Raw genomic sequence first — 71,118 nt, 5'->3', positions numbered from 1 at the left:
AATTGTCCTCCAACTTCTAGGGTTGGCAGGACAGAAAACCGGGACCTCGAAACGGTTTAAACTCTCTTTAGAACTCCTATATTAATCCAGTACGAAACACTGATAATATTACGACTATAGTTTTGACAACCAGTTAATATTGTATACTGATTTGTGTAAGTTGTGCTTAGTTTATGATACTGGCATTTAGTGTCCCAGAAGGATATACAGTATTGAATTCCCGGGATACCTTCCTCAAACCCATCACGATCCAGTGGAAAATAGGACAGCCGGTCACATTATCTCCATCTAACTATCCGTTAAACCTCTTTTTTTTCTGTTTTAGTGTAATACCCAATTGCCAGTTTCGGTCAAAAACAGCAAGACTGAAAACATTTACTGCCAATCAGATTGATGAAGTTAAGGATCCGTCTGGACTGTTTTACATTCTTCCGTTTCAAAAAGTGGGTTCTCAGCTCGTTGCAGGTTTTTTTTTTTTTTTTAAGATTGTTTAATATTTTTTTAAAATTTACAATCCCATATTATGCTGTGAAGTATTGTTTAAGGTAAATTGCTATTATAAAGGAATACTGTTCTTCATTCACTAGATTTCATGTACAGTAGCTATTTTGTTTACAGTTTCTCAAGTGTAGTATATTTATCCAGAAAGTCAAAGAAAGTAATTTTATTTGACGTTATAAAAGTTGTTTAACAATTCAGTTGGATTATTTATATTGCCGCACTTTTGTGTCTCGTATCAATCAAGTATTCACGTGTTTTTTCCTTTTTTTTCTTTGGGTACTGCAGGGCTATTTAGTAAACTGGGATGTCCAGAGAAAAGTGTGGGATCAACTATTTGGAAGGGAAATGTACAAGGTATAAAAAAAATGCCATTCTCACAAACCATACTGGAAACAGTCATCATTAAAGAAGTTGATATTTGTTTCTAACCGCATGAAATATTTGCTAATTTCTACTAGTGCAGTGCATTAGAACTGCCCTTGTTTCAGCAACAATGGGATCTGCCATCAGTAAATTTACATTTCTGTTTTTAGTTAATGATGACACCAACACATGGTACTGACTGTTTGGACTATAGTGCATATGGTTAGTGCAAAATTGCATTGCAGAATACATGAAAAAAAAAATTGTATATGATCATGTTTGAGCTATTCCAGATTGTAATATGGCCTAATAATACACAGTCAAAAGGTAACAAGTTTTGGTCTGTCTAATTAACCTTGCAGTGAAAGATTGGTGTTTCAAATAGTTACATTTGTTTTGTTTATATATATATATATATATATATATATATATATATATATATATATATATATAATTATGGCAGCAGCATAAAGTATCCATCATTTTCCAGAAACTATAATCTAATCATAATTTTGTGTCTAAAAGGTTGATTTTGCAGACACCAGTATAGTGATCACAGAGCCATACTTTAACTTCACTTCAATTCAAGAGTCCATGAATGAAATATTGTTTGAAGAATATCAGTTTCAAGCTGCTCTTAGAATTAATGGTAAGTAGATGATTTTTCTAGTATGTCCTATTGGCATTAATCTATATAATTACAGTGTAACAAACAACTTAAACACAGCAGAGACACATACTGTAATAACTTGCTTTCCTTTTTTTAGCTGGATCCTTAAGTGCTCACAAATACTTCCAAGACAACAGTTCAGAGCTGTGCTGCATTGTTGTGGATAGCGGATACTCCTTTACACACATAGTGCCATACTGCCGGGGTAAAAAAATGAAAGATGGCATATGCAGGTAAAACCCCTGTTGGTGAGATTCTTTCACTACAAAGATTAGAAATTCACCATCAAATTATTGCCTTCAGAAAGCATAAATTAAAAAAAAATCTTACATTGTTACAATAGGAAAAAAGGAAACCTAATTAATGTTAGAATATGTAGTGGGACACTATATATAAGATGTTTTGTGTGTTGAATATAGTAGTGCAGATGATCAGATTCTGAAAAATCATTACAATTTTAAATTACTAATAGAGTAGGCAGAATTGTATACACAATATACTTCATAGCTTTAGCTATAGTGTGCCTTCTATGTCCCTTTGCATGTTTGTGTGAATATTATTATTTTGTAATAAACCAGAATATATAGACAGGTACATGTCGCTTGTGAGATGAAACATCGTTTTGCTAGAAACAGGATTTTGAAAATTCTATTTCTTAGTTTGTTTTGATATTGTTACAGAACATCGCTTAGATCATTTCCAAACATTAAAAAATTCTGATGGGGATGACTGACATTTATTTACACTTATTTTTGTATTTTAGGATTAATGTTGGCGGAAAGCTCCTGACCAATCATTTAAAAGAAATCATTTCATACAGGTAATGACTGTTGTGTACTAGAGTTTATTCAATGTATTATACTGTAAATGTTTCACTTTCTCTGCTTTTAAAATAGGATGCTTGACAAAGTTTTATAAATGATTACAATAGTAACGGAAGTGTATTGGCTACTAAATTGTATTGTCAGAAACTGTCTAAGTCTGTTTAACAATTTAGAAGAACAAGTTGATTTATGTATGTTTAATATTATGTATGCTTAATTCATTTTTATTGGAGTTTTAAATACTGCATGCAGCCTAGTCATCCTTGAACTGCTTTAAATAGCATTACCAGCTCACATCTATTTGTTTTTGTTTTACCAAAACTATTTATTTGTCTTATTGTTAAAGGCAACTCCATGTTATGGACGAGACTCATGTTATTAATCAAGTTAAAGAAGATGTATGCTATGTGTCTCAAGACTTCTACAAGGACATGGAAATAGCTAAGTAAGTACCTCCATGATTTCTTTTTTCAACTAAGAGCCTATTTAATGAAAATATGACATGGCCTCTAATTTATATATTTCCTTCTAGGTTAAAAGGAGAAGACAACACTGTGATGAGAGATTATGTGCTCCCAGATTTCAGCACAATCAAAAAGGGCTTTTGCAAGGTAAAAACCCAACCACTGTTTATAAAATAAAAACTGTAACTTAAAGAGCAACTTGGTTGTTTTAACGAAGGTATTCTTATTGCTGTAATGTCATAACATTAATGTGTGTTTAAAAACAAAGCATTCCACTTTTTTCCAAGTATAATGTTATTTGGCTTCACTTATATTTTGCTTATTTGTAGCCTCGGGAAGAGATGAATTTTAGCGGAAAATATAAAACCGGGGAGCAGATTCTCCGTCTCAGCAATGAGAGGTTTGCTGTTCCTGAAACAGTCTTCCACCCCTCTGATATTGGAATTCAGGAGATGGGCATTCCAGAAGCTATTGTCAACTCTGTGCAAAACCTGCCTGATGGTAAGGGGGGAGGGGGAATGGCATTTTGTTTATACCTTGTACATTTCCCTTTCAAATAGTTGATCCCACTAAGGTTTTAAAATCTAATTCATTGTTTTGTGTAACCTTTCTCCTAACTGAAACATCTCTGAGTAGCCCTCTCTTCTGTTGAACATTGAGGTATTAGTACTGAATCATAGTGTCTCATTCAGATAAATTGTTTTCTGTGCCCTTTACCTGTCCCACAGTTTCAGTAAAGCAAGATGGCAAAATTTGATATGTTTTAGTTCAAAGCTGATTTTCTCACTCCAGCAAAGAGACTGTGGGAGAAGTGTAGTAGGTGCAGACAGGTCCAGTTTCATCATGTCCAATGACTTTTATCTGTATCACAAATGCAACTGCTGGCTTTCTAGCACAATTACATACACAGGGTTTTATGGTATTATTGCACCAGTTCAACCCAAATTGTGGTGTGAATTACTAGACTTAAACATGCCACCTGGTGGCCAATTATAAAATTTGCAGTTCCCTTAACGCAGTATATAAAAAAAGGAAAAAAAACACTACTTCAGGTGCAAATATCTCTTAACCTCTTGAGATGCCTATCCCATATTTTTCATTTTCTGAAAACTCTGGGCAAAATCAAAACGTTCTAACTAGGACTTCCCATATTGGGGCCGGTTACAAGACATGACCGCTCGTCTATTACCGCGACCCCACCGCTGCTGTGCGACCCAGTACAGCACAACCCCACCGCCGCGGCGCGACCCCGTACAGCGCGACCCCACCGCCACCCCACGACCCCGTACAGCACGACCCCCATACAGCCCAGGGTCATGCAGTAATAGACGTGCTGTATGGTCCTGATACAATTGGGGCCATGTGACTTTTTGGTTTCTGGATTATAAAGACCTAACTCTTCAGTACTGTAAATGTATTCTGTAGAATAAGATTTTTCAAGTTTTTCAAGCAGTCGCTACCACAGTGTCAATACTAGTACACAGATAACATTTGAGGTAGTGGATTTATATGTGCAGGGTTTTATAAAAACTGCATGCAAAATGTGTGCCGGTGAGGTCCAATAAAAATTATGTATTTCACATCATGTTTACATACTATTCGATTAACTGATCATATAAAATGCTCTTGGTTAACTTTATAGGTAATATGATTCTGAATTATATATTTCTAAAATGTCTATGACAGCAAAACAGATTTCTTTAGCTTATTTTATTAACATTTATTTTTTTTCCTTCAGAAATGCAGCCCCACTTCTTTAAAAACATTGTGCTCACAGGAGGCAATACCCTCTTTCCTGGGTTCAGAGACCGAGTTTTCAAAGACGTCAGATCCCTCACGCCAACGGATTACGAGGTGTCAGTAGTGCAGCCTAAAAAGTAAGTTATGAAAATAAATTGTGTTTTTAATCTGACAATTTAAGTATGACATAAATCGGGGTTCATATTGGCCCAGAGGGGCTATAAAACTGTATTAACAGTTCCATGAAAGATCATTCACAGTAATAAAAGTAAAATGGCTACACCACCCACAAAGGAGATTTTCTTCAAAAATCTGTCCTGTAGGTGATTATACAGTATAGCCCAAGGATATGTGTCTATCATTTCCAATTTAACAGGGTTGTCAAGTAGACAAGTAGGGGTGCAATTGAATTGCTGGTCTTTGATACTGCCTGTCATGTTGTATCCATATCCGTAACTTCACAGCAATATTAACTGCACAGCAATATTAACTAGGAGGCTGTGTGGTCCAGTGGTTAAAGAAACGGGCTTGTAACTAGAAGGTCCCTGGTTCAAATCCCACCTCAGCCACTGACTCATTGTGTGACCCTGAGCAAGTCACTTAACCTCCTTGTGCTCCGTCTTTCGGGTGAGACGTAATTGTAAGTGACTCTGCAGCTGATGCATAGTTCACACACCCTAATCTCTGTAAATTGACTTAATCTCTATAAATTGCTTATAAACAAATAATAATAATAACTGAATTATAAGAAAAACTACCAGTAAACTATGAAGGCTTTATCATGGGAGCCACTTCTTTGAAATGTTTCATGGCCCGTTATTTTATATTGTAGATACTGTAGATGCAGGTCATCATGGCTTGATTTAGTTCAAGACACTGAACCCAGGATATGAATAAAATGCCTTACCTTTATTTTGTTACAGTCCTGTCTCTTACTCCTGGGAAGGTGGGAAACTGCTATCTGATAATCCGGACTTTGATGAGATGGTTGTTACTAGAGAAGATTATGAAGAAAATGGACACTGTATATGTGAAGAGAAATTTGATATTTAATGTCCTCCTTCTCAGTGAATGCATAATAAACGCACCCAGAATAAATTTGGTCACACAGGAGCCACTGTTTCAGGCATTATAAAATACTGTATGCTGTTAGCAATTCCAGTTGGACTAAAAATACATTCAAAACTTGTTTGTGTTATGTATTAGACTTTTGATCAATACAGGTTTTCTTGCAGCTTTTGCAGACACATTTTATGTTTTGTACTATTGTTAAAACCTTAATGTGTATATATATTTTTATAAGAAAACAAAACAGTAATCTTGTTTATAATTTTGTTTGTTTGAACTAGATTTCCATACATTTCCCAAGATTGTGATCAGCAAATAAAAAATGTGTGGCAAAAATAATTTTGGACCATGCTAATTACTCTTTTACCATTATAATTAGGGCTTCAAATTTTTGGTTTCAACCAACAAAAAACAATAAAACACACAAAAAAAAATAAAATAATGAAATCGGTTTATAGACAATAAACACTAGAAAAGATTACAATTAGGAATGGAGTCTTGTTCGCAGGATTTAAAACTGTATTACAGTTAAGATACGGAGGATTTAAAACAGAATTGCTGATTGTAGCGAAATGTAAAAAAATGTTTGCACACAAAACCCCCAGAAGACTGTGCCCGTGACCATAAGGATTTTGTTGTGGAAGACAGCAAAGGAAAGAAGGTGCAACTTATGTGTGCAAGTACTGTCGAGTTACTACTGTACATATTTTGACAGAAAAAAATGCCCAAGCATTTTGGAAAGTTAACAAAAACAATAATTTTATATAGTATATAAAAAGCGAAGTTGTTGATTTAATGAAAGATGATGGTAAATAGCCTTGTTCTATCCCGAACCATAAGATCACACATTATTTAATAAATAATTTTATGTTTATGTAAATCTGAGGCCCCTAAAGCCCCTGTGTTAATCCGGCACTGGCCAGTGGTGTGTAAAAGGAGTGAATTCTTTGCTTGTTAATCCACTTCATCTGCCCAATGGTGCTCTGTTTCAGCAGTGCCTCATTACTCCCATTCAATGTTCCCACAGATCATAAGTGATTTTCTTGGTGACAGTTCCCACAAAATCCACCAAAGCCAGCTGAAAATTTGGAAGGCCTGAAGAATAAACACTGAGGCCTTAAGTATTCCAGTGAATGAAAGAGTAGGTCAGTGCCATGTTGTAGGGCACAGCCTGCATCGAAGATCCACAGTTCACCTCTGGTTTCTTGTAGGTGACATACCCCAGGAGGAGGATCACCACCCCAACGACGATAAGGCCTGCCTACCAAGTCAGCAGGAACATGATTATTACAGAAATGGTTGCCCCAGAAAGTGCTGTCCATTTGTTATATTATTCGAATGAGGGCCTTCAGCTTGGGGAGTTGGTGACAGAAGCATGAAAATAACTGAAATTGATGAGAGCAGAGGAAGAAATTGGAGATGATTGGGGCAATAATGTTTAACTCACAAATCAAAATAAATTCCATGGCAATGAGGTAAGTTAAGAGGTACCCTGTTGTTGGCTCGTTGTTTTGGCCGTAGCCTTTTCCAAAGAATCCAGGATACAGTTTATCTGTGCAGAAGCAATGGAAAATTTTGGGTGCTGAGACCTGTATATCAAAAGAAACGTATCACTTATATTTGATCATCAAAAGAAACGTATCACTTATATTTGCACATCAAAAGAAACTTATCACTTATATTTGGATAAATTCACTAGATGTGTTTTAGAGCAGGTGCAGTGACTTTTTGTTGTGCTGATTAACAATTGACATCACGAAGATGCTGCAAAATGATCCGTTGATCTTGGGCAGGTGTTGTGACTCTTGGTCTCCCAGTTTCTGGCCTGTCATTGACAGAGTGTGTCTGATTATATCATCTCGCCAGGTTTGAAATTGCTGGCTGTGAGCACCCAAGACGGCGAGCCACAGTACACTGCCCTAGTCAAGCCTCCAACATGCCAATTGCATGAAGGCACTGCTCTCTCGACAGACGTGGCATATTGGTTATTTCTATGATTTTCTTTATTGCTTTTATTTAAGCTTGCCATTCAACATCTGAAATCACTCCATATCCAGTGTCCAATCAACTGACTAACTAATTAGGTGATTAAGTGCACGCAGGCAATAAAAATGTGCATTATAACTATCATATGGGAGATACTGAAATTGAAGAAGGAATCTATGAAAAAGACCTAGGAGTTTATGTTGACTTAGAAATGTCTTCATCTAGACAATGTGGGGAAGCTATAAAAAAGGTAAACAAGATGCTCTGATATATTGTGAAAAGTGTTGAATTTAAATCAAGGGAAGTAATGTTAAAACTTTACAATGCATTAGTAAGACCTCATCTAGAATATTGTGTTCAGTTCTGGTCCCCTCGTTACAAAAAGGATATTGCTGCTTTAGAAAGAGTGCAAAGAAGAGCGACAAGAATTATCCTGGGTTTAAAAGGCATGTCGTATGTGTATGTATATATATATATATATATATATATATATATAAACTTCCATTCATATACAAACAGTAACTGTGACTGTGCGAAAATAGAACCCAGAATACTCAAGATTTTAAAACTACAGTAATTTAATCAAGCAGCTTTAGACTGTTCAGACGTTACTTCAAATAGTGAGATTAGCTGTGTTAATCTGTAGCATTTCTAAGCTTTTTATTGGGATAATTGATTAATTTGATCATACCGTAATCTTGTTTGTTGTTTTGAAGAGAGTTTCAGGGATGTAGATGTTTTTTTTACAGTTAAATGTAACACCTTTCTGTCGGCCTCATACTGTGCTCAATCTAGTTTCACAAATATCTGTTGGCAATAGTTTCAAAGGGCCTCTACTGTGCCTGAGTGGATTGGACATTTTTGTGATCTTAAGAGCGGTTTTAAGGTCAATCAGGATGAACCAGACATACCTGAAAGACTCAAAGCAGCACAGAGAACTTTACACTCACTTTTAACGTTGTGATCCAGTTTCTTTTTTTTATGTTCTACTGTTTAACACAGTCTTGCTCATTCAAACAATAAAGTAAATTAGGAAGCTGTATAGGTCTAATTTGATTGATTATTCCTGCAGGAAGTAATTCTGCCCAGAAGTAGTGTGCTTTTTAAAACTGGGACCCATGTATAAGATGGCCACGTTTGTCTGTCACACTATACCGGATGAACACAATAACTGCCAATCTTCACCAAACTTCTACCATACACTCTTATATTTGGGATTGCATAATCCTATAAACTTCCGATTTATTTGCCACTAGATTTCTCATACTCTACCACTTATCTTTAGCTATTATTCAACAAGGTCTTGTCAAGCATATTCGTTTCTGTCATTTAGATAATTATAATTGTAAATGAATATAACATAGAACTAGAGATATACTGTTTTTTTTTTTTAATGGAACTGTGAAAATTGAAATATCAAAGCACCTAGTAGTACAATTTATATATATATATATATATTGTAGCGTTTTCGCGCAGAAGCCAGAAGGCAAGGAAGGAGACAACACGCTTTCTTTCTCCGTTATAGGCTTTATTGAAGCTCTTCCAAAAGAGTGCCTTCAGCAACCAAAACCACAACAACTAGTTGGCGACGCAGCGCCTCCTTTTATAGCGTAGCTCCGCCCCTTTATGGTAATCGGGTACCAGAGCTCGCACACACATCCCATTGGTCCCCAGCCACACACCAGGACCAATGGGAACGGACAAACAACAACCAATCACAGACAGACACACCAACACGCACAGGCTGCATTTCCACACACAGACAAGAGTAACACAGAACATAATACAGCGGGAATTACTCACAATAAACAAATACTCAGATCGCTACATTGCCCCCTTCTTATTCTCTTTTGGTCCCCAAAAGGTTCGCTGAGCGTAATGCAGCATGTGGCTGTGATCGGCCACCCCCACCTCTGAAACACAAGCCCCCTCCCCTCATGTCCGGCTTTTCTCCTCCAGGCTTTGGTGGGTGGGCCAGCGGGCCGTGTTGTGCGGCAGGCCATCTGCTCTCCTGCAGCGGCGGGAGCGGTTCTCTCTCCAGCAGCAGCGGCGGCGGTGGCTCTCTCTCCCGCAGCGGCGGCGGCGGCGGCTCTCTCTCCAGCAGCGGCGGCGGCGGTGGCTCTCTCCAGCAGCGGCGGCGGCGGCTCTCTCTCCAGCAGCAGCGGCGGCGGTGGCTCTCTCCAGCAGCGGCGGGAGCGGTTCTCTCTCCAGCAGCAGCGGCGGCGGTGGCTCTCTCCAGCAGCGGCGGCGGCGGCTCTCTCTCCAGCAGCGGCGGCGGCGGCGGCTCTCTCTCCAGCAGCGGCGGCGGCGGCTCTCTCTCCAGCAGCGGCGGCGGCGGTGGCTCTCTCTCCAGCAGCGGCGGCGGCGGCTCTCTCTCCAGCAGCGGCGGCGGCGGTGGCTCTCTCCAGCAGCGGCGGCGGCGGCTCTCTCTCCAGCAGCGGCGGCGGCGGTGGCTCTCTCTCCAGCAGCGGCGGCGGCGGCTCTCTCTCCAGCAGCGGCGGCGGCGGTGGCTCTCTCCAGCAGCGGCGGCGGCGGCTCTCTCTCCAGCAGCGGCGGCGGCGGTGGCTCTCTCTCCAGCAGCGGCGGCGGCGGTGGCTCTCTCTCCAGCAGCAGTGGCTCTGGGCTCTCCTGCTGTTCGCTCACGCCTCTTGTAGGAGCCCTTAAAAGGACTGGCGCTTCCTGCAGCAGCTCTCTCTCAGGCAGCATCAGCGGCTCTAGGCTCTCCGTCAGCAGCGGCGGCTCTCCCTCCTGCAGCAGCAGCAGTGGCTCTGGGCTCTCCTGCTGTTTGCTAACGCCCTTTGCACGAGTCCTTAAAAGGACTGGCGCTTCCAGCAACAGCTCTCTCTCAGGCAACAGCAGCGGCGTCTCTCTCTCAGGCTGTGGGGCTCTCTCAGGCGGTGGCGGCGCTCTCTCAGGCTGCGGCAGCGCTCTCTCACTCGGCGGCGGCAGCGCTCTCTCTCTCTCGGCGGCGGCGGCGCTCTCACAGGCTGCGGGGCTCTCTCAGGCGGCGGCAGCGCTCTCTCTCTCGGCGGTGGCGGTGCTCTCACAGGCTGCGGGGCTCTCTCAGGCGGCGGCAGCACTCTCTCAGGCTGCGGGGCTCTCTCAGGCGGCGGCAGCACTCTCTCAGGCTGCGGGGCTCTCTCAGGCGGCGGCAGCGCTCTCTCTCTCGGCGGCGGCGGCGCTCTCACAGGCTGCGGGGCTCTCTCAGGCGGCAGCAGCACTCTCTCAGGCTGCGGGGCTCTCTCAGGCGGCGGCAGCGCTCTCTCTCTCGGCGGCGGCGCTCTCTCAGGCTGCGGGGCTCTCTCAGGCGGCAGCAGCACTCTCTCAGGCTGCGGGGCTCTCTCAGGCGGCGGCGGCGCTCTCACAGGCTGCGGGGCTCTCTCAGGCGGCGGCAGCACTCTCTCAGGCTGCGGGGCTCTCTCAGGCTGCGGGGCTCTCTCAGGCGGCGGCAGCACTCTCTCAGGCTGCGGGGCTCTCTCAGGCGGCGGCAGCGCTCTCTCTCTCGGCGGCGGCGGCGCTCTCACAGGCTGCGGGGCTCTCTCAGGCGGCGGCAGCACTCTCTCTCTCGGTGGCGCTCTCTCAGGCTGCGGGGCTCTCTCAGGCTGCGGGGCTCTCTCAGGCAGCGGCAGCACTCTCTCAGGCTGCGGGGCTCTCAGGCGGCGGCAGCGCTCTCTCTCGGCGGCGGCGGCGCTCTCACAGGCTGCGGGGCTCTTTCAGGCGGCGGCAGCGCTCTCTCAGGCTGCGGGGCTCTCTCAGGCGGCGGCAGCGCTCTCTCTCTCGGCGGCGGCGGCGCTCTCACAGGCTGCGGGGCTCTCACAGGCTGCGGGGCTCTCACAGGCGGCGGCAGCACTCTCTCTCGGTGGCGGCGCTCTCACAGGCTGCGGGGCTCTCTCAGGCTGCGGGGCTCTCTCAGGCGGCGGCAGCACTCTCTCAGGCTGCGGGGCTCTCTCAGGCTGCGGGGCTCTCTCAGGCGGCGGCAGCACTCTCTCAGGCTGCGGGGCTCTCTCAGGCGGCGGCAGCGCTCTCTCTCTCGGCGGCGGCGCTCTCACAGGCTGCGGGGCTCTTTCAGGCGGCGGCAGCGCTCTCTCAGGCTGCGGGGCTCTCTCAGGCGGCGGCAGCGCTCTCTCAGGCTGCGGGGCTCTCTCAGGTGGTGGCAGCGCTCTCTTCAGCTGCAGCAGCTCTCCCCCCAACAGCGGCAGGTCTCCCTCCAACCGCAGCGGCTCTTCCCTCAGCAGCTGCAGCTCTCTCTTCAGCACCAGCAGGTCTCCCTCCAACAGCGGCAGCTTTCCTTCCAACAGCGGCGGCGGGGCTCTCTCAGGCTGCGGGGCTCTCTCAGGCTGCGGGGCTCTCTCAGGCTGCGGGGCTCTCTCAGGCTGCGGGGCTCTCTCAGGCTGCGGGGCTCTCTCAGGCGGCGGCGCTCTCTCTCTCAGTGCTACGGTGGGCACGACCTCCATCTTCCGCACTGGAGATGTCCCAAGCTCCCTCGTTCGCCTCCGGGAACGGCCGCCCCTCCTCTGCTTCTGTTTTTGGGCAGGCAGTAGGTCCTCTTCCTCCTGGAAGGGGCAGCACGCCACTAGATGCCCATACTCCCCGCAGGCAAGACACAAACCCTCTTCCTCCAAGCCATCGAGGAAATCCTGCAGCCCGCCGTCCCAACGGTTCCGTGACGGCTCAAGGTTGTACCACAGCCACTGGTCCATCTGTCTTCTGCTTAACGCTTGGATTATTTTTCAATCCCGCTTCTGACACCAGTGTAGCATTTTCGCGCAGAAGCCAGAAGGCAAGGAAGGAGATAACACGCTTTCTTTCTCCGTTATAGGCTTTATTGAAGCTCTTCCAAGAGTGCCTTCAGCAACCAAAACCACAACTAGTTGGCGACGCAGCGCCTCCTTTTATAGCGTAGCTCCGCCCCTTTATGGTAATCGGGTACCAGAGCTCGCACACACATCCCATTGGTCCCCAGCCACACACCAGGACCAATGGGAACGGACAAACAACAACCAATCACAGACAGACACACCAACACGCACAGGCTGCATTTCCACACACAGACAAGAGTAACACAGAACATAATACAGCGGGAATTACTCACAATAAACAAATACTCAGATCGCTACAATATATATATATATATATATATATATATATATATATAGGTTTCTTTTTATAACTGTAAATATACACTTTTCCAGTGCATAATGGTTAATATAAAGCGTGTCCTAAAAATAAACCCATTACTGTACTTGAAGCTACCTTTATTGACTAACAACTGTTGAAACGGCAAGGAAGTTTAAACAGTGGCCTAAACCATTTTCAACATCAAAAGGGTGGGTAGCGTATTTCTGGTTTAATTAAGTATATCAATTACTAAAATGCGGCCCACGTATACTGTGTAAAATACAATTGGAAGTATAATAATTTAATTATAATGACTCGGTATCGTTCATTTATTTAAAGACATATTTTTGAATTCCAACAGCAGAGCGAATGGTTTAACCGTTCTCTTTTGTGTTTGGTGATGGTGCGTTCCAGTGCTAAGCTGATGGCATGATGGCGGTTGATTTGACTCCTAGATTTAGAAGGATAAATAGTCAAAGTCGGGCTTTACGTGAAATTGCTGGAACAGGTGAGGAAAAACAATAGTAATTTAATACTAATGCTATAACAGCAATGGGGTGAAGCTTGACACTGTAGTAATTCAAGAAAGTTATTAGTTTTCCAAACCGAGTCGGATAGTAACCATTCATCATGATCATGGATGCATTCTGTGTACGGATTTTGAATTACATTTTATTATGTGGAGTACGTTATATAATTACAATTTTTTAAAACTAGAAATTATACAATTAAACTGAAAAGGAAGCTTAGATCTGGATATTTTACTAATACTAAAACACGGATCAGGTTTCAGGGAAAGCGCCTTTGTTTTCTTGACCGAGTTTAGGCGAAAATATTTCTGATAGATAAGCCTAAGTGAAGCAACACATCTAGTACGGTTGATGTAAATAAAATAAAATAACAAACCATCAAAATCGAACCATTTGGCATTAAATAAGTATACTTACATTTTTATTTTTACAAATTAAACTTGCATAGTCCTAACGTCTTTACTGTTGTTGTTTTGTATATCATGGTGCTTTGTTCTTTCTCATGCAACCAAAACTGCAATGTGTGATAAGACAGTTATGAAGCAGTTTCTCATACAAGTTGAACTTAGTTTCTGTTTATTTCCCATGGATTTCAGTATGAAAAAGACATTGCATTTCTTATTAGATTTCACTTAAAGTTTTCAAGAGCTTCCAGGTTTGTTTTTATGAACCAGTTTTGTGTACATTGTGAACATGCATCTGCATGATTAATTTATTCTAACATTTTAGAAAGTGTGAAATATAATATTCAGGACAGTATTCTTCATAATACCACATACTTCAGAACATTTTCTTTTTTCTTTATTTTGTACCATGTAGGATTTTCAGGTCCTTTTCGAGCTACTCAGTTATGGAAGAATATTATTCATGCTCTCCAGACTCAGGTGGAGGTGAAAAGACGAAGGCAACACTTGAGAACATACAGCGATTGTTTCACTGGCTCGGATGCAGTTGATGAAGTACTCGGTCATCTCATGCAAAACATCTACTTCACCTGCAGCGAAATATCCCGGCTTAAAGCGGTTCGCCTTTGCCAGGCTCTGATGGAGGCCAAAGTGTTTGAGTCTGTTGGCATGAAGCTATTCCGGAAGGAAAAAGAGACGGTGTTTCAAGACACTAACTGTAGCTTATACCGGTTCCTGGACTGTGATTCTCTGCCAGCTTCAGCTAAACGCAACATTGAGAATGTATCGCCCGACAAGTTTAGTGGAAAAAAAAATAAAATGCCAAGGTTTGGTGTACTTTTGGAATTCTGGAAACATTCTCTGAAATGGTCTATTTCTATAAGATGCACAAAGATGTTATGAAATATTAGTTTGAATACTTAGACATAAAGGTTTGGCTGTTGTATCTTTTGGGGGAAGGCAGATTACTTTAAGATATTATGTTTACAAATCACCTTCTAGTGGACTGTTGTACATTACTGTCTGTTCTGTTCACAGGCTAGAAAATGTAACAACAATATCCAATCCTCTTGCCTTGGAATCTTCAGATGAAAGAATAGAAAAATTGTTACACACCATTAACCTGCATCCTTCTCTTCCACCCAAAGTCACATCAGACCAGCCATCTAACTTGCTTTCAAAGAAGGGTAAGTTGCTAAAATGTGCTGTCTATCTTACTATAAAATATGTTTTGCAGTTGTAACAGGTCGGAGGCTAGGAGCGAAGTGGTCCTAAACTATGCAAAAGAGCTCCTCTGCATTTGTGCTATAGAGCTTTTACCCTCATTTCATCTAACCGATGGGACAGAATCTGTAATGGCTGTGCATCACACAACACTCTGTTACACAATCACACCTATAAAATATATTACGCTGTCTGTCCGTTATAACGCTGTCTCTCCTACTAAACCGGAATTACAATTAGCTGTCATCGTAACATAAACCACAAATGCCAACTGACATTTTTTAATAGAGTAAAGTTTGAGGATCTTTTTATGTTTCAGAAAGCTTAGCTGAGGAAATTCAGATTGCCTGCTGAGAAAATAAAATACTTTGAACAGGTGTAATATAAATAAATGAAGCAGTTGACAAGATAACTGTTTAAATATGCAAAGGAATGCTCCTATGAAAAAGTGAGGCACAGACTTAATCAGTTACTTGCTAAATTACATTTGTATAACATTCAAATTTGATGCCATTCTTTACTATAAAGGTCCCATTGTTGGAGGACTGTATTCAGGTTTGAGTTCCATTAGAATGCCTGCTTTACCTTGCAGAAATGCATCAATCGTGCAGTACAAAGCTGTTTATTGCCTTTTGATTACTAACTGAATTGTGAATGTGTCTTGCTGCAGTGTAAACGTGTTAATTGTGCTGTCTAACTCATTTGTCATTGTTTTTCCTTTTCTTTTGCTTTGTTGTCTTGGCTTTTCTGCATGGAACTGTCCTTTTTTTTATTCAAGTTGTGGATGATGTTTGGAAACAGCAGACTCTGTTACAGCTGCTTCAGATAATTGATCTCCCCATCCTGGACAGTATCCTGGAGTCTCCTGTGAAGATGGAGCAGCAAACAGTTCCTTTTTTTAAACATGATGACCTGGTTATCTCCAATACTTGCATGGACAGAGAGGTCACCCATTGTCTAAAACTGCCACTGTCAGTAATTTCAATTCTTAGACAAATTAACCAGTTTGATTTTTAGGTTCATTTATTTATTTTTTCACATGGAATTGTTTTGATGTTAGTGAGATCCATAAAACAATGATATACAAGAAAACAGAGCTTGAGTCTTAAAGTGAATTTGTGATACATTTATACGGAATATATAAGAGCATATTACAAGGGTTGCCTGCATTGCTTTAGTCCCTTGTTTCCCTAATTGAAAATGCTATATAACATGACTGTACTTTTATGTACCCTTGAGGCTAATTGAGGATTGTCATGTTGCTTTTCAACTGCCATTTGCACTGCCGAAATATCTGATAACACGAAGCAACAGCATCAATTTTTCCCTTTTTTAAATGTCCCTTGCATTACATTTTTCATACATTTATTTGTGTGCAGTACTGTATATTTGATCTGTCCTAGACTTTTTTTTTTTCCTGTAAAGTTTTTACAGTAATTTCATTCTACTTTTGGCTTCAGGCTTGACACATGGCTTTCTGCAGCTATTGATTGCCTGGAGTATTTCCCAGACCAGCTGATAGTGATCGCAGGAGAACATTTATCTCAGCAGTGTGAAGGTGAAAAGGAGACTATGAATATACAAAAGAGACTGCTGTTTGACACCATAGCAAAGTATTATAATCAGGAAAAAGGCCCACTCCTAACAAGCCGCTATTTTGACATTCATACTGGCATCATTGAACTTCTAGGTAAGACCTTGAGTTGAAAGTGTCTTTTACATTTGTACCTGTGTGTTGTTGCTTTTAGATTAACTACTCTATCTCATTGGAATAAATGCCCTGTGCCCTCTGATGTTCAGCAGGATCAAATAATTAACAACTAAGGTATTTGTTGGAAAATGTTCTACAATGGAATGGAAGAGCCAGCGTTGCCCAGTGCCTACCCCTGCTATAGTTAAAAAACACTGTTCATATTGGAGTGTGGGACTAGTACCTAGTCAGGTATAGAACTAACTGAAGGTATATCAGTCGTGTTTTAATTTTATTACAGAGAAGAGGAAGAATGAGCAATCTCTGGACGCTTCCCAGCTGTGTCTGAGGTTGTTGGAGCCAAATATGAGAGATGAACTCCGAAGACTGCTTGCCTTTATGTCTGTTGCTGCAGAGCCTGAGGGCTACAAACTGCAAAAACAGGTAGAGTAACTTTTACTAAAGAAGTAGTTAATGATTGCATTCTTGCTGTGCCCTTAATACAATGTTGCTGATTTAGTTCTTTTTCAGAAATAACAATGACCGGAACTTGCAAAAATATGCAGTGTGTAAATATATATTAATAGTTTTAAATTCATATGTTTGCTGCCCAGAAAATAAATGCAAGTTTTAATTTTGCATTGTGCAGTACGACAACAGATCTGTGGTTTGCCGGACCTTTACAAAGGCTATTGTGCAGAACAAGTCCTTATCGAAGACACAGACTGATCAGCTTGCCATGTTTCTAATGGACAACCACACAGAACTCTTTAAGGTGTGTTTCTGTTGTTGTTTTTATTGGCACCAGTTGTGCTATAATATATATTATTACACACACAGTGCTCCCCTTTTATAAGGCAGCCTTTTTTTTTTTTACTGCGGAGTTTATAAGGCGTTACAGTCATGGCTCCCATTTGCCCCATAATGCCATTATACTAAATATAATATTCTAGTTATAAGGCAGAACACAAACAGCATGGTCTCTTAACTATGGCTCCCTACTACAGCGTTATAAAGGGGAAGCACTGTATATGTATATATAAGTTAATGCAGGTTATACAATTGAAAATCTTTCTTTTTGGTCCTTACTGAAAATGTACTTGCTCTTATTTAGCTGTTAAGATCCTTCAATACAGATTTGTAATCCCTGAGTCCCCTACTATAGAGAGCTTTCATATGTCATGTATTGGCCAATTCCTACTGCATGCAAGTTTTTTGTATTCTACATTTATGGTTTTATAATAATGTGTTTTTGGGTAAAAAAAAAAAAAAAAAAAGTATAACCTGGATAATTTGTAGTTATCTGTATACAGACCCCCATACATCTGATTGAGACAGTTAGAACGAAGCTTCACTCTCTACAGCATGGACGGGATCCTGATACTATAACAAGTAAGCAAACATTTCAGTTCATTCTCCAAGTTTAGTTTTTAGCTATGACAATTGCTTTATTGTGTTTTGAGTTGCATAAATCTCGTCTGCCTGCCCACCCCCTCCCAAGATAACTTCCTGTGAATTACTCTCAGCAGTGTTTTCACTTTTATTTTCCAGCATTCACTTACTGCCAACAGTTGACACTGGAGCAATATGAAGAGCAGCGGGAGCAAGCAACATTTAAACAGCTTCAGGAGTTAATCCAAGAAATCAGTCAAAATGCCTCCATTCCAGCCAAAGAAAGAAAGAGACTAATGAAAGAATTTCAGAAACAGCACCCAGTAGTGTTTCTGCAACATTTCTCTAATGGATTTTAGGATATTGAAGAGCTTGTAATAGTAATAGGAAACCAATCGAGTTGAAAGCTATTTAAATTTACTGTAGGTACTTACTGCAGACTTGAACTAACTACCTGACTGCCTATAATCCACAGTTCATCTGTGCCAAAGAGTAGTGTTTCTGTACTACTTTCCCATTAATGGATCTGCCTGTAATTTGAGTTTGATTTTTATCTGCCTGCCTTGATGTAATTATGTGTTTTTAATTTGACTTGAGTTCTGCACTAGAATTCTTATAGAAATAATAAGAACAGACTTTGCATTGATGAGGGCTGTCAATTTATTATAGAGTGGGTTAACAGAGTTAACCTGAGAGTAGTATAAACACCCTACGGAGCCTGACGCAATGAAAGCATTTCAGCTACTGTATATGAATTTTAAAGTCTATGGACTAATCATTTGAAGCAAGTGCACTTCCTAGATATGTTTTAATAGTATTCAAAATAATAGGTCCCCTTTCTGTCATTATGGCTTTCATTCACAAAAAAACATGGACCTTCACAACTGTTTTATACTAATGAATGAGTTTTCTTTTGATACAAATTTGATTTGTACTTTAGATTTTAGTACTGTATGGTACAGAGTTTTTGTCGAAATGCTATTATTTTTATTTTATTTTTTAACAAAAACTAAGGAAAGCTTTAAAGTCCAAAGAATTTTCAGTCACTTTTATAGTAGTCCTTTATCCTGCAGTGATCAGGAAAATGAACTGCATTTCATGTGACCAGCAAATGCCTTTTTCGTAGCACAGTAGATAGCGCTATAAGTAAAGTTACACTCACTGGGATATAATATATTTATATTAGCTGATAGGAGATACATCATACATGCTTTTAGAAATCTTGTACACTTTTGTCCACTACAGCTGTGCAATCTTAGACCTCAACTACTGTGTAGCATCTGGAAAGCCTGATGAAACACTGCCTTTTACATTTTTTACTTTATGATTGAATTTTTAATATTTATTTTCTTTCATTCACAATCTGTCTGTTCATGAAACATGTCTTTTTTTTCTTAAGTTATTTTGATTAATCATTACATTATTTCATAATGAACTTATTAGTTATAAATTAATTTCTTAGCATTTGTAAAACAAAATTTGGTAATTTGGCTACATGCATACAATATAATGTTTATAATCAGTACACATATTTAACAGTTAAGCATTGTGTTATCTCATTTTATTGGAAAGATGGATTTTCTATCTATGAAGTATTGTTTACAATTATTCTAAAACCTGAAGCAAACTTAAATGTCTGCCTGGAGAAAACAAAGGGAATATCGGGTACTGTTCTAACTAATACATATTAGGAATATCAATTGTGAAAAAATGCACTTTTTATTGTTGTTTTGAAAGAAAAATAGTGGAAGAATTTCATTCCAGAAAGAAAAATGTATTGTTTATTCAAAATCAGAATATGTAGTTTACATTTTTAAATAGAGTTTCTAATCATTCATGTATGTTTTGTGGTTTATTTATATGTGATGAAAGATAAGCATCAGTAAATTAAGTTATAGATGCAAATACATATTTGCAATGCAGTACACTGATGCCATCATGACCTTTCTCTTAAATAACACACTCATCTCCATATTGATGATTTAATCAACTCAAAGAACAATTGTTACAAATGCATTTTAGCGACACTTTATGGAGAAAAAAAAAATAGTTATGTGAATATTAGTAATTGTGTCTGATTCCCGCCCCCTCCCACCCGAAACTGGATGGTTTGTGTGGAAGCAGGATTGTGCCCAGCCTCTGCCATATACAGCATGTATATTCATTCACAAACAACCAGTTGGATGCCAAGCCCCTAAAAAAATTAAGTCTGAGCACGAAGCCACACAACCAGTTTGGTCTTTCCTCATAAACGTGACGTGAAGTATATGGATTTGAATCCACAGTATGTATAACTGCTATCCTATCAATAAGACAATCGTCAGACTCAGACAATACCGACGACAACAGCAAACAATTTGATAAGCAACACTAACTTAACTACGTGCACAAGCCCCTACTCCTTATTTCTCAATATACTCCTCTCTTGTACCACATGGTTCTGAGGGGGTGGGGAATACAGTGGTTTCGTTCAAGGAGATCATTCTGTGCAGAATCTGACCAATTTAGCCAATGATCTTCTAAGAATGATCACCGTGAACGCACCCATTGGCTAAATTAGTCAGATTCTGCACAGACTGATCTCTGTGAACGCACCCTCTATCTTTGTAGGAAGTGACGTTCCAGGCAGGTAGAATTCGACAATTTGGAAGACATGGAGGCTGGTGTTTACAGCCGACACTGACAGTTTACTCACAAGCCCATAAAAAGGAAACCACGCGAAACGTGGACATTTAATTCAGCGAGGAGGTAAGAAAGTGATAACTCAAACCCATTTTAAGAATGTGAAAGCAGTATGAATAATAACTTACAATGACGTGACGTGGGAGTGGACGACAGCAGCAGCAACAGCTGATCGGTGACTGAGGGGCCTAGGGCTGTGTATACAATTTAGAAAGTCATCAGCAGTTACGTTGTGTTATTAATTGTTCTGGTCTGTTAAAAATGGATTTGCAGTTGTTAATTAAATAGAGTGTGTTCAAACAAGAACGTGATTGACACCCAGGAAGTGTAAACACACCCTGTACAAAGTATTACAGTACTTGTAATCGAAACCAAATTGGGGGTTCTGTCATTTAATTTATTTGAAATTAAAACGTAATTTAACTGGTGAACAATACCGATTATATCCAAAACATAACAAACATAACTTACAACATACGACAGTGACTTTAATGCAGTAGGTAGCATTGTTCTCCACACCCCTGCCTCTGTCAAAAGAGATGTTGTTGTTTAATTTATTTTTTATATGATTTATGGTATAGGTGTTTTAAAATGTGTACGGTATATTCTGCCAACTACATTTGTTTTAAATTCAACAAATGATTTAAAACTTCTAATATTAGTACCATACATTTAATAGAAAATCAAGCTAGAAAGCACAGGTAAAAGTTGATTGCAATTTCTTTGCTAGGAAGTATCTTACTGTAACGTTTATATTAATAATAAGCAGGGCTTACTAAATATGTCTTGTGTATATTGTGAATAGAAGTGTACCTATTGTAGAGATTGCAGTCTGGAGTACATCATGGTCATGTTTGTTATCAAGAGCTGTGAACTGTGATGATGTTGATTCATGTTCTGTACTGTCTAATGTATTGTAGGGAAGATACGAACCGCCATTTGAATGTGTTTTGTTCTGTGTGCCAAATGTTCCGAGTTTTGGACCTATGGACAAAACAGTCTGTATTATCTGTCAACTAAATTGGGGTTTCTGATTAATGGAATGTTTGGTAAGAATACAAAAACCATGACTTACCTTTCAAAGTTATATACAAAAGCATGTTTAAACATAAACATTACTTTTAGAAACTGCAAAAGGAAAATGCTTACGTAACAAAGATTTAGTGAGTTTCATATGTAGTTGTATATTTGATAGAATTGTAGTTTGATTATGTCCTATTGTGTGAATAGATTGTTCTTATTTAATCTTTTTTTCTCATCTACATTTTTAGGTGAATCAGATTGACTGCGGGTGAAACCATGGAGTCCATGCTCAATAAGTTCAAAAGCACGGTGACAAAGGTAACTGCAGATGTTACCAGTGCTGTCATGGGGAACCCTGTTACCAGGGAGTTTGAAGTGGGACGTCACATTGCCAGTGGAGGGCCAATGCTCTCCTGGAAGATCTTCAAAGGCATAAAAAAATCCACCAAACAGGTCAGTTGTTACATTGTTGAATTTTCCTAATTTCATTCAAACTTAGGCTAAATACATACAGTCAAACTTTCTGAGATGTCAACAAACCACTCCATAAATCTCCATGTGTACAGCAACCTTCTTGTACTAAACATCCCAAGGTGCTTTACAGAGGAAAGAAAAGCTCAAATTCGGAGTACTATGTGTATTTATGCAGAAACCTACAGTGTACATTTGACATAAACTATGTCTCATTTATACTTTTCTATTAAAGGGTAAACCTGCTTTTAATATATATTTTTGCTTGAAGCACCAATATAGAAAAGCTAGTGAACCCACCACTAGCCAATATGAATAGTACAGACTGGAAGTATCTGCATGAGTGTCTTTACAGAGAATATAGATTCTGATAATCTACTCATCAGGTTCCAGCAATGTGAGCAATCTGGGTATAAAAAAAAAAACAGGGCAAGAGTTGTAGTTGAGCAATTAAACTGGTGGATCATCATGCCATAAATGTCATAATGGGTTCTTCCAGTGAAAACAATGTTTAGTTAGAACATAAACAGAATTCAACTTTTTATGCACAACATTTTTTCTAGTATTAATAAAACAGAGGTGATGTGGGTATGTGGTGTATGTTGTGAACTTCCATACTACATTTTAATGTTGAACTCCTTTATAAATGACTTGCTTTAAATAAAAATGTGCCTATTTTTTATACCTTTTGAAATTTCTTGTAGCTATTGTAGTTGCAAGCCAAAAAAACAGACATACAGGGTCAATTGCAATGTACCACTTAGACCAGTGGTCCCCAAAGTGGTACCCGCAGCTGTTCTTAAATTATGGGTATTAGTTTTTCAGTACATTTTAAATATTTTAACTATTTTATTCTTAGTATTTAATTTATTGAAATATGCTATTTTGTGGTTGGCATTATACCATAGTAACGTCAAAGCCATTTAGCTATACGGCCCCAACAGAATTTTACATACTGTTTTTAAATTAAGCAAATGGGCATTTGGGTAAACACTGTTAATATATAACTACATTTTGCGCACAATGTAAGTCTAAAATTGAATAATTAAGCCACAGCGCAAAACACTTAGTAGTTATTTATATCAACATTTCTTTAAACCACCTTTTTAATATAAAATAAAAATGCATATGGATATGTTTTCTGAACATCTTACCTGAAGTTATAATATATTTGTATATCGGCAAGTATCTTTCTGGTGAAGAAATCCACAGTTAAACCTGCAGCTACGTGGTCTAAAATAGACCACAAAATGGGCTTAAATGAAGTCACTGCTGGTACGTTGGAGTTGAAAAGCTTTTTGACACCTTGTGGTCTAAGTTGGTACATTGAGCTCATAGACCGACATCTTTTAAGACTCGTTTTCAGGTTTAAATCTCAATTAAACCATTATAAGTGGTACGTTGCAATTGACCCACTGATCTTGTGCAATTTCTGTGCATTCTTCTCCATCTCTATATTTTTAGAACCTTCCCAAACAAATTTTACTTATGTTTTTTATTTATTTGTATGGTTGTTTATGTGTGTGTTTTGTTGTTTGTTTATGTATTTATTTATATTTCACATTTTGTTTCAGGAAGTAGCAGTTTTTGTGTTCGACAAAAAAATGATTGAAAAGTATCAGAAATTTGATAAAGACCAGATTATAGATTCTCTCAAACGAGGAGTCCAGCAGCTTACAAGACTGCGGCACCCACGGCTGCTTACTGTCCAGCACCCACTTGAAGAATCCAGGTAAAAATGAATAACTGCTCACTTCAAGGCTGGCAAAAAGTCTTGAAGTTCTACATGGACCTAATTCTGACAAGACAGTCTACCTTGTCAGTAGAAACAGACATGCTTGCGTTGGAAGTAACAGAAATCTGATCTTTGTTCTATAATCTGCTACTAGGATAGCATCCCATCTATCTTAAAGTGAATATCTATAAGTGTGGAAGTTTAACAAAACCAAGCTTACCGTCCCATTACTTCGAATGATTTATTTAGGCTTGTATATGCAATGTAACATTATTTTAAGCATCTCTCCTCAGAAATTGTAAACAAAATACATCAAACATGGCTGCACAATGCTTCTTACTCTGACAAATTGACCCCCTAGCGATCAGGTGGGCTTGCACAAAATAAAAGTTAAAATACATTATTATATTATATTATGTTATACAGATTTAGTATTTAAATAATGGCTATTTTAGACACCGTGCTGCAAAAAGCCTTTTTTTCTGAGGAGAGATGCTTAAAATTATTTTCATGCTTAAATTGCATACACTAAATAAATTAATAAAAGTAATAGGAATGTTAAATGATGGTATGCTCTGTTTTGTTAAACTTCCACACCTATAAATATCCGCTTTAATATATACATTATTATTATTTATTTAGTTTAGGTCTTAAGTGTACTAAAATTTTTAGTATGTAGGATATGAACATGGAAGTGAATGTTTTTAAATCCCCTTTTGAACTCTACCCTTTTCCTATAGAGACTGCCTAGCATTCTGCACAGAACCAGTCTTTGCAAGCTTATCTAATGTTCTTGGACAGTGGGACAATCTGCCAAGCCCTGTACCTACCGACATTAAGGAATATAAGCTGTATGATGTTGAAACCAAATATGGACTCTTACAGGTGAGTGTCTGTATAGCCCAATGCGAACATGGAAACGTACAGTTGCTATATATTGTTAAAAGCCAGTGAAAGTAAATACCATGCACATTGCATGTTGCAATAATTCTAAAACTGCAATCCGTTTTGTTGGTTAACACTTTAGACAAAGGAAGTGTTGGGAAACAGTGCCTGTGTGTAAAGTAGGTTACCACTCCAGATACAAAGACAGCATCATGTGGATGTTTTCCATTGTTTATATGTGACAAATCCTCTTCAGAACAAAAACATGTTTATAGTTCTAGATAATTTATTGTTTAGGCAGTCATATTTGTCAGTCAAAATCAGACATGGTCGCTTGGTCAACAGTATGGCGTTGTTCAATATTTATTGTACCTTTTGTATCCGCTACACCATGCTGCCTGCTTCTCAAGCGCACTTCCGCAAACTTGCTCGCCCAGAGCTTCAGGACAGGCGGCAGCACCGCCCTCCTCTCCAGTCATGGTCACCGACAGCAGCCAGGAGACACAGCCGAAACAAATCCCACCCTTCAGCTTCATAAACAACATTTTCGAGGACATGAAGCCCCTCATCACCCCTTCGCCGTCTCAGTTGCTTCATTTAATACACGGCTCAATGATATGGACAAACAGGTCGCTTCCAATGCTGCAGCAATCTCTTATCAAGCCCAGTATCGCCGCTCCAGTCATGGCCGCCGTCTTGGTTCAGCACTTCCGGTCCCCACAGGTGACGTTCCCACTTACAACCTGGTCCGTAGCACACACCTGTAGTTAGGAATCAAGTCCAGCGATCACATATGGCTTCTACTTTCAATACTTTTGCAACATTTAAGGGGTAGATTCTCAAAGCTATTTTTCATTTTAATTTATTTTTCTAAAAGGGAACATTTTCAAGTACAGTTCTAATTTAAGACTGCTTGCAGTACTAAAAGAAATGGCTGAGTTGTTGTTTTTGTCAAGTTTATTTTTGGAAACAGGCTTCACACTGCTATTCGTACTGGATTTTCCCTGCAATGAACAACACACTCATAGACTGCTCCTGATCAAATCAATAGGTTTCACAGCAGCCTCAGAGCAACACATTCTTCATCCTCAGGTTCTGCAGTGGCCTCAGATGTTTGCTTTCTTCATCTCTGCCTGAAGCCAGTCCCATCTATGGCTCCTTCTAATCTGCCTTAACACTCAAAGACCAATATCCACATTCAGCAGATCTCTACGCTCTACAGCAGGCCACTGCACACTACCGTTGTCAGTCCACTATTCACTAGTACAGATAACTGCTTCAGCAGGGCTCTGCTTTCTACAGCTGGGCCAATGCACGCTACTGACGGCACTCCATCATTTATTTTCTCAGAGCTCTGCACTGCTCAGCAGATCCCGCCCTCTACTCTTAATCACGCCTCACTACTGCAGATCTCTGCTCCCTCTTCAGATCTGCTTACTGTTGCAGCAGGCAAAAGTTGTTTTAGTTTACAGTTTAAATCTACAACTGTCCTCCTCCAGAGCTTCCATCGCTCCAACTTGCCTCCAATACTCAGATCGTGGCAGCCATTTCTGCTTGACTTCCTCAGCAATCTAGTCGTATATCCGCTCGTCCTTTCAAATACTACAAACGTTTATACATGGTGAGAGACATGGTACGAGACTGGAAATCTGTCTTGATTACGAGTTAAGGAGTTCCACTATTAGGAGAATGACTGAAACTTTGCCTCTTAGACAGTTCTGATGTATATTTTGGTAGCTTTTCCTGTCATGCGCATTGTTGTACTTGATGTTTAATCAGTGGTACGAATACTCAAAACATAGAATTAACAGGGATTGGTTTGCAAAAGGCTTATTATGCAAAGTCAGTATGATTCACTATAATTCCTGATGTGGTATTAAAGGGTATTATTATTATTATTATTATTATTATTATTATTATTATTATTATTATTAGAAAGGAAGGACACTAACTAAAGTGTGCTGTATATTATACTAGTTTGTGTTACTAAGGACTTAATGTAGATTACTTTTAGCCTATCAGATATACTGCAATGGAGTGATTGACCTATAATTAACATTTATTTTGTTCTGTGATCTTTTCACTTGAGTCATTGATCTTTTCATTGATCTTTTCACTTGAGTCATATCTGTTTCAACAAATAGAGCAACTGTTTACTATGTGGCGCAAAGGATCTAAAGCAGGAACATGAACATGCTATTTTAAGATTTGTTTTATATTGCAGATTTCCGAAGGCTTGTCCTTTTTACACAATGGTGTAAAAATGGTTCATGGAAATCTTACACCTGAGAATGTCATCCTGAACAAGAGTGGAGCGTGGAAAGTCATGGGCTTTGATTTTAGTATCTCCTCATCCAATCCGTCTGAACAAGAGGTACCGTATTTCATTTGAATTATGTTTTTTTCATTATGAAAAAAAAAATATTTGTTCAGTTCTTCTTTTAAATAAAATTGTTATGATCATGATAATAATAATAATAATAGAAAAGAGTTTGTTTATAACATACAGTCGCAGACAAAAGTATTGGCACTACGCTTATTATACCATAATTCAAGGTAGCATATTAAAGACAAGAATTTAGTAAACTAACCACTTTTTTTTATAAAACAAAAAGCAAAATACACAATTTCTAGTCATTTAACAAATAATACTTTTGTCTGAATGTAAATGTAACAAACTGTTTGGTTTTTGGTATACACATTGGTCAGTCGGACAGTTTAGGATTTTGCTGTGTTGAAAGACAGCTGGTTTGCAATACTAAATGTTTTGTCTGGTTCTTTCTAAAAAGGTAACATTCTTTTCTTGCTTGTAATTTGTGTTGTAACTGTCACTATTCTGAGTGTGTATTAGGACCAAATTAATCAATGTTTTTTTTGTTTTTTTTTAATTGATGACATTATTTTGATCTTGATTGATTTATTTTTCATAGCCAAAGTACTCCTGTAAAGAGTGGGACCCGAATCTTCCATCGCTGTGCCTGCCTAACCCAGAGTATTTGGCTCCTGAATACATCCTCTCTGTGAGCTGTGACACAGCCAGTGACATGTACTCTTTAGGAGTTGTTGTGTATGCTGTATTTAATGAAGGAAAGCCCATCTTTGATGTAAACAAGCATGGTATTTTTAAAAGCTTCAGCAAACAGCTGGATCAGGTAAAAGAAAGCATTTGTTTTTATATGCATGTGTGTCAGTTTACGTGATACATACCTCAAAGTAAGACACCCATATGTATTTTTTTTTAAATACATAAATTGCTGTCTTTGGTTCAGAATAGATATGTTTTTGTTAATAATACTACCTGTGTCTGACATAGGGATCTAGCCCAAAAGACATATGCTTTGATGTGTGTGGTTGGTCCATTATGGGGAAAAAAAAAAAAAAAAAAAACATTATTAAAGCTTAAAGCATGATGTATATCTTGTATTTTATAACCAGTTGAGCCGTTTAAGTCAAACCATCCTTCAGAAGATTCCAGAAGAGGTTCGTGAGCATGTAAAGCTTTTGTTGAATGTAACTTCAACTGTAAGGCCTGATGCTGATCAGATGACGAAGGTAAGTGTATTTATATTACAGTAAATTATACACAACAAGCTCATTCATATTTAGCAAATTCAGTGACACAACAAATAATATACAGTTGTCTTTATCAGTAGTATGTGGTATACATGCATCCCAATAATAAGAGCAATACTGACTATTGAAGTTTGTTTTAATGTAAACAATGCACAACACATTGATACAAATTCATTATTTGCATGTTTTTGTGCATCTTACAGATTCCCTTTTTTGATGATGTTGGAGCTACGACACTACAGTATTTTGACTCGTTATTCCAAAGAGATAACCTGCAGAAGTCTCAGTTTTACAAAGGACTTCCAAAGGTTCTTCCTAAATTGCCTAAGGTATGTTTGCTTCCATTACCAACCACATTCTGATAACTCTCTTCTATGAACCTGGCTCAGTCTAAACAATGTTCCTTCACTTTGACCTGTGACCTAATATGCCTGCCACGTTGTGGTCATTAAACTTGTTGGTTTCCTAAAGATAAAGACTTAACCCTTACAGATCTTGCCTTCATACTTAATTAAAATAACTGAATTAAATGATTATCTAGGTCACATCGACCATGTATCTTCCAAGAAGAGATTTTTGGTTTTGGTCAGAAATTTAAAAAAAGATAAATAAATATATATATAAATAAATAAAATGAATGAAACTTTCAGGGCGAAAAAAAAAGTTTACTATAAATGGAACTGCAAGCAAGTTCTTCAGTGATGGTAATTATAAACGTGTAGAAAAACAATGTATTTCAATTTAAATATGAAATATGTGATTTGTTTCTGCGTAGCGGGTTGTAGTACAACGTATCCTGCCAGCTCTGACCTCTGAGTTTGTGAACCCGGATATGGTTCCCTTCGTCCTGCCAAACGTCCTGCTCATTGCTGAAGAGTGCACCAAAGAGGAGTATGTTAAATTAATCCTGCCTGATCTCTCCCCAGTCTTCAAGCAACAAGAACCTATTCAGGTATTTAGCATCCCTGTTATGTACGTTACTGCTCTTTGTGTGTACTAAAGCAGCCAAGCTCAAATCCTCATGCAAAGGTAGAGCTAAGTATGACCGCATGCTAAAGGATAAGGAGATTCTGAAATACATAGCATGATAAGAAGAGTGTAATCTGAAATCAGACCCTGCAGAACTGCATGACAGTAGCATTAGCAATTCAAATGATGCTTGTTAACCTTGCCAGTGTGAAATCACAGATCAGTGAGAGGGGGAGACTTGAATATTCAGGGTTTGCAGTTTCCAGAATAAGGTGTGTTTTGAATTAACATGTAACCAAACCAAACAGCTGTTTTGTTTTTTGTTTTATTCCATGCCGCCAGGCTAGCAATATGGTGAGTGAAATTGTGTATAGAAAGTTTCATCCAGCTTGGTAATCTTTTTAATAATAAATGAGAAAACTAGTTGTTTTTCACAGCAAATGTTCCAAGTAATTGCTTTAGGATTGCCTGTTATCTTTTCAGATTCTGTTAATCTTTTTGCAAAAAATGGATTTGTTGCTGACCAAAACTCCTCCAGAAGATATAAAGAACAGTGTGCTACCAATGGTTTACAGAGCTCTGGAAGCACCCTCAATTCAGATTCAGGTATTGTGAGAAAACACTATGGTTTGATTTGTAGTATGGTGAAGTAATCCCACAGTTTCAGTTTGTAATTGAACGATTTAATACATGTACCCGTGGGCGTAGTACTAGAATAGTCTTTCCCATAATTAATCAAGTATAAATATGAAATTACATAAAGGTTTGTGTTGTACTTCTTGACATTTTCTGGATCCCTCTTTTTTTTTCTTAGGTAGTGATTGTACTGTAAATTAAATATTTATTTATGAGCTCCTTCTTCAACAATATTAACCACAGTCTGCCATTGGATCACAAGTTGAATGTTGGCTTTAGCTTCTTCCCTAGTCTGTTGCCAGTTTGTTCTCTAAATTCTGTAGATTATTTATAAAAACGGCAGCCATTACGTGGAATAGTATTCCTTATGTTGGGGTTGAGGAACATTCAGGCAAGTTGGGCTCTTTTACTCTCACCCTTGTTCCAATATGTTTGTTGTTTTTTTTTAAAAATATATTTCTTATTGATGTAATTTACATAATGATTAAAAACTGTCCAGACCAGATAGTATTTACACTGTTTTCTAATTGGTATATAGGTCTGACTTTTAAACATTTCCTCAATCTATGCGTTTTCAAGTGTTCATTTTCTTTTTTGCTTGCAGCTTTGGGCACTAATGCCTTTTTCGTACCAAATTAATATGGTAGTGACTGAAGGAAGACTCGCTACTGTTTGCCTTCACACAAGAGGAAAACTGGGGAGTGAGTTCACTCACAAATTAACTAATCCTACCCCTGAATTAAATATTTTGGGAGTAAAATAATTAAATATAATTAACTCCAAGGCTGTGTGTGTGAAGGCAATTACTACTCAAAATACTGCAAACCAGTACCTGCATTGAACAAACTTAAATTTCCTTTATTATCAGGTCAATGCTGGTTTTTGTGGTATAAACCGATCTGATCGAATGCATTGTTCTTTCTAGTACAGTACTCCTTGTGTACTCCACTCATTTTTCACTTAGAGCTATACTAAAAGGATAAGGACCTTGTGAGAAATGTATGATTTAAGATTTAGGCTTGCTCACTAAATTATATATATTTTTTTATATTCACAATTTACAGGAGCTCTGTCTAAACATCATTCCTACCTTTGCAAACCTGATAGATTACCCATCCATGAAGAACTCATTAATTCCAAGAATTAAACATGCGTGTTTACAGACATCCTCTCTTGCAGTAAGTTTAAAAAAAAACAAAACATAACAATTTCATTCTTCTGTTTGATTATGCATATTGTACAATTAAATAATTCAAAGGAAAATCCACATTATGCTCTACTTATAGTGACTTTTATGTAAACTGCATTCTAGTATTCAAATTATAGAGGAGACTTGAAGTAAATATATACTTTCATCCCTGTAGTACCTATTTTAACCCTTAGTGTTTAGGGACTGTATAGTTAAATCCAAACTATTGACAGGATGCCCTTGTAAATAAGATGCTGAATCCCATGGGGCTTCCTTTATGCATACCATAATTTAATTTCTAGAAAATTGCACTGTAATTTTCAACAGTGTCTTTCTCTTTTAAATGGGAACTGAAAATGCAGCTAGCAAAGAGTTTAATTGTATTCTCTTTTGTAGGTCCGTGTAAATTCCCTGGTCTGTCTGGGCAAGATTTTAGAATATCTTGATAAATGGTTTGTAATTGATGAGATCCTGCCATTCCTGCAGGAAATTCCATCTAGGGAGCCTGCTGTGCTTATGGGAGTTTTAGGTAATGTATGTGTAGCTGTGCAACTCATAACTATTCATATATGTATTAATATAATTACATTTTTGTTCATACTTTTGTTTTGGTTGGGGCATTTCAGAAACGCTTTTTCATTGGGTACAATTTTTCTTAATTTGTGATTTAAGAAAAATATGATATTAAATTGGTACGTTCGCATACATCCCTTTCCCCAATGCAGCAAGCTCTGACTTCTTATCTTAACAGAATTCCTTGATTTAAATGTACACTGGTGCTGTGAAATGGGATATACAATGCTGCTTCATCGAAGATAGATGTTGTTTGATTTCACATCAGGACAAGGGGATAATGAAGGTGCATCTTTAGACTGAACTGAAAAAAGACCTTGCTATGTGGTGTTAAAGCTTTTAAGTTTTGATTAATTGAGCCTTTGCTTGGTATACCTTGACACTCCACAAAATATGATTTTATTTTGTTGATTTTATTACGTTGAGCAATTATTTGCAGTGTATGCTTAAAATAACTACATTCTGAGTCTGAAACATGTGGAGACACATTTTTATAGCTTGATTTGTATAGTCTTTGTAACGTGTTTGTTGCAGCACATGGGACATTTCTGTAAACAATGTAGTTGCACTCAGTGAACTTGTCTGTATATTTAAAAACAAAAGAAATAATCACAATAAAATACTTAGCAGGAGTTATTGCATCAGTTAATGTACTGCACATGAAACTGAAAAAATAAGCAAAATAACTTCACTATATCTGAATTGAAATGACCTTTCAACAGTTTGCTTTCATCATCACTCAAGATATAAAGAATTCAATGTTTAACTAGAGCAATTCATTATTTACTGTTGTGTATAGCATACAGTATCTTACCTGAAATGAATTTTAATAAGTATTTATTTATAGTATAGTTGTGTCTACAGTGTATTACGTCACATGGTATTCTAGCTATATGTTGATGAATACATGGGATGTATTGAAATGTTTCCTTTTTTCAACTGTACATATATATTAGGGATATGTAACTATTTAATCAACATTTTGTCTTCCAAGTGACAGATGTTTGGCAACACTTTAAAATTGTTTCTGATGAGAATAGAATTACCTTGGTCAATTTATTTGACTTTTTTTGCATCTGCATATTTTTAATGGATTTTTTTTATTGTTGACTGCTAGTTTAGTTTTTATACAATACTGTTTTTTTTCATAGGAATCTACAAGTGTACGTTTACTCATAAAAAGTTGGGGATTACCAAAGAACAACTGGCTGGGAAAGTCCTGCCCCACCTCATCCCGCTCAGCATTGATAACAACCTCAATCTCAGCCAGGTGAGGCTTTGCATTGAAATTGAATTGGTAGTTTCCAGGTACATTAACACATTAACACCTCAGGGGCATGATTCCAGGACTTCTCTGGTGTTCTGTAAAATGCGGGCATTCACGGTCTTCACGGTCTGGGCGGACCCGAGGACCTGAGACCCGACCCGTACCCGAACGGCTTTCAGGTAGAAAATTGTTATGCAACGCTCTGATCTGGTCTGTTTAATTAATGTTAATGTCTTACAGTTAAGGCTACGATTTTGTCACAGAGGTCATGGAAAATCGTGAATTTGAATACTGTTGAATCTTGGAAATGTATGTAAAAACACATTTGATTAGGCGCTTCCTTTTATTTCCTTTAAAAAATGCAGTATGTCATGCAATGAAAATACAAATCTGCGAGTATCTGTAGATTGTTTGGTTGTGACTTGGAGGCAGCTTTTCGCATTGCCGCTCGTACACTGGAACAGCATGTTTAAACGATCTTCTTTTATTTTTGAACAGCAATATGAAATGATGTACCAGTATATGTACATGTTTTGTTGGGTTTTTCTTTGTTAGTTTGTTTGATTCAATTATGCCTTTCCTTTTTTATTTTTTAAATATTGTGACGTGTGTCCTCCTATATCCATCTTGTGCGGCTACTTAGGGAGCCCTTCTAAGGGCTATTAAAAGAGCGAGAAAGCCTGAAAAGCACATGAACCATTATTCTTCTGGTATGGGTCAGATCCGGATCTATAGATACGATTTTTACTTCGGTTCGGGTCGGGTAAAAGCGATGACGGTTCAGAGTCAGAGCGGTTTGTTATTTTGGACCTGTCAGGGTGGTCCTCCTAATTTGCTTCTACTATTGAAGGCTACAGCTACAAAAAGCTACATAATTAGACCATGTACAGTACGTAATAAAATGCAGTCCACAGTTACCTGGTTCAGTAAGAATTTTTGGTCGTAACAATATTGTTTTTTATTTTTTGTTTGTTTTTTCCATCTCCCAGTTCAATTCCTTCATGGCAGTAATAAAAGACATGTTGAATCGAATAGAAGCAGAACACAAGACCAAACTTGAGCAATTGCACATCATGCAAGAACAGCACAGGTAAGTATCTAAGAGGCAATAAAAGTCATCAAACTATATATTTTTTCACTTTTTACATTAATGTAGCCATCCATTTAAAGTTACCACAGGGGATTAATAGTTACTTAAACATTTTTATTATATTTATATTTTCAAAATAAACCTGAAATTTAAAAGTATGGTACTCATTCATACATGTATATTTTTGTTTTATGTTTTCTTTCTCCCGTAATATAATGAATTGTATTTAAAATGTATTAGGGGAATGGAAATTTCCAGTACAATGAACAAAACCGAAGCGCCTCAGTCAAATCCAGTTAATCAGGTAAGAAGATTGTTAGGACATAATGGGACTTCTGTGTGTTTAGTGTCATATTCAATGCAACTCTAACATCAACTCTTTGTGTTTGTAAAAGGAGGAACTTTATGTATCAGGTTCATGATTTTATTTTAATGTTAGCCTGTTGTTCATTAGAAGGTTTAGGATTCTCATTTCCTTCACTTTGATTTCAGCAATGTAACTTTAGTGTATTCATCTTATGGGTGTTGATATTTCAAAGCAAGTTTGTTTCCACAAATTGATAATGTGCATGTCAGAAGAAAACCTTTTCACAAAGATCTAGCCAGTTGAGCAGAATTTCAGCACACCAAAAGTGTGTTCTTCAGAAAGGCTATACAGAAAAGTGATGGATATGCATGGGTAATCCAAAAATTACAAACACATTTGTAAGGAAGATAACTTCACACTGTAGTATAATTTTATTTTATATACTACAAAAAATCAGTTGCTTTCCCAAACAGATTGACAACATATTTGGGTCAAATTCTGTAAGTGGAGGATCTGACGGGAAAGAAAATGGATCTACGGCAGTAGCACCACAACCATCAAGAGTATGTTTTATTTTTATTTTTTTTAAAATGTATATACGTTTTCATTTGTGTAATGCTTGAAATCTGCAATTGCAACCAACTTAATTTCATTATTTTACCAGGTATCTCTAACACTGGAGGAAAAACAGCGGTTAGCAAAGCAACAGGAGCAGACTCTGAAACTGAAGAATCAGAAGCCTCTTGCTCCCTCAAATGTGACAACAGCAGCTTCTATAAAACCAGTAAGGCTTTCAGTATTCATCAGTAGAATTTATTTTCATCATCAAATAAAATATGTAAAACAAATACCATTCAACAAAAATCTGCGGATACTTTGGTATTACTTGCTTCTTAGACTAATAAGATTTTTATTTTATTTTTATAGACGAAGGATCTGACCAGCACCCTTCTAGACAGCATGTCGTCTATGGGGAACCTGTCTCTAAGCACCAGTAAACCAGCCCCCTCCACAGGATTCTCCACCGTGTCCTCGATGGGTACTATGAGTACGATGGGAAACATGAGCAATGGTTTTAATTCTAGCATGGGATTCCAGCCTTCTGCCATGAACATGGGAATGTGCACCCCCAACCCCAGCATGTACAGTGGCATGGCTACGACAACAAGCACACCCAATTTCAACACCATGGGTGGGTTAAGTCAGCCAGGTACAGTGGGTGTGTTGCAACAAAACAAACCTGCAAACATGGTGGCTCTAGATTCTCTCTTTGTATCCCAGAAACACAAAGTAAGCTTGAACCAAATGGCACAGAAACCTGCCCCACCAGCAGCTGCCCCCAGCCCATGGCTGAACCAGTTTGGGCAACCCCAAGGACCACAGACCATGAACATGCCCATGGCTCCAGTGCAACCCGGGGTGACGGGCCAGGCAGGCTTTGGAATCCAGGCAAATCCATTCTTTAGCCCTCAGAACTTCTCCCAGCCCGGCATGCCAAAGAACACAATGAAAAGCAGCACCTCTGTAAACAATGACCTGAAAGACCTTTTTGGCTAGAACATTTTTTTAAAAAAAAATTTAAATTTTTTTTATTTTTCCTTCAATCATTAACAGAGAATTAGATAATCAGAATCAGGGGTGAGCTGAAATGACATCTACCATATCTGTTGTATTCTATATTACTATTATTATCATTTGTATGCCGTATCTAGGTTTGCCTGTTGATGTGGACCTTAATATGTTTTATTCCAAAAAATATATATGTTTAGTTACATTAATTATAACTTAATAATGGAATATCCTGAGCCTCTTGACATTTTTATAATAAACATGTATACAATTTATGACATAAAACTTGTTAAAGCACTTTTAAAAAATATATACAGTTATGTGTATAATAACTGGATGTTTCCCCTGTGTTTTCAGTCCTACAATACTGCTTTTAGTTTTAATTGGCACAGCAGTACACTGTGCAGACAGGCAAACAACAATTTTAATGTTCAACAGCAGAAAATGGCATCCACTTCTGGAAACGTTACAAAGGAGTAAAACTTCAGTTAAAATTGTGTTTATAGTTTTGAATAACAGCACCTTTTATTATAAACACTGCAAGAATGTTACTCTTTAGATACTGTAGCAATGATAGAAATACTTTAAAGCAGATTTCAGCACATCCATGATACTATGCATTATTGATCTGTTTCCAGCTTTGGGATTTCAGTTCTGATTCAGGTGATTTAAAAGTCTTACTGAACAGGCTGTTGAGTCTAAAACACAGTGCATTGTTGTTTGTATTCTTGCAATATCTTGTTCAACATAATCGCGTTTATTTTTGTATTTATTAGCACATCCCTGGTCAGTCCACAACGGATTGCTTCGGGTCTTCCTGTCAAAATGTCTACTGAATTGGCTGCTAAAATCCAACCTGTTCAATTAGAAACATTTCATTGGTTCCCGGTTCCTCTCCCAAAGTTCAGCATTTTGATTGGTTCCTCTACCCTACTTGCTCGCTTCGGCACAGGTTCAGAGAGGCAGGAACAGGTTGCTAACTGACCAGGGATATGTTAATACAAGTATCAAAACAATTACGATTTTATGTTAAAAGATATTGCAAGAATACATTCAGCAAAGCTGAAAGCTAGGGAAAGTAATGTGTTGTGTTTTAAACTATACAGCCTGTTCAGTAACACTATCAGAATACTTTGCAATCATTTTTTTTTTCTTGTTGGTTGCTGCTCAAGATACCACAGAGCCTTATGCTATGAATGTGATACAAGTTTTGAACATACAATGTTTTTATGAAGCAGTCGTGCTACTGAGGTACAGATTGTAATTGGTGTTTATTGATTTTTGTGGGAAAACCGCTGCATTACTCCCAGTTATGCTGCTTTGGTTAAATAACTTTTTTTTTTTTTTTTTCTCGGACCTGGGACCAGATGGCATTGCTATCGAATGCCTTTGTTTCAAAGTTGAATTCTAAATCTGTAAAAATGTATTTGCCTTTAAGATAAAAAATCTGATATTTTCCTACTATAGAGCCGTAGTAGAAATGATCATGCTGATCTTTTTGATGTGCTCAGATGATATAAAAATTAGTTTCATTGTACATAATCAGTTGCTTAGGAAATTGAATAGGCATTGTTACTGTTCAGTTCTTTCCACTTTTAACACTTTCTAAGTTTCCCATGCAGAGGAAATTAGAAGGAGAATGTACATTATCTGTCCAGATGTAATAAAGTACTAAAATATAATTAGGGGTTCTATTTTTCAGGTTTTTATTAATTTCATTTTTCGTTGCTTATTTTTAGTTATTTTCGAGTTTTATGTAAATTGGGTTTTTTTCCGGCGCTTTCGCTTTTTATATACTGTATGAAATGAGTGTTTTCGGTTTCTTTTCAAAATGCTTGAGCGTTTTTCTTCTGTCAAAATATGTATAGTAGTAACTCGACGCTACTTGCACACTTAAGCTGTACCTTCTTTCCTTTTATGGTCACAGGCACATTCTGGGTTTTTTGTTTGTAGGCATTTTTTTTACGTTTCGCCACAATTTGCTATTGTGTTTTAAATCCTCCGTCTCTTAACTATAATACAGTTTTAAATCCCGTGAACAAGCCTCCATTCCTAACTGTAATCTCGTTTTAAATCTTGTAAACTGAGCCTCCAATAGAAATGTAGGAATGTCCTGTCACTCAGTAGTTGGGTGGGTTTAAAGTATTCAGAACGAAACGATGATAGATACAATTCAATTTATTTTTTTTGTAGTATGTTTTATTTTTTAATGGGAAAGATGTGGTCAACGTGATTTGATTAACCATTTACACTGTTTTTCCAGTGTTTATTGGCTATACACTGATTTCATTTTTTTTTTTTATCGGGTGTTATATCGGTTTTTATTGGTTAAAACCAAAAATACAGAAGTCCTAAATATTATATCCCACAACAGATGTGTTTTCTGTATGGCAACATACCACTTTTGAATCCTCTTTTATACCAATTAGAGCTTAGACTTTGACATTTTACCTTGCATTAAAGCTGTAATTATACAAGTGCATTGTTTCTGTTACAGTTGAGCCTTAATTGTATTTAATTTGTTTTGTGGGCACGATTATCTATTCCAGATACTGACATCTTAATATGTTAAGTTATTTAGCTTGCCAGGAAACTTTGTGTATTCGTTTGATAGAAACAACAGCTCACTGGTGAAAAACTCCTATCACCTGGGAATAATTTGGGTATTTTCAGTTTTAATTAGAGAACTTCTCTACAATGAGCAAAATGACAAGTCTTAAATGTATATACATATCAAGTGAATGAAATATATAAACTGATCTACTTTTTTTAATAACAGAATATTTTGCGTGCAATTACGGTATACAGAGTATTGGTAGTAACTGAAATTGTGAATAAAAATACCCATGGTGAATCTTTTGCAATAAAATGGCATGCACTTGCATTGTTACCCCAACAGCCATTTTCTCGGTCACTCCAAGCAACTAAAGGCTAAAGGCTAAAAGAAACAACGATAGTCAAACACTGCTGTTAAGGAACCTGCAACTCGGACAGCAGGTACCCAGATCGTATCCAGGGTGTTCAATTTTTCCCCGTTTCCCAAGCCTAAAACAAAGCTGGAACAGTGTTTGTGGTGGGTTAAAGCTTGTGGCAGGCCCCATTTGCAACTCAATGTTGACAACATTACAAAAGATACTTGCATCTGTTCAAGGGTGAGATAAATGTAACGTGGTGTGTTAAACGACTTTGTTTATGAATTATAAATAGAGCCCTGTGTTTTTTTAACCAGTATTTCAGTCTTCCAGCCCCAAGATGCCGATATAGTGAATGTAATTTGTAAAATAAACAATATATGTTTTAATGGGCAAACAGTGTATGATTATTTAAAAATACATTTGATGTCTTTTTGATGTAATGATCATGTAAAATATACATTATTTTCTAAGAGTGTATGTTACAAATGACAGCCAAAAAATAATTGATCATAGAGAATTGATCATTTATTTACAAATCTGGTATGTTACAAGCAAAAACCCACTTTAAGCAACAGATACAGTATTAAAATACCTATTCAACTTTGCAAGTACATGATGTCAGCGTAAAACCTGTCTTAGACTTTTCAATTGCAATGTGCAGGCGGCGTGGCTTATCACTCTTTCTCATGGACCGGTAACACTGGGCTGTCACTGTCACATCATCATTCCCTGACACCACAAACTTCACTCAATGGATGTATCCATTAATGAAAAAAAATATATCCTAGCTCTTTGCAGCGTCGGGAGATGGCGGTATCGTGAAAAAAGCCAAAATGCAGACAAGGGGGTAAAACACTGACATCAATGGTGGTCGTCATGCTGGCGTGTTGTCCACTCTGAGGTCCTGCGGTTGCTAGGGGAAACTAGGAGGGGCCAGCGCATAACCCCATTCCGGGATCGGTGTATTACTAGAATGTCTGGTGTGCTTTCTGTATAATTATTAGAATGAAATGGGACCCGTCAAAGCATGACATAGTTGCTTCACATACAGATATAAATGTACAGTGATCTGTCTTCATACTACTTTGTACTGCGAATGAGAGTGGTGTAGTTTTGCATGTCTGAATAAGATGCTGCTAAGAGACATGGACTTTCTGATTTTAAATAATAATAATAAAAAATACTATTTAGGTTCTAGTATTCAAAACTAGTTTGGACCGTTCAGTATATGTTTTATTATATTTAAAAAATATATATTTTAGTTAATAACATTGGTTCATCTTTTAGGAACCTTTTCTAGGTTTTGGTAAGAGCATACTTTTTTGAGGTTTCATCCATTTGGGTTTGCTCTCAGATGACCATTGTTTCATACAAAGATTAGAAAATGTGCAAATGTGTGAAATAGCTGTTTCACATAGTCCACTGATCATACATTTACATTTAAGATGAGTCTGAAAGGGATATTTGGGTTTTGTGTGTGTATACCAATACCCATGTGACTGAATTCATAAAATGTGGTAAAAATAGAAATGTTAAATTATTATTTTTTATAATTTTCTGCAAACAAACATATCTATATATCAGTTAACAAAAACAACACACAGAAGTAAAAAGCAAATATATAAAAATGATAAATGTATGTATTTATTTCCAGAGATCAACAGAATATTACTTTGGCAGTGGTATCATAACTTATTTGTTTAATGTAGCAAATACAAAGTATTAACTTACATACACATATGAAAACAGGAGAAGAAAATCTAACTGGTAACTGCACCCAGTCCAGTGTTTCAAAACTTCACTTTTTAGGTATATTCATTGAAAATACCATGTGCCAGGAATTTGAGGAACCAGGCCCCCGGAACAGCAGGTCTGAACTGATCGCACTCATAATTCTGATCCAAGTCTAGATATACAACAGTATTAGTTGATCATGGGTGCAGGACTAGCGTGACTTTCTAACACTGCAACCATAACAATATGCGATTTCTAAAAAGAGAAACAAATTGGTAATGTTACAGATCAATTAAGGGCCACATAGAAACTCAAAGTAACCCTCTAAAACAATATGAAGTGGCTGTCTAGGTATCTTGCTGGTACTGAAGCCTAAATCAACAGTATGTAATGGTATCCTACTGATGTGGTCCCAGTTTGTTTGCTATTTGTGCTGCTCTTACGTCATACTACTTTATGCTCTCCTTTATTATATGGCAGTTAAAAGGAGAAGATACATGTAAACTATGCTTTTATTATTATTATTATTATTATTATTTCTTAGCAGACGCCCTTATCCAGGGCGACTTACAATCGTAAGCAAATACATTTCAAGTATCACAGTACAAGTAATAATACAATTAAGAGCAAGATAAATACAATGACTTTGGTTCAAGCAAGTACAAGTCTGACAAAATACAAATCAATAATACAGCAGATAACAGTGTCAGTGATAGTTATGCTTACAAGTACACTGGATTGCACAGTTTAGAGCCAGCCACTTGCCTTGGTTTGATGGTCACTATCACAAAATTGCACACAACCCTATCTTCCTATACAGACAGAAATACAATAATATATTCAAATGACAATGTCTTTTAAGTAGGCTTTTCCAATATTTAAATGAATTAAAACTGAGAATACACTTGATTAAGTACAAATAATTTCTCCAAACTTGTGGGAAAAAATTCAACATTTTCTGTGTGAAAGTGGTCACCGTTGAAGACGCCGAACTTGTCGAGTTTTAGTAGTTCTCAGATTTTTCTGTGTCATAGCTGAAAAAGAAATGAATCCTTTTAAGTCTTTCACAAGAATTATAATCAAAAAACTTTTTTTTTAAAGGTTTGATATGCTGACAAAGCATTCAGATGTTTAAAAATCAGTTCCTCACTGTGACAGGGATGGAGCCTTATATTTATTTACAGATAATCTATAGACAAATCTGGGACCCACTACTGCTATTACCTGTTTTACCTCTATGTCTTAGAGTAAGTAGAGGGGTTCCGAAAAATGTCCCCAACGTGTTAACATCCTGACAACTTTTTACATTTATAACTTTAAAGGCTGTTTCAAGCTCTTTTTTTTTAAAAAAAAATGTCTGCTCTAGTGCACTGGGGTTTGAGATCTGTCCTCTAAATTACTGCAGGAAGAGCGATAAAAAACAAAACAAAAAAACGTGCTTTGGCTATAATCCTGTGGGCAATAATCCTTACACTATTTGTGCACTAGACAGACATTTTGGAAAGAGCTTTGGAACAGACTTTAAAGTTAGAAGTAAAAAGTTGTCAGGATGTTAATGAAAAGAAAAATTACAGGTACGTTATTTAAACAGTTGGAGCAACGCAAGGGGATGTGTAACACTATTTTTGGGATCTCCGCTACTTTTTTTAAATACTGCAGTTGATCATCATGACACATGATTCAGCTACTTTGCATAGCAGTACCTCAAGCTGTCCTTAGTACTTAATTTACTCATTATCTGTATCTGTCATCTGTATCTCATTTATAAAGTGAAATGCAGAGCCTCTACCTGAAAAGTCTAAGATGTAGCTGAACTTTCCTGCAGTGAAGTTCATGGTTCCCAATGGATTCTGCTGGTAATTCATCTCAATGTCCTCACTTGAGACAGAAATGCCACCATTCACAGTCTATAAAGCAAATGCATGCACAAGATTGATTTAATTAAATGTTATAGGCTTTTCCAATGTTCCACATTAGGAGCTGATTTTAACTGCCTGGTTTATATCTCAATTCTGCTCGCTATTACCAGTTGCAGATTGGAATAATGAAAAATTGTACAACCAGAATATTAATAACTTCCATTTACATTATATCCGTGCTATATATTACTTTTTAAATATAGAAAATATAAAGGTGATCTTTTTTAATACCTTGATTTACAGTAAAATATCTGAACAAAACACACCTGTGTATATTCTTTCCAGGTGCCATCTATATTTAGAAACACATCACTGCAGAATAATAGCAGTGCTGTCATAGAATAATATAATAGTGCTCCCTTGTATGCAGTATTGTATAGTAGGCCATTAATCAGATTGTATTACTTATTTTAAAGCAGAAACTACAACGTTAAAAGAATATGGGGAAAAAAACTGAACTACAGACTATGCACTACAAACAGTCTAAAAAAGGTGTTGCACAATTGCTGTTACACATGAAGATATTCAGAATTCATTAAGAATTTTTATAGTTGGGGTGGTATGCAAAAAAGAAGAAACCTTACATTGGTTTTATATTCCGTCCACACCCCCTCTTCTCCTCTAAACTGCCAGACATAGCCGCCAGCAAGGGAAGTCGCTGATGAAAGGGCCATGCCTTGCAAAGAACTGTCCAAGCAACAACAAAATAACAAAGCTTCAAAAGTGTTATTATTCAGATTATTTGTATTTTAAAGTTAATCCATTCAGCAAAAGTGGAAAAATAATTGTATCTTTAGTCAGTATTTAGTAGCAGATTAAACCACACTGGAAGCTAACATTACCTTCAACTAATGTTAAGAATAGTTTTCTGGCCTAATCTTTCAGTGATGTCTTGTACCATAGTATCTTAAAATGTATTTGTGTTTGTTTTCGCAAGGCTTGCTGCTGTGGCATTTAGAATTGCACTGAACTCACTTACACACACAGAAGCACTTCTTTGTTTGACAAAAATGAAGCCTTGTATAACCCCAGAATCAGCTACTGCTGCTGTACGAAGAGAAAGCCGTCTGTTCTTTTCTGTTTTGTTCTTAATTTGTTCAAAGACTGAAACAACCTTTAATTTCATTCTTTGATAATTCTCATATGCTCAAATCGCGAAATGGTTATTTTTGTCAGTGATTAATCGAATCCTGACTCTGAGTGTAACATATATACAGCCTTAAGAAAGGTTGCCAAGCCCACACAGTGGAGTAGTAAAGCATTGCAATCAGGCTTGTCCCCGGCCTCCACATGCTCTAAGTAACAATGTTTTTCTGTTTAGAGCTGAAGATTGATTGGAAACCCTAATAGTTATCCCTTCTTGCAGGTTATATGTACAGTACTTCATAAAAGTTACATGAATACAAACGCACCTGCTCTTCTGCTGGTTCTCACTAGGTATTCGCCTCACATCTCTTTTTTTTCTACTTGTACTGTTGAACTGACTCATTCCTATAAAAAAAGAGTGGTAGAGTTTTACGTTTGTATTGACCATCCATGTTAAAAAAAGTACAGACATGTGCTTAGATAGTCAACTCTTTCCTTGTGACCAGTGACATGATTCAAACCATACCATCAAGACCAACCAACTCTAATAAGACCATTTTATTAGTCACCTTGCCTGGGAAATTCCACTGTTTGTGCATTCGTTCCCAGAAAACAGCAAAGAATCCATTATAAATGCTTACCTTGACAACAGCATAGCAAAGTGTGCTACAACATTGTGAGAATGGTAAATGCATAGTACAAGTAACGGAAAAGCACAGGAAACAAAAAAAACAACAAAAAAAACTGCATATACGTGGTAAGCTTGGTCCTACAAACATCTATGAAGAGATACAAGTTATTCCTTTAATTTACTAACACATCATTGATCAGCTGTTTCCTCTGACTGAACTGCAAAAAACGTATATTTTTGTTGCATCAAAGAATTTCTTTAAGGATGTTCCAGTGAAGTTTTAACAGAACAGTCTTTACAATACACCAGATACATTTTAGTAGATACAGACAAATTGACTGATCCCATTTTTCTTTTTGTACCTGAAAAATCCAGCGTGTAACTGAAACGGCCAGCAGTAAACTGCAGCTGACCCTGAGGATTCTGCTGATAGCTCTGCTCAATATCATCACTGCTTACTGAGCAAACTACTCCATTGGTATTCTGAAAAAGACATGACACCTGTTACAATCTTCTGAGACACTTGAAAAACATTATAGCTTCCAGAAAAATGTCTACCTTCACAAGAGAAAGCTCAAATGTTTCATGGTTACCTGATACAATTACAATTCATAATGGGTACAGAAACTCATTGTCGTGACTGAATTGCTCCAGTTCACATGCACTACACACGATGAGATCAGAAAACATGTTGATATTGTATTACAGGAAACGATGGTGAGATCAGTGTACTTTCATGAAGAACATTCAGGAGGATTGAAACATGGGATGATAATAATAGAGGACTGTATGTCTGAATTGTTTTAAATGGTCACAGTCAGGAGTCGATACATTCGTGATTGAGTTGAAATGCAACAGAAAAAAAACAAACTGTGAACTTGTCTTACAGCGGCTTTATATTCTCTCCACACGCCTTCATCTCCTCTGAACTGCCATGTAAAGCCACCAGCCAGGGGCATTGTTGAAGAGAGGCTCGGGTCCTGAATGGCCAAGCTACAATAACAAAATAATAAAACGTATAGTTAGTAGTTCACATTATTCCAGAACGTTTTCTGAAAACAACCAATGCAAGAACATGAGGATGGTCATACCAGTATTTTAAATCATAAGTTTCCTATACTACAAAGATACAAAGTAACACTGACATTGTAACCTTGAGAAGATGCAGTTATATTAAAGTATTTATATAAAGCATTTGGATACTGGTTTCTGATTTTGACTCATCTAAGTTTCACTGGCTTCCAGTCCACTCTAGTCCATTTTGTATTCAGCAAGGTACTGAAGTACAAAGGCTTATCCATTTCCTGATCAAGTTGGATAGCTCCTCTGAGTAAAAGTTGCTGCCACTATGTTCAATTTCTATGCATGCTTACTACTGTATGTTATTGTATGTATAAATGATTTAGCGTTGTTATGTTTTGTGTATTGCTAAAATTTGTACAGCTATTTATTTTTAAATGCTGATTCGTTCAACACTTTGAGATTACTTTGTCATGAAAAGTGATTTATACAATGATTATTATTTGTGTTTTTTTTATTGGAGATGATATTTTTATAAGGTTTACTAACCTGTTAGTTTTCTGGATCACAGAATTGTACTTGGGCCGTCTCCTCACCCTCCTCTGCATTCCCGTACGGAGATTGCTTTGTGTCATTGCTGGAAAATTAAAATGAATTTTTAAAAGAAAACACAAAATGTGCAATTCTGATATAGTAAAAATGAGGAGAGTGACTTTAATCATAAAAAGGTGAGAAAGTAAACAAAAAACCCATAAAATATAACACCAGTTTAAGTATCTGAAGTTAGCCTTCCCCACTTTTTTCAAATGTGAAGAACATTTAGAAGACATAAAACAGAAAACTAAAAAAATATTATTTTAACTGGATTGAATGTACACCGTTGATAAAATCGTTTTTGAATCTCAAATTCTCCATCTCCTCCAAGCAAAGCAACGAGTATCAAAATCTGCTTTCAGTACCTGAAAAATTCAGAGAATAAGCCATGTTTCCAGCAGTAAACTTGCAGGACCCTTGTGGATTCATCTGGTACTGCTGCTCAATGTCATGGCTTGTCACAGAAGCTTTCGTCTTTGAAGAACCCTTGCAAAGGAGAAAACCAAGTAAGCACTCAGTATCCATATGAAAAAAATGAACTATGGACTATGAATTTATAATGTGGAAAATACTCTAGATACTATCTAATGCATTACTGAATATACATCAAGTAAGGATATTTAGTAATATTAACATATGGATCATTCATTTACTGCACTAAAATGACACATTCTAAAGTGAATCACATTTGGTAGATGATGATACATGTGCGTCTACAAATCAGGTTTAAATATTGCTACTGTACTTTTACACATTAATGGGGTTTTCATATCGTTGTGGCTCACTTATCAGTGGCAAGATTTACATGACTTGCTGCTTTACACATTCCTGAATTATGCACACAATTCAGTATACTCATGTAACACTACATCTTCTAAGATGTCATTGATATGTAATTACCCATTTATGTTCTAAATAGTCATTAATGCAATAGGGAAATGTAACCATATGGATATGACATTACAACTGCCTTTGTATGTTTTAAAAAATCTGGAGCAGAAAACTACCTCCTAATACACACACTCATCATACATATGCAAAGGCAGTTTAATAGTGGATACACACAAGCACCCTTATTCCATATCTATAGACTGCTAATAACATATAACTCAAGTTCAATACCTGTATATCAATTACATACTTATTCAAGCCACACAAAATGAAGTGGTACCAAACCTTCTACTGTTTGCCAACTCAGCCCTGTTGCACTTTTGGGAATGTATATCCTTATGTAAGTTTACTCAGCTACCTGTGAACCATACTCATGCCAGTGTCTGTTCTCAAAGAAGTACCACAAATATTCCTCCGTTTCGTCCTGTGACAAGGAGGTTTGACGATAGGGTGTCATTTGGCCCCCCTGGATCTCCATCTTGTCAAAGTCCAGAAAGATGCGCCTAAAAAAAGAACAAGAAGCATGATGTTAGAAATGTTTTTTCAACTATTATTATTTATTTCTTAGCAGACGCCCTTATCCAGGGCGACTTACAATCGTAAGCAAATACATTATCAGTGTTGTTACATGATTCCATGTATGCATACAGTGTAGAATGTGTAATCTGTAGCAATGCTCTTCAGCACTACTGCAGTTGCCTTTTAAATGATCAGAACAGATAGACAATGGAATAGAAGATTGTAATAAAGCTTTATTAACATGGAGACAGAGCAACACTTACCCATAATCAGGTGTGAAAAGGGCAATCCCTTGTGCTCCTGGCTGGCAGAAGTGTGTTTCTATTACAGAATCATGATTCAGATTTAACCACTGACTTCCATCATGAAGCATCCACTGATAGTGTTTTACTTGAGCTGCAAGTTGAAACAAGACTATTTTCACTTTAATATCAGATGCCATTTTTCAAGAGATTTTTTTTTTTTTTTTAAACCACCATCAGATTGCAGTACAAGGATATTCACTGATCACAACCCAGCATCATTTAACAACCCATCACTGGGTCCTTACCTGTGGAATTCTGCAGTGCCATCGCCATCAGGTTGGTAACAAAACGCCTAGTTTTAGAAGGATACAGTGCATTGACACTTTAATTATTGATATGCATTTCAGACACATGATTTGGTTAAATAATTTAAGGACTTTAGTCTTTATACCTAGCAGCCACTACTGTATGTTATTTGTGTTGAAATGTATGAAACGTACACCACTGTGGATCGATTGTGTACTTTAGAACATTTTTAAAAGGATGAGAAAGGAAGATGACGACAGCAAGGTTTTTAATCTGACGTTGGTCCCAGCTGTTTCACTACGTCAATTGGTTTTGGTTTACTTGCAAGTTATTTTCATAAACACAAAGACCAACGTTACCTTTTTAAACCACAAGGGTGCAGTATGACCTAAATTCTCAGCTTGTAAACAATACAATTACAACAATCTGTCTGCTACTATTCTGTACGGGAGAAAAAATATTTTCAACATTGGTGTTTTTCCTTAAACCTTACAATCCCATGTCGATTTTTGTTTCTTTTAACTAACTTTTTTATTTTTAAAGCTTTTTTTAAACTTACTTGTGTCGTCCAAATTTTTTGTATATCTCAAACTGTAAAATGTGCGGTACTTCTCTGCTGTTGGCTGGTGTCGCAGGCCAGGCTCCAGTTCTGGTGCTGGCAGTGTTGTGACGGCAGTGAAGTTCATGCATTAGTCAGAGAGGCTGTTTAGTTTTACTTTCAATTATTGGTATGATGTGCTGCACTAGGAAATGGTTTCATTGAAAATCTGACTAGTCATGCTTATGAACTTTATGTTGCTAGTTGCTAAGTAAGGTTTTGGTAGTTTCAAATGTGTCATCGTAACAGAAATCCCAAGTCCCATGCAAGTTCATAACCCCTCAGCTCCAAGCTAGTGCCAGTGGAAGCACATACTGTTACATTTTCCTCTAGATCAATCCTCAGAGAATGCAAAGTTGAAGAAATAGCCAGTTTGGATAGAACTATGTGGCACTTGAGCTTCACCAAAGTGGCCATAAGCAATGCTTGAATGCATGACAAATGCATTCAAAAATCCAGAATCCCCGGATACAATAATATTTTGCTTGATGCTTGTAGATCTCATTAACATCTATCCAAACATATCTTTGGGTGATTTTTTTGGATTCCCCCACGCAAGTTATTACGGCCTAAACTTGGTACAAATAGCAAAAATTCTAATTTCAAGGGGGTTTAATGACCAGTGGTGGGACTTGAAACCAAACGTTTTTCACAGAATTTGGAAGACTGGTACCTAAGGGTCTGTGGCAGAGTGGTGAATACGTGCAGGTGAGTGCAGTGCAGAGTAATTACACAAACAATGTTTGGTACAGGTGCAAGGGTGTTTATTTTATTCAGAAAATGTCCAGAGCCTTAAGGCAAACCTGCAAATAATAACACTGTAGGAAGTGGTACAGCGGCGTGTATCACTCCGTTTTATAATCCAACGGGTTTGACCCGTAACCCAAAAGTCCCGTTTCGTCACCCACATAAAACACAAAACACAGACACAATTTAGACAGTGCGTGATTTTGGTGTTAGTGGTGCAAACAAAGACAGTTCCTGCAGTGGAAAAGTGAGTGCTGAGGTCTGGGTTTTCGCTGCCCTGCGGCTGCAGCTCCGGATCGTGCTCAGTATTCTTTTAGTGAGAAATAACACAAAAGACACACAGTGTTAAGACACAGACAAGATACACTCACGGTTAGTTTCGTAATACAGGCACCTTCTCGGCTATGTAATTTAACCATCTACAAAGGAACAGATCACTCAAGCCATGCCCCCTATTTATACCCTCGCTCATGACCCCGAGGTTAACGGGCGCATCCGCTCCTCCAGTCCTCGGATGCCACGCCGCTTACCGTCCGGGTCAATGAGCTTGGGTGCCGTAGCTGCGCCCCTTTCCTAAATGACTGACTTCCACCTACCCTACGGAATAAATTGTCGTGCCATTTAATTAAGGGTACTCTGTTCCTCGTGCACCGTGCCCTCACAGGTCGAGAGGGAGATCTAACACCAAGAATCATTCGATCTCTGTCACAGGGTCTTACAGCAATACTTACATTTTAGGACCCACATCCCCTACAGGGTAAAGAGTTAGGCCGAAGTTCGATTAAAACTGGTCAGGTACCCCTCGTCTGGCAATTTGCCAGAAGTGAGTAGGGTGCACCTAGTATTTTTTTCTGAAAAGCCCTATCAATACGAGTAGAATGAGGTGCTACTCATGATAATAGCATCTAAATTGCACCCAGGGTGATTTTTCTGGTCAAGGTCCCTTTCCCACTTTAGGTTGACCTTTGCAAGGTCACAGGTCGAAGGGGAAATTTAAAATACAATAATGGATATAATTTCTGAACTCAGCGTGTCAGAAAACCCCCAGGTGAATTTTTCTAGGAAAATCTGAGACGGGCAACGAAATGTCCCTTTTCTGGTTGAGATGGCGTAGAATGACTCTCCCTTACTTCTTTTTCGGATCAATTACTGCCTGGGTCACTTGCCATTTTGTTGGATTTATTTCTTCAATCAACACGTGGCGGAACAGGAAATTGCGTTTACTTGGAAAGAAAATCCTCCTTGAACGCAAAATGCGATGTCAGTGGCAGCATTGCAGTTTACACTGAGAAAAAGCCATTTCAGTACCGGCACAGAGCCATCTCTGAGCCACCTCAAAAGGTGTTTCAGTGCCGGCATAAAGTGTGACTGCTTTTTACTGGCATTTCCCATTTACACTGAAAGTGATACTGCATCAGTGCTGGCACAGACACGGTCATTTGCTTCTGTGTAAACATGCCTCTAGTCTCTGTAAGTCGCCTTGGATAAAGGTGTCTGCTAAATAAACAAATAATAATAAAAAAGATGATTGCTGTAATTTCATTTTATAATTTCGTATTTATTATGGTTATTGGTGTTTGGACCAGCTTCTTTATATAGAAGAAATACAATATTCAAATTCCAAATGCTACAACAAGTGAAGCCAGTCTCGGGAACATTATTTTCTATTGTGTTGAATGTGCATTTCCAGTATTTTGGGACACTACAATAGCTACAGAGGTCAGTAACAGGACGATGGATAGGGCTGGTGCTTGAACTAGTAATATTTTAATAGTGGGTGTTGCAGAGTGAATGTTCTCAAGTATTAATCATACATAAAAAACAACCTGTATTTTATCAGACAGACAGGAACTGTGATTAATCCCTTTTAATAGTGGTACTGGTACTGTAATAGATATGGAAACAGTATTAATACACTCTTGTATTAATACACCCTTGTATTTAATTATGAAGCACATGGCAATGAAATAATACAGTCAATGATAAACTCAAACTTGCCCCCAAAATAACCTAGCTTGTTGCAGATCATAAAATATTGGCAGATTTGCTAGCTCTTTAAAAGATATAAACACCCAAAAAACAGTCATTTAATAGGAGTCTGGTACCTTTTCTAAATTAGCTGACATTAACCAGTGCTTTTTTGTCTTTTCAGAAAACATTAAACATGAATTTGTGAATTTCCACCAGTGTGTGTGTTTTCTTTTTCATCTTTGTCTTCCAATCAGTGTGAAGAAATGGACGGGGTAGCTAGACTCTCCGAAGAGCACGTACTCTTCCAGTGGAAAGGCTAATCTGTGTCATTGCTGGAATGTTAAAGTATTCAAATATATTAAAACAGAACTATGGTATTTTTCAACTATAAAATAGTACAGCAAAATCAGTTACACTCAAAACTGTTTAACAATCACCCAAGGGGACCACATGAAAGTGACAGATGATTCAACACAGACATACACACCGTCCTAGTGGATACCAGACAGACCGTTTGACTGTATTTCAGAAAAGAGGATTCTAGATAGTGGCAAAAATAATAATAATAATAATAATAATAATAATAATAATAATAAAACATCCTGTGAAGAATCAGCTAAAGTTTTTTTTTAAATATAAATACCTGAAAAGTCTAACTCCAAGAATGTAGATCCAATAGTGAACTTCATCTTTGGAACTTGTTGAAATAGAGATTGCTTTTCTATATACAGTCACTTTGTTTTTGTAATCTTTATTACAGTATGCTTATGCCCAAGGGCATTGCTTTACTGCACTAAGAAAAACATGATTCAACAAGTTTCAAAGTTCTTGGTTCAATGGTCACATTTAAACATATAGGGGGTAATTTTCAAAGGAGATCCGCTGGAGGATAGTGCTCTACGCCATTATTTCAACTGTTTATGTACTCTGTTTTCTCCACCAATTTTCTAAAGCTGCAGAAAACACGGTGGGAATCTATCCGCTAGTTTAGTTCATTAGTTATTCAGACGCTTTCTTTTTGGTTGGAATATATAATGATCTAAGAATCTGTCTATTTTCCAAAGACCAAAGTGGTGGATAATTTAAACTTCCACCAGTTTACTTTCCAGCTACTTCAGAATGGTCAATGCTTATAGTACCTTCTTTAACGTGTGTATCTAGGCTTGCACATACTGTACTTCTTTTAAGAAGTAATATCAATGTTCAATACTGTGAACATAGGGAATCTCAGGGAGACTAGTCTTGCTTATTTATTTATTTGTTTGCATTAATAAAGAAAAATAACGTGATCCCCAAGAAGAGATTGTAATGCAAATGTCACAATGTCAATAAATAATGTTCATACCCAGTTTCATGACATTCAAGTATTGATGGAAATAACAGCTACAGTTTGTATGTGCTGAACATCCTGTTGTACTGTTTAATCCCTATTAATATTTTGTAATTTTAATACAATTTTTTGCTTGAGATGGCCCCGGTCATCACTTAAATGCTGTCATACAGTTAATAAAAATAAAACTTTAAACCATGCATTTAATAACTAGAGTTGTAAGAATTTGTAACACAAGTTTCATGGGGTATTGTCGTGGGAAGAAGGAATGTGGCGATCAGTGAAGCTGTTTAAAGTGCTTTTAAGATGTGGATTTTATGAAATGTGCTTGCCAGAGGAGTTATCTGTTTATTTTACCACACTCTTCTCATACTCAGTCACTGATTGGGTCTCATTGTCTCACAGCTGCATGTCTTTCAAATAATCTAAGCTTCAATACCTCCTCTGTCCCTGACCTTTTTGTGTCTTAAAACCTGAAGGAAGAATGACAAAATGTACATTGTATTTGGAAATACAAGCACAATGATGACAGAGAGAAAGAAAGTTTAAAAAGCTGTTGCCTGGTACCCTACCTCTTCCTGAGGCGAAGTTAATTCCATGTTGCTAGCAAGGGAATGATTATGTAAATAGTGTGTACATTTTCAAGATTAAACTTTACGTTTTCATTCAAATTCAACACACTCATATCTGAATTACATACATGTACCAAAGGACATAAAAAAACGTCAATGTTACAGTTTATTTTCAAGTATACAGAGATGAATTTAAATATAAAGCATTTAAAGAATTTAGGTTACTATAATTTCAGATAGAATTCAAGTGCAGTATAAAGGTTTAACATTGCAAATCATGTTGCTGACACAATAGGGATGACACAATTGGCAAGAATCTGCCGGTTGACTGCAGTGGTAAGTCAGTGTCCCTAGCCTAGTCAAAGGCAAAGTTAATTCACTTCAAATAAATGGTGGACCGTGGAGGATTTTATTTCCATTATAATCTTAAAAGACACTCATGAAAACATTTTGTTTTCTTTTTTTAGTAGGATAATGATCACAGAACACTGTATTCTCTGGTGAAGACTACACATTTTGATTAACCACAGACTGCACATTCATTTACCAGGGAGGAAAACTTGATTTAATCAAGAAAAGGGCCAATTGGGTTTTGAACAGAGCTGTTTAACGTGTAGATTATTAAATCACAAATACAATATTTAAATACTGAACAACTTAAGAGGTCATTCAGTTATAGGCAGTGTGTAGTGACTTTTTATGTAAACATTTGTAACACTCTTTTATTGCACATTGACTTTCCAGTTCAGGATTTAAACATTTATTTTCTGCGTTTGTTGGCAATGCCACGTTTTGAAGTTGCACTAATTGATACAGTCTTATATTTGAATATAATGAGATGTCCTGGCAGTGAATAATGCAATTTCATTGATCTACAACACCAATGATGAGTGAGTGTATATTCACAATGCATTTACTGCAATGCTAAATTATTATTCTATTGCACATTCTTTTTTTGCTTTTTTTTTTTTTTTTTTTGCTTTTTCAAAAAATGCTGCAAACTTAGCACTGCAGTAAAGGCTTTGTGAACATGACCAAAACGTTTTTTTAATTCTTGTGAATAAACATCACTTTGAACTGAACCACCTCTTAACATCATAACAAGTACATGGGTAGTTGTACCTAGAGATTACAGGTCAGAATACAAGGCAAATAATTAGAAATATGTCTAATACAACTATTATATGTGCAAAGACAAACACAGGATTTTCATGTTTGGATATTCACTCATACTTTAAATATTCATTTGGATATCCATTCGTTTTTAAAAAGTAATAAAAGCCATTATATTGCTCTGAATGCAGGCAGAGGCAGCATAGCAGCAGGGGCAGGGGGTGTGGCCGTGTCCCCTGTGTGTGTGCCTTCATTTTACAGCAAGCTTACAATAAGTAACATGTTAAAATAGAAAAATATCCCAGGAGTAAAGAATACGTTGTGTAGGACTTACTTTACCCCAGTGAATTAACTACAAAACAAAGGATGCCAAATAGCAGTTCAAGTTAAACATTGTTTTGTTTATTCCTGAAATAAATAGTACATAACATTGACACTGCATTTATTTATTTATTATTTTTTTCATTCCTTGCCATTGTCGTTTCGTAAACAGTGGCCATAGACACGTTTTCATAAAGTAATAACATGAGGTTTACTTGTGCCTTTTTGTAGCTGAACAAGCAAATGAAAACTGAAATTTAACTTTAAACACTTCAAATAAAACAAACGTGGAAATGGCATTGTAAAGTGAAGGGGGGAAAAAAAACTCACCGGTTTGGGTTCTCGTTTATTACATTCCACATAACAGAAATATATAATATATACAATCTATATAAAAATCACTACACAACATTTTCAGGAAGTTGGGCACTGTTTAAGTGAGGCAATACAGAATGATGTGCTTGCCTTTTTTCTGTCCCATGAGAAAAATATATATAAACTGGTTAACTATCACCCAAGAGATATGAGTTTGGGAGTGCAATAATTTCATTTAAAGTTCAGCATACAAAGGAGCTCACATAGTTATGCTATTGCACTTTACACTTGACATGTATAGGAGTAACTTTTTACAACAATTTCATATTTAATGATTGGTTTTGTGTTTGCGGTTCGTTGGAACCAGTTTATGCATTGATATGAATGTTAAAACCATTTAAACAAGATGAGGATCGACCCACATTTCAGAAAATACAATCTTGTTGCTACCCTGCTTTCTGTATAGTCATGTTCATGTGGCTTTTCAAATATTTAAGGAAAATATATACACACGCTTTCAAGTAACCACACCCTCTTTGTCTGTCAATTTGTACTTTTGTTTTCGTACATTTGTCCAGGAAACAATGTGGAATTTGGTTGAGTGACTGCTTACTGGATGAAATAAGATTATTCTTTGATTAAACTGTTTACAGTGAGGTCATTTAAGGCATTTCATACATTTTTGGGAACAAATTACTTTGTAGGACATCTGTTGTTATGGCAACCAAAACACAACCAAACTTACCTTCACGGAATTAAATGCAAACTGCTTGTTATATACAGTATACAGTAAATAGCACCGTATACAAAGGAAGCTAGGAAAGGGTGGTCAGTAAGTATAAATGTGACAATCAATTTGAAGGCAGCAGGGTCTTGGGATACATCTTGATCATAGCTTTTGTCTTCCATTAAACCATCGTCCGCTGTATTCTGCGTATCTTATTCGAAGCAAGATTGGTTTGAGTCATATCTGAGTTAAAAGAAAGAACAGTAACTATTTAAGCTTACTGAACAGTGGTGTGGGAAATACTGCACAGCAGAGCGAACAATATCGTGTGTGTCGGTTGTTACCTGAGAAGTTCAGCATGTACTGGTATTTGCCAGCCTTGAATGTCATGGAGCCTGCTGGGTTTGCTTGGTATTTTGCTTCAATCTCTTTGCTTGAGACTGAAGATTCTGTGTCAGTAGCAAACTGTGGGGTGGGAAGGGAACAGAACATGTAGCATACAATTAGGATCTTGTGCGGTCTATTTGATCTTTGTGAGTTCATTTTAAAATAAAACTGGTTTTGGTGGAATGTTTTGTACATGTTACTGTAGTGTACAAAGATAATTTGGTTTGTGAAAGTAAATGTTCACCTTATCACCTGTTGATGCACACAAACATGAAACTGGTTGATCAAGATTCCAATTTGTTTTGATTTCTGTCAACTTTTACTCACATAGCCTTATAGCTAATGAAGTTGATATGATTTCAGCTAGCTTGCAGTGATTTATAATTAGGTACTGATAGTGATAAATTAGCATCTCCTGCCAAAACACAAATGTGTTACTAACCTGGAGATATTGATAGGGACTTCATTACAGGAAGATAAAAGGCTTTAAATACCCAAACTGAGAATTAAGCATTTGTTGGTTAATCACATCGGATGAGATGTAAAACCGAGGTCCTATTGACTCTGCAGCAGCAGTGATGCATAGTTCACTCCACAAGTCTCTGTAAGTCGCTTTGGATAAAACCATCTGCTAAATGACTAAATACTTCTAATAATAAGTAATAATAACTATTTCAGGGTTCTGTCTTCTCTATTTGTTGCCACGGGAACCCTGCTTTGGGGTGGGGTGGGTGGTCACGATGCAGCTATGAAATATTCCAGGCATGCCCCTGCATCAGGCCCGTTTCAGTCATGTAAGTTTCCTGGACACAGGCCCCTTCAGGTAACAGTGATGAGTCAAGTACAAGCCTTCCTGTAAAGCACATGCTTATTCTCCAGCACCACTCCCTACAGAGCAGGATGTATCTAAAATAAAAACTATTGGCATTTACCAACTACTCCCTTATGTCCTTTCCTCCAGTCATAAAATACAGACCTGCCAAAAGCTCTATACACCAAGAAAAAATATTGTTTGTCAGCTTCTTTTTTTGAATAAAACCAACACTTACCCTGTACTTGAATTCATACCACTTTCCACTGTCTCCCTCAAACTGCCAGACTGGCTTTGTACCCCCGGGGGAAACGTGTTGTTGTTGGGAAGATGAAGTCAGGCTGCATTGGAAAAAAGAACAATCATGTGAATAGAAAACAACACTGTGGGTTATACGGTTATATTATTTGAACTAAAACATAAATACTGCCCGACTAAATAAATGTGTTCTAAATGCAACCTTTTGTCCTGCAACAAAGTCTAGGGGATTGAGGGCCTAGACCAAATAACTTTTAGATAGGGAAAAGCATTTTAGGAAAAATAATAATTCATGCAATAAACAAAGCATATGTGGAGCAATTTCTATTCTGATTTGATAAACTCATCATTGAATATTAAATCAAAAATACCTATAAATGGATCAACATGTATTGTCCTAAAACTCCTTTTCAGTGCTAAAAGTTGAACTTGGCCACTGAGTATTAAATAGCTAGGAGATCTTTTTTTAATTACAAGAAAAAACGTAAATATTGACATTCCTGGTGTAGCAGAATCCATGAAGATAATTTACATGATGGTTCATGGAAGGTGAACTTAAAACATGATAAAATGCATAATTCAAGGTCATAGAGATGAAGCTTTTTATATTATTGAGATGATAGAGACATTGTGGATTTACTTCAGGCACTGAAGTAAATACTTACTTTGTTTTTCCTGTTTTCACTTGCAGAGCTGTAAATTTTGGACGGCGAACTACTCTCCTCTTATGGCCTGATGCTAGATTGATCTGCTGCATTTCTGTATAGATAGATCAGAAATTGTAAAAATAGCACTTACCAAATATATCATCGGTTGTAACTGAAACACTGGGAACCTTACACAAGCTGGCATTTATGCCTTGCTCTCTCCGAATGTAAATACTGTATTCATGTATAATACTTTGAATGCATCACACATACCTTTAAAGTTTATTTCATACTGCGTCTGCCCAGCAGTAAACTTGGGGAAATTCTTTGGTTTCTTCTGGTACTCCTTTTCAATGTCACAACTTTTCAAAGATGTAGCGCTGCCTTTGGAATCCTGAAGTGATACATTATAGATCAATTAGCTGCTGTATTCTGACAGGATGGGTACTCAATAAACATGAAACCTTTCCTGAAGACAGGGCCAATGTTTGAGACCTTGTTCAGACCAGAACTCAAATCCCTTATTCGCTTGTATTTTACTTAACACAATGCCTGCATGTTGCAGTAGTAAACTGTTTACCTTTTGTCCATACTCAATCCAGCCATTGTTTCCATGGTAATACCACAGCCATTCAGTTTCCTGTCCACAATCGTCAAAACTCTTGCGTTGTACTCTTATTTTTTTTTTACGGATCTTCATTTTGTTAAAATCAATAACAATCGCCCTGCAGAAAGAAAGCAGATATTAAGCCTTAAGCACTGCGCCCTGTATAGTTTAAAGCGTAAATATACATGTTACTTATCAAATGCAATGGCTTTTTTTGTCTCAGGTGACCATAACTGGACAAAATATTGCCTGTGTTAAAGGTTTTCTGCATCGCTGGACCACCACCTGCAAGGACCACAATAGCAAATTGTGGTCTGAATATATATTTGTTTTATAGAGCCTGTAATAAATACCACCTGTCTATTAAGACAAGTTTTAGGTAGGTTTATAAGTAGAAGGTCTTGCATTTCCCAGATATGTACTTGACAGTTTAAAAAGTGAGCCTTTTAAATTGCTTCTCCACATTATCAAGACGTTGAGTGGTGTCTCTGGCTTTAGACAACATACCCATAAACTGTGTTGTAGATTTTGATGCCTCTGGCCCCAGGCAGTGAGTACTGGGCTTCTAGAACATGGTCGTTTGCTATATCCCTCCAGCTCTCTCCACTGTTTAATTGCCACTGATAAGGCTTATCATGTGTCTCTGGAGTCAAAAGTAAAGCAGCTTTAGAATGGCAACCAACTAACAATAAGAAAGCTTCCACATTATTCCCCCCCATGTGGTTACAAAAAATGAAATATTGTCTTCCCAATTTAAGGTATATGACATTTTAAAAAAATGTACAGTGTCAAATAAATTTATCCTCAGTTACTGTATGTTCCATCAACACGGACAATTCCCTCAACATTTTAGGAGAATTAAAGGTCAGTTGGTGTCTTAAAGATCCCACTGCCAATCAATTGTCTCTTTACCTCCAGGTGCTTGACAGCGGATTACAGAAGGAGGCGCTGTACTATGGTGAGGTGATGGATTTAAGAAATGTTTAAGATTTTAATTTGATTTCAAGTTAACACAGAAGAATATGTCTGTGCAGCACTAATAACAGACCTCAGGGGAAACAATAAACAGGCCAAGTATATATTAAGTTATGCACCTAAGCCCCTTTCACACTGGCACTCCTACCAAGGTCCTGACCCGGGTTCTGGCTACCCGGGTCACAAGCCCACATAGTGTGAAACCACATACCTGGGTTGTACCTGGGTTCAGGATGTGGGTCGACACGCTTTGACCCGGGTTGAGCAAGACAAAATGCATGATGGCCGTTTGTGAGCCAACAATATAACAAACAGCCACGCCTGCATGAAGGATTCACTTCCGCAAGGAACATTTCTGTTTATTCTGTTTAGCCACATTTGTGTTGATTGAGACACACCATGAGCCAGATTGCAGCACAGATGAACAAACATTTGCTTGAATCAACATTTGGGCCGACGATTCAATCCAGAAAAGTTTGGATGGTCATTGCTATGTGTGTTGTATACTTGCTTCTGTCACCCAGGTCAACCCTGCTTCTTCAAAAGCAGTGTGAAATCACGTATCTGACCCACATGACACCGGGTCGCGACCCAGGTAGAGTATGGCAGTGTGAAAGGGGCTCTAGACTGTGCTAAAGTTATCGAATTCTGGAACAAAGATTATTGTTGATAAAACCTGCTTTTGATTTTAATGGGAAACTTATCTGCCCACTAATCAACACGTCATCTCCAAGCGCAAAAGGCTCTGTAGGGCTTTTGTTCATGTTTTTTTTTTGGTTTGGCCTCCTCTTCTCCTGCCATTGCCTTGCAGCGTGGCTTTTCCTTGGGGGAAGGTGGCTATGCACCACTTCCTATCTGCGGCACAAGCCTACATGACATCGTTCGTGTATGCGCTAGCCGGCCAGCACTGCGGGTAGCTGTCGAGCACCCAGAGACAAGGTCTCCAGCCAAATTCATCATTGTCATTAATTTGTCTATTCAATTGCAATTCAATTCATTCACTTTGCGGATTCTCTGTCCTGAATTCCAAACAAGAGAAGCTTTATTATTACCACTATTGCATTGCATTTCAGCCAGAATGTATCACTGGTTTGGCACCAGCTTCTCAACCTGTAACCATCATTCATAATGGCTGGTCATACCTGTCGGGGTAGCTGTTCTTCTTCCCCCTCTGTCATCCTCATCAGATGACGAGTCACTCTGGGAGGCAGCAGGGTGTCTTCGAGGACAATTTGATCCCTTCTTGCACTTCCCTTTGAAGTGGTACTTGCAAACATGCAGATATTTGCACTTCTTTCCATATTTGCATTTACCGGAATTGTAGTACCTGCATGGCTGTAAGTTATGTGAATAAATTTCAAATCAGTAAAGATTAACAATGTTTGTACTTATCTTTAGGCATCTATTTCCCTTAGCAACGTGATATTTATTGCATGTTTATGAAAACAATTATAGATGAGAAATGAATACTGGTTATCATTGATTGAATTTAGCCCTATGTTAACAATTTCAAAAATTGAAATCGTAGGACTGTATGTGTTATTAAAGTAACTGCAGCTAACATCATAATTCCACCTATCTTACCCTTATCCATTAGCTACATAGCACTCAAGTATACAGTTTTAAAAAATAAAACACATGCTATAGCAAACATGTATTTTCATTTTAAAGACATCTGGTACCCCATGAAGTTCTACACTTAAGCATGATTCGCACAGGACTAAAAACCAGGTGTCATCAGAGCTGGTCAAAAGCAGAGGACTTCTAGTAACCTCCCAGACATGGATTAGTTTTCATCAAGAAGAGTCAGTAAATGAAACATGAAATGTGATGTTGTGGCCGGAGAAGGCACTTTTGTGCATGATTTGTAAACTGAACTGGGTGTAAATAACTCACTTCATTGTACCTTCTTTTCCAAAGGCTACAATAGCCATTTCTTCCCTTGAGTGATATGCACCGTTCTAAGCATCCATTTTTTAAGAGTCGCCAATTATGTTTTGTATTTTCGGATCCCCAGTTTGGTTATGCCCAATTGTTTTACTGAACTGTAGAATCTCGGGACAGATCGTACCAATTTTAATATTATATTATGGTTTATTCTAAAGTCTGGTGTTTCTTTGAGGCGAATACCCCAGAAATGTTGTATCAAGGACATCAGAGTTTGAAATTTTACAGAAGGTCCTGATGTCCTGTAAAAAACTCAGAGCACCTCTGAGAAAATTATCTGGAATAAAAAGAAATGGACGGTTTGCACGGGACTAAATTTCACCGATGTCGCTAAAAATTCAGAAACCACCTGTTTATGTGGTGATTTTTAGTCCTGTGCGAATTAGGCTTTGGTCAGTCAGTAGGGGAAGCAGCTGATTGGTTATTGACAGGAAAGAATCAAATAAAGGGGTGGGGTCAATTTGACTCTCCCGATGAAATGACCCAGGAAGTCCAAATCTTAAAGTATGGTGTGCAAACAGATACTATTTAAACATAGGTAAAGTATTCCAAGATTATTGCTAATTGGGGTCTGTCAAACCAACCCTGTAAGTATAGCTATCGCAGTGCCATCAGCTTCGATTAAATTGAGTCTCCAGATAATTACTGATAAAAGATCGTCTCACTCATTATTCAGACAACAACACAAACACAGCAGACTCGTTCAAAGTAAGGCTATTTCACAACACCAGCTCAACAAAATAATAAGTATTTTATTATGTATTAAACCACAGAGTTAGAGATTCGATTGATGTTACAATTTCATTTTTGCCCTTGTGCCAATGAAGGATTTTCATACAGCTGTTTCTTCGAACATTACTTCTCTTTTTGCCCTTACTATCCTTAAATCTGACAACACATTCAACACATCTGAATGAAGATAGCAGCTGTGAAGACTTTTAACTGGTACCGTATATGTATATGTATATATATATATATATATATATATATATATATATATATATATATATATATATATATATATATATGTATGTCTATCTATCTATCTATCTATCTATCTATCTATCTATCTATCTATCTATCTATCTATCTATATATATATATATATATATATATATATATATATATATATATATATACACACACACACACACTCAAACAAAGTGAGCCGGTTAATCTTGAATGCAAATTCTAAAATGGTTAATATTGTCTAGTTACCTTTTGCTTAACAGCACTAGCTCCTTGTTCTTCGTCACTGTCGCTCTCTGAATCAGATAAATCATCACCCGTATCAGACAGGCTCTGACTGCTGTCTTCACGGTCCCTGTCCTCGTACGTGGATGACTTCTGCTCATCATCTGCTTGTAATCCGGCACCGGGAGATGTGATTGTTCTTTTCTAACTACGGTACTATCGATAAACACAGATTTTTTTTCTCTGTCCTCAATTGTCTTTGCGCATATCTTCCTCGCTCCATTTAAATCATGTGACAGTATGACGCAGCACAGTGATTTATACCAAATATGTCAATAAAATAAACATTTAATTCAAAAAAAGTTTTACAAAAAGGTGAACAACATCTATAATATAAAATGTATTCATAATATTGAGTTACAATAAATACTTATATGGCATGTACCTATAAGTAGGCTATTACATTTGCTTTATCAATCACCGTTTTCTATTAGGCTTTGTTATTAACATCAGTATTTCGTCCTGTTTTTAATAATAATATATTGCACCTTAATAAAGCAAACATTTATCATAATGATCGTTGTAGCAGTTCTATGAATGGCAAAAAACAATGAGTATTCTATCTACTACAGCATTTAAATGTAACACCTTAACATGAAGTATAAACTTGCTAATTATGACTTATCAGTGATATCACACATCTACTGTAGAATTTCAAGAAAGTTTACTTACCAGACTCAGCAACAATGTTGGAAGCCATTGTACAAGTGAACTGTTTTCATAAGGCTACACAAGCTAAAGACAAGTCGATACTTTCAGTTTCATTTAATCAATATTGAAAGCACAGTGGGGCTTTCCTGGAATACTAACTATGTTTACAACGAAGTAAACACTCCCATTACCAACATGTACTGTACATATAATGCAGTAGTATCGCTGGTTGCGTTAAACAATTTATATTTAAGTGTATGTGAGTGGAATCGTTTTCCAACATTCAACCTTAAAAACATTTAAAAAATAAGAACGAACTGACAAAACCAATACATTGGCACTAACTAAACAAAACATTTGATATACAGTATATAATGGAGAACAATGACCCGCCCAGTTGTTCTATCAGATGAAATGTGCATTTACAAATGAAGTTTTACTGTACATTTCTGTATTTGTCCTTAAAAGTTTAAAGCTTTAACATGTGATATACCATGCTCTATGACTGGTGAAGCACATTTATAGTGTGTTAAATAACACTGTCTAAGTAATAACCATTAACACATAAAACAAATTAAAACATAGCAGCTGGACACCTAGAAGCATTTCTACTGATGAAACACCGTGTAGTACATGGCAAACAACTATTCTATACTAGCCTGTTTTAAAGTAAAAATTAAATACAGCACAAAATCATAGTCATAGTATATGACACACTCTTTTGAGAAAGATATGTAAAGCATATCTATATGTGTGTGTGTGTGTGTGTGTGTGTGTGTATAGTTTGTTTCATTTTGCTGTATAACTCTAACTAGTAACATAGTAGACCCATGCTCTCTATTATATATATAGCTTTTATATAGTACTCTGCTGTACTACTATAGTTTCCTATAGTATTACTGCAAAATACTATAATATTACTATACATTACTAAAGTATACTATAGTACTACAATAGTACTTTTTTTGTAGTAAAATAATATTTGGGGGTGCCACAGCACTTGTGGGACAATTTACTCATTCAGATCTTTTACATGTATTTCAAGATGGGACAGTTATCTTTTTAGGGATAGCAAAATATTTAGCAAGCAAGGATGGGGAGGGGTGGGGGTATAGGGTAAAATAGCCAATAAATGCCTCCCACCTCCAGCAGTGCTAAATTCTTCAAAAACATATACTGTGGAGTGGAGAATATCCTAAGGAGTGCAATCTCCTACCTAAATCAGGGGAAGCACTGTACCTGATAAAGGGTACTCTTCAATTACACTGCAGACCTCTAGTCAACTTTTGAAAGTTTACGTTTCCAACGTGACACTGCATGGAACACAGCTGCAGTATCACAGTGACACCATGTGGTCAGTCTAGTGTGGCGCACCCATTAAAGTCATACGTTTTGACCCACAGTAAAGGTATAATAATCAAAAGCATAATTGATTTTCATTTTAAAAATGAGAGTTTATTAATCAGTAAATTTACAATATAATTGAAGTAGATTTGTGTGCTTCTTCTGTGCCCAATAACAGTTTCTGTACACATGCAGTGCTAGACCTCTTACGATATGACATTCAATAACCAGCAACTGATGCCAAGTGGCTGTGAAATTAAATTGACTGGAAGGCTGGAGTGAGCAGGCAGCTGTATGATTGGAGGTTTGGTAAGACTGGTAGAGCACCATGAACAACATTAAACTTTAATTCACTCAGCTGTAGTTCGAACTTTAAATCATTAATACCAGTGTTCTGGTGGCAGTGACTATCGGGCCTGTCTGTCTGATTTGTGGCTTTTGCTTTGTGAATTTAGATTATCCTTTTAAGAAACTATAAATATGGTCAGCCCTGGTTTAAGCTGACAAAAGCTGGATGTGCCTGTTTTCAGTAATTGTCAGAGTCCCCTGCTCTGCCAATGCTTCCCCTTGGTACTAATTCATATTGTCAATCAACAAATTCATTAAAAACAACACAGTATATAAATGGGAATTATAAAACAATAAAAAGAGAAAGAAATTAACACATCTAGTGAGTGATTTAAAGATTGCTAATTAAAAACTAAAGATTAGTACTGGTACTCGCCTCTTCAGACAGCACCTGTAGAACTCCTCTTTTCCCTCTGGACACTTTATCACTCTTCCTTAATGCGCTTTACTTGCACTTATCTGCTCCCTATTTTACTACATTTAATCCTGTACTTTACAGAGTACTGTACTGTAATCTGCCACAAGTGTTATTCAATCTGTAGTATTTTGCATTTAATCGCATCCTGATGTAACTATTACTGACACTGTTATCTGCTCCGATATTGAATCGTATTTTGTAATATACAGTACTGTGCAAAAGTTTTAGGCAGGTGTGAAAAAATGTTGTAAAGTAAGAATGCTTTCAAAAATAGACATGTTAATAGTTTATATTTATCAATTAACAAAATGCAAAGTGAGTGAACAGAAGAAAAATCTACATCAAATCAATATTTGGTGTGACCACCCTTTGCCTTCAAAACAGCATCAATTCTTCTAGGTACACTTGCACACAGTTTTTGAAGGAACTCAGGAGGTAGGTTGGCCCAGACATCTTGGAGAACTAACCACAGTTCTTCTGTGGATTTAGGCAGCCTCAGTTGTTTCTCTCTCTTCATGTAATCCCAGACAGACTCGATGATGTTGAGATCAGGGCTCTGTGGGGGCCATACCATCACTTCCAGGACTCCTTGTTCTTCTTTACGCTGAAGATAGTTCTTAATGACTTTCGCTGTATGTTTGGGGTCATTGTCATGCTGCAGAATAAATTTGGGGCCAATCAGATGCCTCCCTGATGGTATTGCATGATGGATAAGTATCTGCCTGTACTTCTCAGCATTGCAGAAATCCATTTGCAGAAATGCAGCCCCAAACTTGCAAGGAACCTCCACCATGCTTCACTGTTGCCTGCAGACACTCATTCGTGTACTGCTCTCCAGCCCTTCGGCGAACAAACTGCCTTCTGCTACAGCCAAATATTTCACATTTTGACTCATCAGTCCAGAGCACCTGCTGCCATTTTTCTGCACCCCAGTTCCTGTGTTTTCGTGCATAGTTGAGTCGCTTGGCCTTGTTTCCACGTCGGAGGTATGGCTTTTTGGCCGCAAGTCTTCCATGAAGGCCACTTCTGACCAGACTTCTCCGGACAGTAGATGGGTGTACCAGGGTCCCACTGTTTTCTGCCAATTCTGAGCTGATGGCACTGCTGCACATCTTCCGATTGCGAAGGGAAGTAAGCATGATGTGTCTTTCATCTGCTGCAGTTTCCTTGGCCGACCACTGCGTCTACGGTCCTCAACGTTGCCCGTTTCTTTGTGCTTCTTCAAAACAGCTTGGACAGCACATCTGGAAACCCTTGTCTGCCTTGAAATTTCTGCCTGGGAGAGACCTTGCTGATGAAGTATAACTACCTTGTGTCTTGTTACTGTGCTCAGTCTTGCCATGGTGTATGACTTTTGACAGTAAACTGTCTTCAGCAACCTCACCTTGTTAGCTGAGTTTGGCTGTTCCTCACCCAGTTTTATTCCTCCTACACAGCTGTTTCTGTTTCAGTTAATGATTGTGTTTCAACCTACATATTGAATTGATGATCTTTAGCACCTGTTTGGTTTAATTGTTTAATCATACACCTGACTATATGCCTACAAAATCCCTGACTTTGTGCAAGTGTACCTAGAAGAATTGATACTGTTTTGAAGGCAAAAGGTGGTCACACCAAATATGGATTTGATTTAGATTTTTCTTCTGTTCACTCACTTTGCATTTAGTTAATTGATAAATATAATCTATTAACATGTCTATTTTTGAAAGCATTCTTACTTTACAGCATTTTTTCACACCTTCCTGAAACTTTTACACACTACTGTACTTGTACTTACTAGAACTGAAGTCATTGTATTTTATCTTGCTCTTAATTGCATTAATACTTATACTGTGATTCTTGAAATGTATTTTTTGTTTACGACTGTAAGTTGCCCTGGATAAGGGCGTCTAACAGACTACAATATGTGTGTGGTACTGCATTCATCATCCTGTTAATTAAAATACAGTACAGTACAGTTGGAAATCTGTAAAAGTTCTCTGGCGCTCTCTGTTGGAAAAAGAAAGTATTGAGTTTACAAAACAGCAGTGCAGCATCACCACGGCAGTCGTAGCTTTTTGCCACTGAATGCAATAGAATTGGAACCGGTGTAGTGTTATTTTCAGGTATGCAGTAAAAAGTGGTATGCCGCGCACTGTGCTTGCTCGCGCATGCCTAAACTATGCCTAAACAACTTCCACTAAGATAGCAGGGAAGTGACCATTCAAATCTGGTACGTTATGCTGTTTTTGGTCTTTTACATCTTTTTAAATTTAATTTATCATATTTTCCAGTCTTTTACATCGTTGTTAATGTAATTTATCATATATTTCCACCATTAAGAAAATAGTATGCAAATATTTTTCATATGTAATACTTTGGGTCTTGTACATTTTTTTACTTGTGCAACTTTGCGGTGGACTTCTCATTTTATCGTGCTTGTTGTGAATTGTTTTTTCTTTTTAGAGAAATTGATTGTCTGTTTCCAGTTTAAGTTTGCAAAAAAATAATGTATAATTAATGGTAAATGTATGTCTGACAATAGGAAAATACCCATCAATTGATTGCACCTATACCAAAATATGACAGCGTACCACTTTCAATGTAACAACGTATCACGTTTCATAGGAGGCAGTGTGGTCCGGTGGTTAAAGAAAAGGGCTTATAACCAGGAGGTCCCTGTTTCAAATCCTGGTTCGCTCACTGACACTGTGTGACCTTGAGCAAGTCACTTAACATCCTTGTGCTCCATCTTTTAGGTGAGATGTTGTTGTAAGTGACTCTGCAGATGATGCATAGTTCACACACCCTAGTCTCTGTAAGTCGCCTTGGATAAAAGCATCTGCATGTGGTATGCGTACCAAAGCTTTAGGTACGCATACCACATTCTGACGGTGTACCACTTTCTAACACTACACCGGAAGTGCTGTTTTGAACAGGTTTCCTATTTTCAGTTCTCCTTGTACAGCATTGTGAAACTTTGTACAAATACTGGCAAAAAAGGAGAAAGACTGTGTGCATGTAAGCACTGCACTTTGATGCGCTTGTGGAAAGTTTACTGGTTCACGTTCAAGAAAAAGGCGAAATATGGCAAGTCCAGGAGCAGTATTAACATGGTCCATTTTGTAGAAAATCTGTTTGTATACTGATGGAGAACACATCAGTGTGTTACTCTTCTTAATTCAAGACCACACAGTCTGTACCAGAACAAAGGACCCCCCCCCCCCCCCCCCAAAAAAAAAAAACCATGGATTTTCTAATTATCCAGTTAATAATTGCCCACTGGCTACACTTAATGTTATCAGTCAGATTTAATGGGAATATGACTGAATATTGACAGCAATATTTTAGTAACAAAGAAAACAGTACAAACACATACAGTGTCTTTTCAGAGCAATACTGGTGTGCAGTAATCAGCAGTAAACTTTTTAACTCCATGCACACCATGTTTTGTACTTTTGTCTAGAGTTTTTTGATATTTTTTAAATTTTAATTCATGGAAACTTTACGGGTTCCTTATAGACTAAATTGGAAGTCACACAGTAAAAAGCAGTGTACGAAGAGCAGGCACAGCACTGTGGGATATGACGAACGAGAGCACTTGAAATCAGTAGTTTGGTGAGTATTTTATTTCACATGGATACTTTTCTATTGAGACGATTTTCTTTGTTTTATTATAATTGTTTTACGTGGTTTTACTTGGCTGAATTATAGATTGGTCATTCTAGGTCATTATTTTTTTGTTTTACAAATTGTTTTGCATATTGAAACTGGTAGTTTTACTAGATTAATTAAATAAAGGAGCCTTAAAATAACACAAATGGCTAATTGTTTAGCATTGTTTTAGACATGGTTTTGCATGTTGTGCCCTAGGTAAAGCCAGTTAGCATAATTTATAGTTCATTTCTAATGTTTTATTTAAATTCAATGTAATTCCAGGTAAAGTGCACTGTAGATTGTAATTTATATGTCTAAAATAACTATCAGGGTGACCAGGATGCTCAATAAAGAATGGATTCAATATTATTTTTCTAGAATGTTAATTGCACTGTGTCTAACCGCAAATATTTGCCTAGATCAAAGAACTTCATAGTATGAAAGTGATTTAATTGACCACACATAAGCATCCAAGGTTGCGAATCAACAAATAAAAGGTGTGAGTGGCTGGTCATAATAAAGGAAGGTGATTTACTCTGTACATATTTTATGGCTTTGCAATCAATACAGAATACAGAGATACATTTTCAGGTTATGTCCAGCTGGGGGAGACACACAAATAATGAAAACTGAAGGAAAAAAAAAAAAGCCCCTTTCCTTCAAACAGACATGCCCAGGCCCCTAGAATAAAAGTCCCCCTTTGGAACCTATAAAGCAGCAGGGTCCAACTATACGGTTAATTCTAGGGGCTGTCTCTTTAAGAGAAGCAAATTGCATTAATCAGAAATGTTGTACAAATAATTTCTGGTTACAGTAGTTAAGTTTGTCATCACATGTTCATAAGCAGGATTTCAGCGCAATATATTTGCATCTCCTGACCACACTGGGAATTTTTACAAAAGCCCTGGAATAAACCGTTCCAGTTAAAGTTACAAATGAATGCATAACAAACGAGTTCAAGCTGTTACATGCTTGGACAGCACTTTACTGAGGTGTATTTTCACCTGCATTGACTGAGCTAGCCCATTAAATACATGTTGTCTCCCTATACTAGAATGCATTTCATTATCTTAGAAACTTCTTTGATCAGTGCGAAACTCTATAGTCAGTATTATTTATATGTTATGTTAAATTAAGAGGCATTTAACGCATGCAAACAACTGTTGGTGTATGCGTATGCTTTTTTTTCTTTTTAATTAAAGCAATACGTGTTTTCCTTTTTGCTTGCATGGATACAAAACTTTAATAAATATGTAAATATGATATTGTAACATTCGATTTTGACACACAGTGTGTGTTTGCTATGACAATTCAAACAAAATATCGCTGTTCTATGATCATTTAAAAGCTAAATCCACCTCCGCAGTAGGATCACACTTACTGTTGTATACAATACTGCTCTTTAAATTTTGAAAAACCCAATTGCACAATATAATCCAGATCAAACGCAGAACTCCGATTACCAAAGTTTTGAAAAACCGGCACCAGAGTGTAAACATGAACCTGTCCCAATGCAACACTCCGTATGCCCCTATGGGAAGGGGGACGGACGACACACAGGTTAACACTTTGGTGTACCATCTGTACTTTGAAAAGTTTCTAAGAGCTCTATTGAGCCCACTGGGGGACGTTAAACATCTTAGTTTAAAAAAGATACCTGGAGGAAGTGATGACTTCAGTGATTCTAAACACAGTACATTAGTCAAGCTAACTCGCCCATACCAAGTGTCTTTTTATGGCACTTCAGATTAAGTTTTCAAAACTTTCTTTCCCAGTAAAAAAAAAACAAACAAACTGCTAATCTAAGAAAACTGGGATCAGATTGTTTTTTTTGTTTTTGTTTTTTTTTTGTTTTTTTTAAATCGTTGCACTGGAGAAAAAGCTTACCTAATACCATTGTGCTTTAGGGTTGCATAACTTGGTTTTAACTAGCAATGTAAAACTGAAGAGTCCTTGTGCCAGCAGGTGTGCAGGCATAAGGTAGGTGTCTGAGTAATCGTTTGTATCACGATCCACAATGGATTGCCAGTCACTCCAATAAACATTTACACAGATGCCTTTCCATATTACTATCAGAGCACAACAGCCATTACGTGGCCATTCTAACAATGGAGATATTGTTAATGAACATTTCAACACTTTAACTGCTTTCCTATCTATTGAATTCTGTTCCACAGCACCTTAGTGGAGAAATGTGGTGGGTGTATAAGTGAGTCAGAGCACACATTTTACCTGGGCATTGTGAGGTACAGTCCAGCACAGCCCTTTTCTTTGTGGGGTAGGTTTTGTCATGTTATTATTTATTTAATTATTTCTTTGTGGTGGTTTAATGTTAATA

The 71,118-nt window shown here is 37.5% G+C and overlaps 5 protein-coding genes and 1 pseudogene across 8 annotated transcripts in view; 3 read left to right on the top strand and 3 right to left on the bottom strand.

Moving 5' to 3' along the window:
* LOC117419998 (actin-related protein 6-like) overlaps positions 1–5,969 on the top strand; it is a 6,471-nt gene extending 502 nt beyond the window's left edge. Inside the window, exons 2-11 of the mRNA XM_058986223.1 lie at positions 326–443; positions 787–855; positions 1,390–1,513; positions 1,632–1,767; positions 2,298–2,354; positions 2,705–2,803; positions 2,891–2,969; positions 3,152–3,323; positions 4,561–4,699; positions 5,486–5,969. Of these exons, the coding sequence (XP_058842206.1) occupies positions 326–443; positions 787–855; positions 1,390–1,513; positions 1,632–1,767; positions 2,298–2,354; positions 2,705–2,803; positions 2,891–2,969; positions 3,152–3,323; positions 4,561–4,699; positions 5,486–5,615 (1,123 nt within the window). The 3' untranslated portion in view covers positions 5,616–5,969. The remainder of the gene's footprint in view (positions 1–325; positions 444–786; positions 856–1,389; positions 1,514–1,631; positions 1,768–2,297; positions 2,355–2,704; positions 2,804–2,890; positions 2,970–3,151; positions 3,324–4,560; positions 4,700–5,485) is intronic.
* A 551-nt stretch (positions 5,970–6,520) lies between these two features.
* LOC117420068 (solute carrier family 12 member 3-like) lies at positions 6,521–12,316 on the bottom strand (annotated as a pseudogene).
* A 580-nt stretch (positions 12,317–12,896) lies between these two features.
* Positions 12,897–19,809, top strand: LOC117419689 (DEP domain-containing protein 4-like). Of its 3 annotated transcripts, none has more exons than XR_009307275.1 (10): positions 12,901–12,943; positions 13,096–13,242; positions 14,084–14,495; positions 14,707–14,855; positions 15,671–15,863; positions 16,353–16,582; positions 16,884–17,026; positions 17,232–17,357; positions 17,882–17,974; positions 18,134–18,271. XR_009307275.1 is itself a non-coding variant. In XM_034032685.3 (10 exons), exons 2-10 carry the CDS (start codon positions 13,164–13,166, stop codon positions 18,331–18,333), a joined length of 1,611 nt encoding a protein of 536 aa, XP_033888576.1. In that variant the 5' UTR covers positions 12,925–12,943; positions 13,096–13,163; the 3' UTR covers positions 18,334–19,809. The 3 variants fall into 3 exon arrangements, 2 of the variants coding, with proteins under 2 accessions (XP_033888578.1, XP_033888576.1); XM_034032685.3 differs by having other exon boundaries at positions 12,925–12,943; positions 17,896–17,974; positions 18,134–19,809; XM_034032687.3 differs by lacking the exon at positions 17,232–17,357 and having other exon boundaries at positions 12,897–12,943; positions 17,896–17,974; positions 18,134–19,809.
* A 700-nt stretch (positions 19,810–20,509) lies between these two features.
* LOC117420021 (SCY1-like protein 2) lies at positions 20,510–37,625 on the top strand. Its single transcript, XM_034033520.3, has 18 exons — positions 20,510–20,722; positions 21,928–22,132; positions 23,725–23,882; positions 24,626–24,770; positions 26,995–27,144; positions 27,701–27,922; positions 28,206–28,322; positions 28,547–28,672; positions 29,119–29,295; positions 29,796–29,918; positions 31,013–31,126; positions 31,534–31,666; positions 32,862–32,980; positions 33,967–34,067; positions 34,308–34,371; positions 34,848–34,937; positions 35,039–35,158; positions 35,302–37,625. The coding sequence occupies exons 2-18, from the start codon at positions 21,956–21,958 to the stop codon at positions 35,929–35,931; spliced, it is 2,766 nt and encodes a 921-aa protein (XP_033889411.2). The 5' UTR covers positions 20,510–20,722; positions 21,928–21,955; the 3' UTR covers positions 35,932–37,625.
* A 2,855-nt stretch (positions 37,626–40,480) lies between these two features.
* On the bottom strand, positions 40,481–49,566 carry LOC117419384 (uncharacterized). 2 transcript variants are annotated; one of them, XM_058986221.1, is made up of 12 exons: positions 49,520–49,566; positions 47,803–47,849; positions 47,516–47,648; positions 47,092–47,236; positions 46,208–46,328; positions 45,798–45,885; positions 45,116–45,221; positions 44,591–44,711; positions 43,924–44,002; positions 43,096–43,198; positions 42,382–42,499; positions 40,481–41,626 (listed from the first exon to the last, which is right to left on the bottom strand). In XM_058986221.1, the coding sequence occupies exons 2-12, from the start codon at positions 47,828–47,830 to the stop codon at positions 41,565–41,567; spliced, it is 1,104 nt and encodes a 367-aa protein (XP_058842204.1). In that variant the 5' UTR covers positions 47,831–47,849; positions 49,520–49,566; the 3' UTR covers positions 40,481–41,564. The 2 variants fall into 2 exon arrangements, with proteins under 2 accessions (XP_058842204.1, XP_033887984.2); XM_034032093.2 differs by lacking the exon at positions 49,520–49,566 and adding an exon at positions 48,363–48,525.
* Positions 49,567–53,169: 3,603 nt separating this feature from the next.
* Positions 53,170–63,147, bottom strand: LOC117419579 (protein mono-ADP-ribosyltransferase PARP12-like). Its single transcript, XM_034926247.2, has 10 exons — positions 63,056–63,147; positions 62,348–62,487; positions 60,325–60,517; positions 58,715–58,850; positions 58,181–58,325; positions 57,874–57,994; positions 57,619–57,712; positions 56,934–57,036; positions 55,842–55,962; positions 53,170–55,740 (listed from the first exon to the last, which is right to left on the bottom strand). Exons 1-10 carry the CDS (start codon positions 63,081–63,083, stop codon positions 55,679–55,681), a joined length of 1,143 nt encoding a protein of 380 aa, XP_034782138.2. The 5' UTR covers positions 63,084–63,147; the 3' UTR covers positions 53,170–55,678.
* Positions 63,148–71,118: the final 7,971 nt, after the last annotated feature.

Source organism: Acipenser ruthenus, chromosome 14, assembly GCF_902713425.1.
Source record: "Acipenser ruthenus chromosome 14, fAciRut3.2 maternal haplotype, whole genome shotgun sequence".
NCBI classification, from domain to species: domain Eukaryota; kingdom Metazoa; phylum Chordata; class Actinopteri; order Acipenseriformes; family Acipenseridae; genus Acipenser; species Acipenser ruthenus.
This window is presented reverse-complemented; position numbering and strand designations above follow the sequence as displayed.

Bases quoted from the DNA above. Each gene is read 5' to 3' on its own strand.
- LOC117419689 (XM_034032685.3), top strand. From the start codon at position 13,164: ATGATGGCGGTTGATTTGACTCCTAGATTTAGAAGGATAAATAGTCAA. The intron at 14,856-15,670 runs GTAAGTTGCTAA...TTTTTATTCAAG, and splicing joins TAACTTGCTTTCAAAGAAGG to TTGTGGATGATGTTTGGAAA. The intron at 17,027-17,231 runs GTAGAGTAACTT...TGCATTGTGCAG, and splicing joins GCTACAAACTGCAAAAACAG to TACGACAACAGATCTGTGGT.
- LOC117420021 (XM_034033520.3), top strand. From the start codon at position 21,956: ATGGAGTCCATGCTCAATAAGTTCAAAAGCACGGTGACAAAGGTAACT. The intron at 27,145-27,700 runs GTACCGTATTTC...TATTTTTCATAG, and splicing joins CCAATCCGTCTGAACAAGAG to CCAAAGTACTCCTGTAAAGA. The intron at 27,923-28,205 runs GTAAAAGAAAGC...TTTTATAACCAG, and splicing joins TCAGCAAACAGCTGGATCAG to TTGAGCCGTTTAAGTCAAAC.
- LOC117419384 (XM_034032093.2), bottom strand. From the start codon at position 48,493: ATGCATGAACTTCACTGCCGTCACAACACTGCCAGCACCAGAACTGGA. The intron at 47,850-48,362 runs GTAAGTTTAAAA...TTCTAAAACTAG, and splicing joins AAAAAATTTGGACGACACAA to GCGTTTTGTTACCAACCTGA. The intron at 44,712-45,115 runs GTAAGACAAGTT...TGTCTTTTTCAG, and splicing joins GGAGAGAATATAAAGCCGCT to AATACCAATGGAGTAGTTTG.
- LOC117419579 (XM_034926247.2), bottom strand. From the start codon at position 63,083: ATGGCTTCCAACATTGTTGCTGAGTCTG. The intron at 58,851-60,324 runs GTATGACCAGCC...TTTTGACTCCAG, and splicing joins AAGAACAGCTACCCCGACAG to AGACACATGATAAGCCTTAT. The intron at 55,963-56,933 runs GTAAGTGTTGGT...CCCACCCCACAG, and splicing joins GGTATGAATTCAAGTACAGG to TTTGCTACTGACACAGAATC.